Source organism: Gastrolobium bilobum, unplaced genomic scaffold (assembly GCF_033153095.1).
Source record: "Gastrolobium bilobum isolate Gb01-03AN ecotype WA unplaced genomic scaffold, APGP_CSIRO_Gbil_v1 utg5633, whole genome shotgun sequence".
Lineage (NCBI taxonomy): Eukaryota > Viridiplantae > Streptophyta > Magnoliopsida > Fabales > Fabaceae > Gastrolobium > Gastrolobium bilobum.
This window is the reverse complement of record NW_026895617.1, coordinates 11195-82948: the sequence shown is the minus strand read 5'-3', so window position 1 is coordinate 82948 and position 71754 is coordinate 11195. Positions and strand designations below refer to the sequence as shown.

Below are 71754 nucleotides of genomic sequence, written 5' to 3'. Positions count from 1 at the left end.
GAGTCTATCTTGTCCAACCATATTTGGGAATTGATAAATCTTCCTCCTGGCAATAAGCCTTTAGGAAGTAAGTGGGTGTTCAAAAGAAAAATGAAAGAAAATGGCACTATTGATAAATACAAAGCTAGGCTTGTGGTAAAAGGCTACAGGCAACGTGAAGGTCTCGACTATTTCGATACTTATTCACCTATTACATGGATCACATCCATTAGGATGTTGATCGCGGTAGCTGCATTGAATGAATTAGAAATACATCAAATGGATGTTAAGACCGCCTTCTTAAACGGTGACCTAGAAGAAGAGATATATTTAGAACAACCTGAAGGTTTCGTTGTTCCAGGACAAGAATGGAAAGTTTGTCGCTTAATAAAATCCCTTTACGAGTTAAAGCAAGCTCCAAAACAATGGCATACGAAATTTGACAATGTTATGTTATCAAATGGATTTCGAATTAATGAGTGTGACAAATGTGTCTATGTTTGAAATACTGAAAAAGGATTTGCCATTGTCTGTCTTTATGTAGACGACATGTTGATCATGGGTAGTAATAATCAAATAATTAAAGCTACCAAACAATTACTTAAAAGTAAATTAGATATGAAAGATATGGGGATAGCAAATGTTATCCTAGGTATTAAAATCCATAGTGTAACACCCTCCCTTGTATGCATCCAAGAGAGTGGTTTGCTAAGCTGATTAGAGTTCTAATGTCATTACTTAAATACTGAAAAAAATCATTTTTGAGTTACTAATTAAGAACTTGAGTCGAAATCTGGTTGTTCATAAAAATCAGAATGATAATTTTAAAAATCATAGCTTGCTGAATTTCCTAACTTTCCTGACAGACCTTGTGGTCTTGAAAAAATTCGTAAAAAATCAAGTTCAGCGATTCAAAAAAATATTCTTTGGTATATAGAAAGAGCACATCTGGGGCTTCGAGTGCATATAAATTATTAGTAAATCGGAGGTCGTTTGCCTCTCGAATCATAACTCACAAAGTGCTCGCAAAACTGTTTATAAATCAGCACTTAATAAAATGTTCAGAAATTATTTTCGCAAAACGTTTTCAGAATTTTTTCCAAAGTAATAACTGATCATAAAAGTCTTAAAACAGTAGCTAAATCATAGTTCCAACAGTAATCCAAACTTCCCAAAATAATACAGTCATCCATCAAATAAAACAGCAACAGCAAAAATCCAAACAGCAGCAATTAACAGCCAACATCCAAAATAACCATGTCCTCATATGCTCTTTCGTCCTCCTGCAATTTTATAAAATTGCAGCCCCAAAGGGGTGAGAAAAATCTCAGTAGTGCGATAGCAAAACCAATAATGCAACAGTATTAAACCAGGCACAAAATTATAAAACAGTCACATCGACATTTCATTTTTGGGAGAAGTATTAACATATCATAGTGCGTGTATAACGTCATCATTACGCTCATAGCACCATCGTGCGCGTACTAACATATCATAGTGCGTATATAATGCCATCACTACGCTCATAGCACCGTCGTGCGCGTACTAACATACACAGTGGATATTCCATAATGGCTCCTCAAAGGTGAATTCCAACTGTGGCCTATGCGGACGGAAGCCAAGTGTCCCATACCCTGGTACCGAAGGGATGCCTATATGATGCGTGCTCAGACACATGAATCTTTTATAAATATTCTTAGTTTCAAGGATAACATGAATTCTGTACATGTATGCCATGCTATGCTTTCACACACAAAATAGAAAAACAGATGTGGTATGATGTAAACGTGCATGACTAGATCATTATTATCATAACATATTCTTCATCCTGCCATATTATAATTTTACCTCATAACAAACTTACCATCAAGACATTTCCATAGGCAGAATACTTTCATCATAAATAACAGAATAATTATTAGGCACATCTGAGCAACATGTCACAACTTTATACACTAGTCAATAGTCACATTAGGTAATACCACCTAACACTTACCTCGCTTGTCACAAAATAAGTTACCAAATAGCAGCGTATCAGCCCAAAGTCTTAAGAATGTTGCGCACCTAAGCATAAGGTTACATGTCAGAATCGTACTTCACATTTTTCCTACTTAGCCCATTATTTCCTCCAATTCCTAATCGGTTTTCACCTTGTTCCTTTCTAAATAATATACTGACTTCATAATAATTTTCTAACGTTTAACAATGACTAATTAAACCCAAACAGAATCGGTTCTATCCCCACAAAACATCAAGGATTTGTTTTCCCCAAACTCAACAATTTTCCTACGGTGCGCTACAAATAGTTTAATCATGTTGTCCTTTATATTTTAATTTATGCCAAGTTCAAAATATGCTAAGGTACAACTACACATCCCCACAAATTATTATAAGGTCATCTCTAAGTTTATTTTTCATGCTTTCAAGCTAGAGTCCAGCGATTTATTAAGGCAGAATCTAAAAGAGATAAAATCAATAGAAGGGCTTCTTCCTAACATGTTTCACGACTAGTACAGAGGGAAATAGGTTCAAATTGGTCTTACCTCTTGCAACACACAAGAAACCCAAGTTGGACAGTGAGTAACACCTTAGCTTCCTAATTTCCACGAAAAACAGCAAGTTCAACCCTTGTTGTTGGTGACTTGGGCGCACAAAAGGAGGTGAAGGAAGTGCTTGGTTTAGAACCTACATTCAAGAGGGCATCATCAAAAACCCAACGTTGTAGGAGAATACAAGGAAGAAGAACTAGACTCTACCTCATTGTGTGAAGAGCTCTGGCTGAGCAGAGAGAAAGGGAATGAAAGCTTGATGATAATGATTCTCTAGAGGTCCACGATTTGAAGCAAGAGGGATAGGAAAATGCAAGATTGTTTCTGGATGCTCACTCCTCACTTGTGTCACGGTTTTAGGTAGGGGAGGGAGATGGCATGGCTGGGCTTTATTTTTTGTTTCACAAATCAAATGCTTCACCCTACTTCTCTACTATCAGCGCTATGGGTGAGTGAAGGGGAGTTTGGAGGCTGATTCAAATTGCTACAATGATCAGAAAACAACAAGACTTTATCGTCATTTAAGCGCACCAAGAGGGAAGAAGGAATGAAAGAATTCTACCCAATACTATCACATGCAAGCTGACCTCCCTATTTACCATTGGCTGCATGTAATAAAGCTGTATTATTTGGGTGATTTAACAAGCAATCAGCTACCTTTTGGCACAACCCAAGCACATGAGAGAAGGGATAGGTGGATGGGCTGACTTGGTTTCTTTTGAGATAGCTTATTCAGAATTCTCTTTTCCTATTTGTCTATTCTATGCGCACAAGTGGAGGGAAAGTGAGAATGGATGAGGTCCTTGCCATGTGGAGATCACTAACCAATTAAAGGCTGCCTTGTTGGAATTTTTTAAGATGAGATAAGGATAAAATGATCAATTGGGCTGAACCAAATGCACCTCTTAAAGCCCTAAGGCTTCGGCCAAACAACAATTTGGGAACCAAAATGTACAAGCCCTTAAATGTTGGTAACCTAGGTATTAACTCACAAATTATAAATTCCCAAGTCTTTTAAATAATTTTAATTCTTTCTATATGTTACTACTAAATTATTCCCACATATTTTCACTAAAGTCCCACATACCTAAAATAACTTCTCTCCTACCATTATAATTCAAATAATTTCCTAACTCAATATTAATTCCATACTAGTAACCATATAAATCGAAGACTAACAAATATTACATGTCATTCGAATTGTCACACATGCATTCTTATGCCCAATAGTATTTTATGTATTTTCCCTAATTACGTGGGATGTTACACATAGAACATCTAGAGGGTTGGCTTTATCACAGGCTCACTATATAGCTAAGGTTCTTGAGAGATTCAAAAGTTTGAATATAACCCCTGTGAGGAATCCTGTAGATTCTAATCTTAGTTTATTAAAGAACACTGGTAAAGCTACAACACAAAAGCTATATGCTCAAGTGTTGGGAAGCCTTATGTATCTGCACCAGACCTGATATTGCTTATGCAGTAAGTCTATTAAGTCGCTTTACTAGTAATCCAAATGAAAATCATTGGAAAGCTATGGTAAGAGTTTTGGGATACTTGAAGTATACTCAACATTTTGCTTTGCATTACGAGAAATACCCCGCAGTTATAGAAGGGTATTGTGATGCAAATTGGATCACCGGCTCTAACGACACTAGGTCCACAAGTGGATATGTGTTCACCCTTGGTGGAGATGTTGTGTCTTGGAAATCGTCCAAACAGACTTGTATTGCAAGGTCAACCATGGAAGCAGAATTTATTGCTTTAGATAAGGCCGGTGAAGAAGCCGAATGGCTTCATAATTTTATTGAGGATGTTCCTAATTGTCCAAAACTGGTACCGGCCGTATGCATACATTGTGATAGCCAAGCAGCTATTGGAAGGGCCAAGAACGTCATGTATAACGGTAAGTCTAGACATATACGTCGTAGACATGATACCGTAAGACAACTACTCTCGAATGGAATCATTACAATTGACTATATTAAGTCTAAGGAGAACATAGCGGATCCGTTAACTAAAGGGATTCCTAGAGAGTTGGTTGACAATTTGTCGAAAGGAATGGGTTTAAGGCTTATCAATTGTTGAGTATTGCGGTAACTCTACCTAGAAGAGTGGAGATCCCATGAAATAGGTTCAAAGAAACAACTAAGTGATGTTCGATTGTCCAAACACTGTGGAGTTTTAAAACTCATACACGTTCCTATGACAAGACAGTGTATTGTGAGGGTAAGCATTTAAGCTTTTAATGATTTCTTAATTTTTGTGTTCAGATGATGTATAGTGAGTTACATTATAAGAAATCACCTATGTGAGTGTGAAGTGAGGGCTGCTTCTATGAGAACTTTTCAAAGGCTGATTCTCTAAAACACTCGCAGAACCAGGCAGGTGTCTCACGGCCAAAATGGGCACAACAAAGGACCAACAATGTTAGAGAAGCAATTGTGTGACTCCTATTGTCTAGGTATACACTAAAAGTCGACGATTCAAGTCGGCTAGACCATCGATTGACCGAGTATATCCGATAGGTTTTCACTAGAGAAGGTTCAAAGGTAACTCCACCTATCTCGATGCAGTTGTTTCTCGTTGAGGAAATTACACTTTGCATTTATATTCTTATGCATTTTTGTCACGTTGATTTGACTTCTTATCCATGTGGGGGATTGTTGGAATTAATGAACAATGATCTATTGGTTATGAATAAGAAGTGAGTTAATAAATAAAAGAGAAAAGGGAAGTTGAAGGGATGTGTGGGTTTTAACAAGTCCCACATTGGACAACTAGTTGGAAGTGAAAGAGTTTATAAGCTCCCACTTCACTCTCCTAGATTGGCCCTTGGGTCACTACACATTTTGTGGAGGGGGAGGAGCTAGGTGGGCTTTGGTCCACCACACACACGCGCGCCGCCGCTGTCCTTCTTGCTCAGCTCAGATCGGTTTAGTTCGATTCGGTTCGGTTCATAGGTGTGTAATAAAAATAATTTTTTGTCCAAAAAAATGTATCCGTTGCGTCCCTCCAAAATTCAAACCCAAACGTTTCTACCCGCCGGTTTTTTGAGCAATTTTGAACCGAACCGGTTCTTCCCTTTAGCGAACCGGTCACCGGTTGTGTTTGCTCGCTGAACTGGTCACCGATTGTACCTGTTCGTCAGAATGGTCACCGGTCGCACCCGTTCGCCGCCGTCATTCACGGCGGTTCGCCGCCGTCATTCACGGCGGTTCACCGCCGGCGGCGGTTCATCGTGACCGGTCAGTGTCTATAAATAGACACTGACACCTTCAGAAATTTAATCGGTTTTTTCTGCACTGAAGCTCTGCCAGAATTTTTCTCCTTCCGGTTTGCATATTCTTGTTCATACTCCGGTGTTGTTTCCTCTGCCACTGTTGTCTTCGTTTGGGCTGACTGGTAGTGCCACCACTCTTCAGACGAAATCCGTTCTATCCTGGGAGACAAGTGTCCATCTACCTTAAGCATCAGTGAGGGGGCAAATTGTCTTAAGGAGACACGTTCTGTGGGCTCGGATTTATTCCTCTGATTCTGCATATTTTATTCCTCTGATATCGTCATCTGTTTGTTTCATCATTCTGTCTCAATTATCTGACAAGTAAATATGTTCTTTAATTCTTTATAATTGCACAGTGATAATTCTGATCATCTATCTCTTCTGGTTTATACATGGGTTCAAGCCTCTTAGTGATTTAATATCACTCACTGTCTTCACTTACATGTTGGATCTGTTTAGTACTTTTTAGTTAAATAGGAATTATAAAAAAATTGTAAAGTGATTTTTATGAGTTTTTTGGTTTTAGTCAGCTTTTATGAGAAGTAGATTTCCTTTGAGCGTTCTTAAAACTTCTTTTTTTTTAAGCTGTGTGTGTTAGTCTTCTGGATCTTGAAGAAAAGGCTTTCACAACGCTTCCTTATAAGAATTCAAGGAACCAACGCATGCAAGCTCTGCAATTCTCTAGTTCTGCAAGTCTGAATAGCTCTAGCAATAGGAACTTTTAATTTCTTGAAGTACCGGTCTGTATTGCACTACACTTTAATTTTCCTTTTCTCATATTGGTAATGCATGTTACTTTAATTCCAGAATCTTTAATTTCTTTCTTTGAAATGACTTGCTAATTTTCTTTTTATGGGATTCAAGATGATTAGATAATCCCATTTTGTTAAACTACTGCTATTCTCACATCCTTCACATTTGGTTAGCAACGCTTTCAATTTTAATCCAAGATAATCATGGGAATGAGTCTTGGGGGGTTTCTTGGCATAAACGGTGATTGTGAAATCAAGTTGTGCTTTGTTTTGCTAATTGAACCCTTTAGGTTAGGGATAACCAGAGGAGGAATTTGACATTTTTTTTTATAAAGAATCAAAAGGCTTGGGAAAGAATTATTTTGGAAATTAAAACTGGAATTGAAAAATTCCAACTAAATAACTTTAATAGTTCAAATTCTATGATGAAAGTGTTATAGCAGTGCGAAAGTGCAGGGAAGCAAAGTTCTTTAGGGAATCCATAATTCAAGAATTCCATATCCTTTTCATTGTTGATATTTGTTACTTAACCATTTTAGTCCCATTTGTTAATCTAATTTTAATTACAAAACCAATTTCATTCAGTTCTTCAGTTTAAAGGATTGGTCACTTACAATCCAAGAATTAACGAATAGAACAGATAAGGAATTAAAATCAACTATTCCATGAGAACGATTCTGATCTTCGAATTCCTACACCAACAAAATGGTGCTGTTGTCGGGAAGCGATGCTTGATTTAGTTTTATTTTTAAGTTCTGTCTTGCAATTCTAGAATTGTGTTCTTTTAGTTTCTTTCTAGTTTCTTCTAAACTCCGTTTCTTTTACCTTTGAAAAAATATTGCAGAATTCTATTATGATAAAACCAACAGTGGGAATTGCAAAGTTCTGCCACTTTTGAAGAAAATAAAAGTAGTCGATTGTTGCTGTTACAAGATGGCAGATGATAATAGTTCCATCCATGGTCACAATGAAAATGGGGATGGAAATAGCACCAATGCACTGGCAATAGCGGATGAAGAACTCCCCATTATGGAATATGCACATTCCATCCCTTGATGGAGTTATTCCGGGGATAGTCCAACTTGGTGTGGAAGTTAACTTTGATCTAAAACCAGGCATAGTGCAGCTCCTCCAATCGATGACACAATATCATGGACTGCCACACGAGGATCCCCACAAACATATCAGCAAGTTCATGAAGATCTCAGATACATTTTCTGTTCATGACAATATACATTTTAATATTCTACCAGATATATCCCAGCCTCTTACCCATGGTTTGCCAGCCAGGTATTTCTCTTGCTTCACGAGCAGAATGCCTATCAAGGTTTTTCATAACGCTTTCCCAGAAAGACCTGAGCACAAAATCCACGAGTAAATAAGGTAAACAACCAGTTATTGTTAGCCTTCTCTAAATGAGTTAACCGGTAGTCATTCTGCTACTAAAGCAACATCTTCTCATATACGCACAAGCATAGTTACCACCACTTACAGTATGGACCAACCAATTAAGCTTCTCTTAGGCGAGTGTTTCTGTAAAAAAATAACAAAACATTCCATTACTTCCACGCTGCAGATTTATAAAATTTCTGGATTCTTGGTCTACCACAAGTAACATATCTCACACACAAAAACCTCGGTCCGTTCCACTCAAGGTCTACAATTATAGTTCACTAACTGCCTGGATGAAAACAACTGTTAGCTCCCAATTATTAAATATGCAGCTTCCAACAAGATTTTGATGGCAAATGCATGTAATTATTTATAGCTAAACTTAACAATTATTACATATCCCCTAAACAGAGATGGATTAGACTTATAGTATATACAATATACAGCAACAGATGCCATTTCAAAATTTCAACACATCTGCACTATCTGCTATCTCTCTGATCAACCCCCCAAAAGAACCACCATGAAGAGCAGGTTTTAATGGGTAGCTAGAGCTACTCATTTCCTTATCAAACTTACTAAAACAGTAAAGAGGAGCTTGCCAATTCGGATCCTCAAGCACTGCCCCAACCTCAAATGTCATCACATGAGCAGTATATCCTGCACTCACCAAATCAAATAACAATATTATATGGACATTGAAGCACCCAAATTTTAAAATTCATTTAAACACCTCTTACAAAAATATAATATAAAATCATTAATATATTCTACACCTAATAACTTAATATCATATCAAAGCATCCATAATCATATGATTCATCAATTTGGTCATGAATTTAATCCTCACCATTTTATTTTATTAATAAATAATTAAAGAGGAAGAATATTGTAATAACTAAGTTGTGTTACTACTATATCACTACCAATCATTCTCATCGTTAAATCGACTATGTTGATCCAACGGTTATATTTATTTTCATCTTTACATGGTTATGATTTCCCATATCTAAAGTAAAATCATTAAATAGAAGAAATCATAACCATACAAAGATAGAAATAAATATAAAGTATTAAATTTGGGAAATCATGATCATATAAAGATGGAAATAAATATAACCGTTGGATCAACATAATTAATCTAACGGTGAAATGAAATTGATTGGTAGTAACTTGGCAGTAACACAACTTAGTTGTTACAATATTCTTCCTTATAATTAAATATTATAAAATTTCTCAACGCATTATGCATCCCAATAAACACATTTGTAGGAACTTGGTTACATCTATATGCTATAAAATTATTAATATGACAAAGTGAATTAGTTCAACTTAGAGAATAGCAGGAGTACCTGTGTAGAAGACCCACTTAACAGGTCTTCGAGTGAGGACATCCTCGTAGTACCAAATGAAGTCAACTTTCTCCCACACGTTGCAGAGGAAATTGTCAACACGCTGCTGACCCAAATAGGTTGCACCGTCGAGCCAATTAGGGCGAAGAATACCCACAGAGACGTTAACGACTTCACATTCCTGGTTTGAGGGGTCCAGCGTGTAGATGAACGACGTGCCGTTGTTCCATTCAAGGTCGTATTTGATGAGGTTGCTCAACTGTTCCTGAATTATGTTGAAGTTGCGTCCATTGGGCCAGTCGTACCATAAGTCCAGTTTCTGGAGAGTTCCGCTTCTGTTCATGAACATCACCGCGTGGAACTGTTCCGGCCAAACAGCTGGAATCGGCTCCGACGCCGTTGAATTTGAAGGGGAGAGTAGAAGGAGGAGAAACACCAATATTGAAATGGGTTCTGCTGCAGAGGCCATTGCTGGTTTCAACCATGAAGATAACATCATGATAGATATCATGCGGTGTGAGTTAAACAAGATAAGAATAAGATATTAGGCTCAATTTCTAATTCAAAATATAATATATTTTTTTAAAATAGTAATTCTTAATTACTATTATTATTAGGGAGTATGATCAATACACATAAAAAGTGATGAAATTAACTAAGAAAAAGAGAGAAAAAAATAAAAAAGTGAATTTTACGTGTACGAGAAAAAATTATTTCATATAATATAAGAGAGACATATTTTTCTTATTATTATTTATTGTTATGAAAATGTAACTCTCGTTACATGAGAGGAAAACAATTTCATGCACATCCATTAATATTTTATCTGCCTTTTTTTTTATAGAAATAATGGGTCCCATAAAAGTATATGACTGCAAACAAAACTTTTATCGTATAACAAGAGAAAAGTAAGTCCATTATTATTATTATTATTATTATTATTATTATTAAAGTAGCAAATATTAATTAATTTTTTTTAAATTATATACGTAAATATAAGAAAATGTTGCTAAAAGTAATGTTATTAAAACTGGCTCGATCATTGATCCGGTCGAGGTATTGGGTCATTAGTTGAATCATATGACCCATTAATTATATGCAATTCCATAATTTATATTAAAAAAGGATCAAACGAAAATATAATGATTATAATACGAAGCTGGGCTTCAGGTTCAGTAAACGACATATTTAATTATAAATCAAATCAAATTTTTTTACATAGTGTATAATTGAGATAATATCAATGTTGTAGGTATATAACCTATGTAAGTCGATAAGCAAAAAATACTCAAATATGTCTATTATAAATTATTATTTTTGAATTTTTTTTAGGACCATGCTGGGTCACCGGTTAGCCGACTGGGTCACCTGTTTTCACGAAAACTGGCAAGAATTGCACCTGTTATCACACGTACCTTTATCCCATTACTCAAGATTGATATTAATTAGTATCATAAATATTTATTTGGTCAAATAATAATTAACATAATAAATATATTTTAATCATGATTTTTGAAATTTGAAAAATATTAAATTTTATTATCATTAATCGTGATTTAGAAAAAAATTTATGAAATAATTTAAATATTTTATAATGAATTCATTTTTTCTAAAATCACTTTAAATACTTTTGTCTAATGTTAATCGAAACAACGTCGTTTTAAGACGAAAATTATAATGAATTAATTGTATATAGGAGGGGAGCATAACTAATCTATATTTATTTAAATTACTTTTGACCAGTGTACCAGTTTTTGAATTGACCCGATTGGACTGATCTGATTTCATTAACATGGCTAAAAGACACAATGATAAAGAAGGTGGTTAGCTTTGTTTAAAAAAAAAAAGGTGGTTAGCTTATGGAGCCTAGCCGAATGATTTAGAGGGCAAATCAACTTAATTAATTTAAATTTTAAAAAAAGTTATTTAATAAATATAGATGTGGAATTATTTTTAAAAATAATGTAATTAATTGTATATAGGAGGGGAGCATAACTAATTTACATCAGTGGGTGTGCAACTGTCACGAGATTCAATCAGGAATATGATGATTAGGAAAACATTTTGAATTGCTACTGAGGGAAAAAAAATCTAATGTTAATTTACACAATTTTATTTGATGTTTATTGAAATGATATTATTTTGAATTGAAAAATTAAAAAATTAGAATGATAAAAACTATTATAACTCAAAAATAAATTAAAATTATAAACATATTATAATTTTCGTCATAAAACGATGTTGTTTCGGTTAACATTAGACAAAAGTATTTAAAGTAACTTTAGAAAAAATGAATTCATTATAAAATATTTAAATTATTTCATAAATGTTTTTCTAAATCATGATTAATGATAATAAAATTTAATATTTTTCAAATTTCAAAAATCATGATTAAAATATATTTATTATGTTAATTATTATTTGACCAAATAAATATTTATGATACTAATTAATATCAATCTTGAGTAATGGGATAAAGGTACGTGTGATAATTAAATTTAAAACAAACGACTATTGTAGACAAGGATGTGTGCAACTAAATGCACATAGCGCCACATGACCTCATGGCAGTGTCCCTATGCGCAATTAATTATACATTTCTTCTGTGTATAAATGATTGCATTTATTTTAAAATAATTTTAAATTTGTATTATAATTAAATTCTTTTTTTTAATTGTATCAATTATCTGATTTTGACTGGTTTCGAGAGAAAATAAGAGACAATACGACATGACATTGGGTTAGGTTATTGTATCATTTTGTAACCAAAAAAAAAAAAAAAGGTTATTGTATCATTTAGTTCTCTGAACCGGCCAATGGAAACAACCAAAGATTGGGTTAATCAAGTTCTACCTGAACTAATCCAGTGACCCGAACCAGCCCAGATGAAATAGGTCGATTTTTACCGGATCGTGCGTGCAGCCCTACTCAAAATCAAACCATAAGATAAAGGGTTAAGTTTTTCTTCAGTAGTTACAGGTGAAAAAACTTAACCTCACTCGATAAAGGTGTGCTGTGCTGCCTTTATTTTATTTCTTTCTTTCTTTTACAGGTGGATCAAACGAGCTGTTGTATGTGTTAAAATTTTTTTTAACTTTTGTATTGAGGAATAAAAAAAAAAAATTCTTCATTCCGAGGACACAAAAAGAGAATCATTTTTTTTTTCATTTGTCACTCTCAACCCTTTCTCTAAAAAAAACTATGACTATTCTCCATCCTCTTCGACACTTTGGCCTTCTGTAAGTTTTTCTCTCTTCCCCTTCTTTCTCATTTGCATTTTGTCTTCTAATATTCTTTTCCTTCCTTCTCTTCTCCCATATTGTCCCAGCTTTTCTATTTCGTTCTTCTCCACTGCTGTTTCTTGCTTTGCTTCATTTTTCTACCGTGATTCCAGGTAAATCCACTCTCTAATTCAATTTTTATTTGATGAATTTTGATTTCTTGTTTTGGGTTTTTTGACAGGGGTCGATTTAATCTTTGTATTTGTTTTGATTTTTTTTAATTTGATTTGGGTTTAGGGTTGTGGATGCTATAGTGGTGCTCTATTTGCTTGAGATGAGTTGGTGAATGCATATGAACTAGACTGCATGTTTAATTAAATGATAAATGAAGTATATTTGATGTATTATTAGTTGAATTCTAAAGCTACATGTGGCTGAGTCGTTCCTCACGGGTGTTTTGGTAATCAAATATTACTGAATGATGTGTTAATTTGATTGGTTTTGTGTTGTATGTGACGTTGAGAAGCTATACAGTTTGGGAAAAGGGTAAAGGATTATACGTTGCTTCTTAGACCATTATTCACTAGGCTGAGTATGTGCATTTCTAATTTGATGTGTTATGGTTTATTTTCTGACATGTTATCAATAAGGAGAATGACATCCGAAGGCTTCACAACAAAATGGATTGATAAAAACACAAATCTTTTTGTTAATTTGATGGTTGAGGAAATAAAAAAAAGGAATAAAACAACAACTACCTTCAGTAAGAAAGCATGGAAAAGCATTAAAGATGAATTTACACAACAAACAGGGCTTGATTACACACAAAATCAACTGAAAAGCAAGATGAATAAACTTAGACAAGAATATTCAAGTTTCAAGAAATTACTAAGCATATCTGGTTTTGGTTGGAACACTGTTTTGAAAACTGCTACAACCGAGGATGCATCTTTATGGGATGTCCACATTAAGGTAATTTTAACATAGTGTCCCCTATGATTTCTTATAAATTTGTTGATTTTTTAAACAAAATTAGGTAAATCTTTGTACAGGACAATCCCCAATGGGAGAAATTTCGGAAGAATGGCTTTCCTTATTGGGAACAGTTAGTTGAGATATTTGGGGATGTTTATGCAATTGGAAATAATGCCATAGAAAATGCTGAGAAACACCAAATTTCAAGTGGAGATGGTGATAATATTGATATTCCTGTTGAGACGTCCAATCCTGTACTACATAGACAAGAATATAAAAAAGATGAGCATATGCTTAATGAAGATTTATTTGCATATGATACTGATGAGACGCCCAGTCCTTTACCACATAGACAAGATATGAGCCCAAATGCAAAGCGTAGAAGAGGTAGTGAGAATACAGATATTGCAATGGCATGTCAAGCTATTCAAGATCTGGTTAAGATTAGACAAAACCAATGCCACCATAATTTTGCTAATTCTGCTACTACAAAAGTGAATGAGGATCCATACTCAGTTGAGGTTGCAATGGATGTATTGAATGACATGGTGGGATTGGAGAATGAAGCGTACCGCAAAGCAGTTGATCGAATAGTTGAGAGCCAAGCATGGAGAGTAGCCTTTATAAAGGCTCCACCTGAGAGGAGATCTTCACTCCTATAAATTTTTAAATGAATGAAATTGTGTTGCAACTTTTTAATTTTATCTTGTTTAATGGCATTGAAGACCATATTTTAATTTTAATTTTTCGTATGACTATGATGAGGATACTTTTTAAATTTTCACGTGGTTGGACTGGTCGGGTTTGTACAACAATGTGAATGATATTTTTCTTTAGTTTCACATTTGATTGTCCTTATTATTATTGCAATTTATATATTCGTAAATTCTTGTTAACATGTAAGCAAATTTTATGTCGTTGATTCTGGATACCCAACTAGGGATGGTTATTTGACACCATTTAAAGGAGAGCGCTACCATTTGAATGACTATAGAGAAAGACGAAATCAACCCAGATCAACTAAGGAGTTGTTCAACCATAGGCACTCTTCTTTGAGAAATATAATCGAACGGTCATTTGGAGCTTAGAAGAATAGGTTCCCAGTTTTGTGTAAAATGCCTCCATTTTCATTTTGGAAACAAGCTCTCGTTGTGATTGCATGTTGTTCAGTACATAACTTTATTAGGGATCACCAGATAACAAACAAAAATTTAACACATTATGCGAATCTCAGCATTGCAGCATCAACCCATACATATACAACAGTAGATGATGAGAGGCCCTCAAATCAAGTGATTGAAATAAACATTATTAAGAAAAATATTGAAAACCAATTAACTAGAGACAATCACTTGCCCCCGATATGATGTTGACGAATTAAAAGACATTTGAAATACATTGGAGACTTGTCATACTTTTGTTCAATGCAACATCAATTATTTTTGCTTTAAATTATTGTGATATCATGGAAATTTAGGGGGGTGTATTGAATTGAGATTTCAAAGGATTTTAATGGATTATTTTTGGACAAAAAATCTATTGGTATTCAATTAGGATTTTAAAGGATTGAAAAAAAGTCACGTGGTATTCGATTAGGATTTTATAAGATTATTTTAAAGTTCATCCAAATCCGTTGCTATTTAATCAGGATTTTAAACAAAGGAAAAATAATCTTCTGGTATTCAAAAATCTGACAATTTTAATGGATTTTCAATTGATGTGAATTTTATGAGACTTTTTAGTGAGAAATATTAATAGGATTCCTCTCTCACAATCTCACCCCAACCCCTAGGATTTCTTGAGATTTCCTATTGCAGTGTCTTCTTCTTTTTTTAGCGGGTTGACCCGCTCGAAACCTGATTCCGCCATGGGAGCTTCGTCAAAGCTCAAAAATAGCAGACTTTTGAGCGATTTTCATCACAAAACAACCTAGAAACAAAAAATCAACAAGATTCTAATATAATCCATCTCAAAAACAATATATTTTTTTAGAGCTTTGTGAAGTTTAAAAAATGATTTTTTAAGCTATGGGTCGCAATTTTCTTAGCACAAAAAGGTATGATTTTATATTAAAAACAAAATAAAACAATGGGAAAACAACAGGGGAACTAAAATCTTCAAACCAATTTTCGTTTTACATCAATGAAACAAGATCAATTTAAAGAAATATTCAAACTTTCAAAATATAAACCCTATATTTCGTAACAATACATTCATGAACGAAATTCCTTCGCTATAGTAAACGATTTCAATAATCTTTGTGTCAATAGATAACTAAACACTTGTTTTTCAAAATTTCCAAAGCAATTTAAGATTTTAATGTATCGATTGAAATAATTTGTGAAATTTTCTAAACTTTCATGTAATAAAATCCAAAAATTTAGATTCAAAATTTTCTTAGAATACTCAATGAAAACATGCATATGATAAATGGTTAGAAAACTCTCATCATGTAGAATAAAAATCCCAATATTTCCAATATCAATTGCAAAAAATTCTAAACGAAATTTTATCATGAACTCTAGGTTCTATATGCAAATTAAAAATTATTTTAATAAATAAAAATAATTGGGTCTTATAATCATATATGCATAGTTCTGATACCAAATAATTTTTTTTTTCAATCCATGTTTCAAACCCAAGAGCAGGAACGAGAGCTAATGCATGGATGACTGATGCACTTGAGTCACCATAAGTTATTATAATTGCATACGTTTCAGTTTTAAGGCCTTTTATAATTTTAATAATTGCAGACGTTTCAGTTTGCATGACTTTATGTTTGGTTTATGGCTATTTCCGTTTTGTATTAGTTTTAAGACCATTGATGGTCCTTTATTGTCAGTTACTTTTTGTATTGCCTGATTAAAAGGCTTGTTAGAAGGATGTGAAAAGAAGACTTTTTGATTATTGAAGAATGATAATATAGCAGATAACTTCTGCATTTTCCTGAAAGCCTACTTTCCATATAATTTTGCATCATTTGGTATCAGAGCTCAGGTTGCCTTAAAGATGGCTGAGCAGGAAAATCGCGGAGGTCGTGGTCGTGGTCGTGGTCGTGGACGAAGAGGTCGTGGCGGCAGAGGACGCGGTCAACCTACCGATGACGATTATTATACTGATGCGAGAGATGCTGAAATTGAGGAAAAGGACAGACGGATCCAAGAACTCCAACAACTGCTTGCAGAGGCACAGTTGCACGGGTCAGAAAGGAGACAGGAATCTGAACTGTCATCTCTAGAGGAAGAGGAGGACGAAAATCCATTTTGGAACCGCGAAAGACCAAGGAGAGGTCGAACCGGTGATCAACCCTTCACATCCAATTTTGGGATGAAGATTGAGATTCCAGAGTTTGAGGGATCAACTCACCCTGATGTATTCATCGACTGGTTACACACCGTTGAGAGGGTTTTTGATTTAAAAAACCTCACAGATGAGCAAAAGGTGAAATTAGTAGCAATCAAATTGAGGAAGCATGCCTCAATCTGGTGGGACCATGTCAAGAAACAAAGAATCAGAGACGGAAAGTCTAAAATTCAAAGATGGGACAAGATGAAGAAATTGTTGCAGCACAAATTTTTGCCTGCTCAATACAGACAAGAGGCCTTTATTGAGTATCACAATTTCAGGCAACGTGATCTTACGGTGGAACAATACACCACTGAATTTGATCGTCTTCGAATGCGTTGTGACATGGTCGAAGAAGATGAACAAGTGATTGCTCGATATCTAGGTGGATTGCGGGATGAAATTTCTGATGTTGTGTACTTACAACAGTATTGGTCTTATGAAGATGTGTGCAAACTGTCCTTGAAGGTGGAAGGACAATGTAAAAGAAAGGGTGACCGTTCGAAGTTTCAATCAAGATTTCCTAGAAAGGAATTCGGAGCTAAATCAGTGAGTTCATCAGCAACTTCACCTGCGGAAAGGGGTTCTACGCCTCAAAAAAATATTCCCAACAAGGAAAGGTCGAGTAAAGGAAGTAGTGCAGGGAAGAGATGTTTCAAGTGCCAAGGAATTGGACATTTTGCTGCAGATTGTCCAAATAAACAGATTGTGACATTTGCAGAGGCTCCAATTTTTGATGAAGAACCAATCTATGACAATGTCGATGAACAAGAAGAAGCAGAATCTGAAGAGGTGGGGATTGTCTATGCTGATACCGGAGAATCACTAGTCGTTCGGAGGGTCTTGAATGTGGATATAGTGAATGATGAAACATGGCTTCGACACAATATTTTCCACACCAAGTGCACCAGCGGGGGAAAAGTATGCAGTGTGATTATAGACGGAGGGAGTTGTGAAAACGTGGTTTCTACCACTATGGTAGAAAAATTGGGGCTGAAAACAGAAGAACACCCACAACCGTATAAGCTGTCTTGGCTAAAAAAAGGGAATGAGGTGAAAGTAACCAAAAGATGCCTATTGTGTTTTTCAATTGGGAAAATATATTCAGATGAAGTATGGTGCGATGTCATTCCTATGGATGCTTGTCACATTTTATTAGGCAGGCCATGGCAGTTTGATAGGAAGACAAAACATGATGGTTTAAAAAATACTTACACCTTTAAGAAGGATGGCCACCTTATTAAACTAGCACCTTCAGATTGGAGGAAGGAAGCAAAGAATTCTTTGCTGTCCAAGTCAGAAATTTTAGAACTGGCAAAATTCGCAGATGTAATGCCAGAAGAATTGCCGCCTGGATTACCACATGAAGAAGTTGACTATTGACGCAGATTCAAGGGCAAATCTTTTCGTAGCAGGGGAGGATGATGCACTTGAGTCACCATAAGTTATTATAATTGAATACGTTTCAGTTTTAAGGCCTTTTATAATTTTAATAATTGCAGACGTTTCAGTTTGCATGACTTTATGTTTAGTTTATGGCTATTTCCGTTTTGTATTAGTTTTAAGACCATTGATGGTCCTTTATTGTCAGTTACTTTTTGTATTGCCTGATTAAAAGGCTTGTTAGAAGGATGTGAAAAGAAGACTTTTTGATTATTGAAGAATGATAATATAGCAGATAACTTCTGCATTTTCCTGAAAGTCTACTTTCCATATAATTTTGCATCAATGACTAGTATAGCTTTAGATATGTGGAGAGCCGTTGCTTAGTAATTTTGAATGTTTGTTAAAATTTGTATTACGTTTTACTGATTGAGAAATTTATATTAGATTTTAATTTTTTTTATTAATATTATTTCATTTCTTTGTTATTTTTTTTATTGACTCTTGTAATTTTGAATGTTTGTTAAAAATTCAAATGGTTTTTTTTTTTTTGGAGTTACCCAACCCTAATTATCTCTTTGAGACGAGTTGGCTCCCTCCGGTATCCCCACGAGCTTCGACTCTTTGAGCCGGCTATGGGACTAATCCGGAGTGCGGGGAACAGTGATGGCTAAAGGTTCAGCCCCCTCCCCAAGAATGCATTCAGCGGGAATCGAACACATATCCAATCCCACTAACTCAGCGCCAAGTTACCAACTGAGCTGCACCCATTGGGTTATTCAAATGGTTTTTTAAAATCTTATAGATTCATATTGTCCTTTTAAATCTTATAAATTCTATTAAAATTCAATCTTATAAAATCTTGATTGTAAAAATAGTGTTTTAAAAAAGTCTTTAAAGTCCCTTCAATTCTAAATAGTCTTTTAAAATTTATAAGATTTTTTATCTCAAAAAAAATCTTTTAAAATCCTAATCCAATAAACCCCCTTTGAGTCATGTGACTTATGTATATGTATTTATTTATTCATTTGAATAATTAATATTAAGGTAATAATATGGTATTAAAAAATAAAGTGGTCAAGGAAATGAGAAATAAAAAAATGAATTGAGAAGATGACGAAAAATAATGGTTAAAACTATATTTTAGCATTTGTTGTAAAACAAATTACACAATAAAATATTGTAATTGTTTAGATAATTTTTTTAAATATGAAATATTGGCATTTTGATTAAAATCTATTGCAATTTGTTATTTTATACCATTGATAAAATCTGTAATTCTGATTCTCAAAACTCTTCTAAAACACAAAATCAGAAAAAATTGTTTCATATCAGAAATGGTGTTGAGGAATTGTCATGCACAAAAGTTCCATTTCGGACCAAAGTAAAATTAGGTTCACAATTAAATGAAAGTTACTAGTCCTGTGACTGAATCCTCTATAATTATATAGGCGTATCACTAGGGGTGTTAACGGGTCGAGCCAGACTGTGCTTTGGTCTTAAAAGGCTAAACATGTGTTTAAAAGTATCAGTCTGACCTAATATGTTACCTGTTATGAATAGAATTATTGGCTGTAGCCTGTCTTATTTACAAAAAATAAAAGTTTGATTTAGCCTGTTAAAAAATAATAAGACAACAAACTTTCATTTAAACAAAATATACGATCAACAACAGTAATAATTCCACAAAGATTCATAAATTTAATGTATATCCAAACAACATAATATAGAACAAAATCTTTCAAAAAATCTGTTTAACCAATAAATTGGGATAAAATAGGTTGAGGAGAAAGAGAGGGCTATTATGAATAGTATAAAAAATTAAAATAAAAATAAAAGTTAGTATACTACGCCAGCTTGAGAGACTCTAAGGCCGAGCTTTTGAGTTAGAGTTTGAGGCTTTTTTATTAAATTAGCTTTTATACAAGTCCAAGCCTGATTCTAACAATTAATTTTAGTCATGTAAGCTCAGACCTTCATGAGTCGGGTCAAAAACCTCTGGTTTATTTAGCATCCCAGGCGTATGTATCTTGGCCTTCTTGATTTGTTTAAAGGGTAACTCATTGGTTTGTTATGAATAGAATGAATCGAAGCAGATTAGTAGTTAAACATAAAGGAAAATAGAAAAACAAAACGGACAATGATACATTTCTGATAAGAATGAGTATTTATATGGGAATATTTTAGGCGTGAAATGAAAAGCAGTTAGTTTGATAACAAATCCACAAACAAATCTAGGAAGCGAAGGCTCTAGAATGTAATACTCACTGTAAATGTAAACCCATAACAATAACGAAAAGGGGGAAAAGAATATTAAGAACATTTGTTTCTTTCCTGTTGAAATTATAAGGATTTAGGTAAGAAAAGAAGATAAAGGAAAGAGATACTCCAAATAATAAAAGGGAAAAGTGCGTATCATTTTAAAAAATGTAAAATTGTGTCATTTTAAGAGAGAGAAAAAGATAGAGAAAGAAGGAGAGAGAGTTGACAAAAAAATAAAGGTGTAAATCCCACCTTTTTGTAAGAGTGAAAAGATATAAGTTGTGCTATTTAAAAGGATAAACATTTTTCTCATAATAAAATCAGTGTAAAGGATGTGCTACAAAAGTCAAGCACTAACTCTTGTTTAGATTAATATTGGATTCCATATCTTCATTAGAAAAGGAATATGAAATATTAAAAAAGTAATGAAACCAATCCCAACAAACCATCTAACGTAGTTTAAGGTATTCTATGATAAATAATTGACATTGTTAGATATTTCCTAAATATTAAATGATGATACTTACCACCAATTTAGGTTTACCATTTTTACTATCTCTTTCAAAAAATTAACAAGCATTGATCTAAATCTGATCTCAGGATAATCAAACAGAGAGTAAGCTTGGTGAGGCTCAATTGGTGGTAACTATAACCATTCCCAATTTTTTTTCTAACACTAATTCAGTTAAAGCTCATCAAACTTTAACCCAAACAGGGTATGATGATGGGACCAGACTACAAATGAGACTAGAGGCGGGGGCCAAATTGCATCTAGGACTAAGCTAATCAATCTATGGAAAGATAGGCTGCAATGAAGTTAGTTTGCAGCAAGATAGGATGGAACGAAGTGAATCTCCAAAAAGACAAGTTAAAACAAAGACAATCTACGAAAAGACAAACAAAAACAGAGCCAATACGTGAAAAGATAAGTTGAAACACAGCAATCTGCATAAAAATTAGCTAAAATGGAACTGCGCTATGCAAAGATAGGCTGAAACGACAGCAAGTACGCACGAAAAACAAGTGTTTGATACCAAAATCTCAACAGAGCAAAACTCATGATACTAAAATCTCGAGCAAAACTCACAAAGACAAATCGGGAGCAAACAAAGATGAGGGAAAAAAAAAAATACACACACACAAAATATAGATTTAGTGTTAACCCCCATTTATTCTTTTATTTTTTTTTTAATACAAGTGAGAATTAAACAGATAACCTAATATAACATATCCAAATCCCTCCCCACTAGACCAATCCTAATGGCTTAACTCCCATTTATTCTAATACTATATTCTTAGTCCTAATTAAATAAGAAAACAAACCATGAAATATAAGGAAATATGGAAACCAATCTTAAAAAATAATTCAGATACTTCTAAAACATTCTAAGATACAATAATATCTAACAATCTTTTTTGTTTTGCTTCCTAATAAAATTCCGGGTCTCGAACAAATGAAACCATCCGTTCCCCTTTCCTTTTCACTGATGCCAAAACAGGAACTAAAATGAATTTCGCGTTGGTGGAACCCTCCCCCCTCCCCTCCCAACACACACAAAAAATAAAATTCAGAGTCAAGCAATTATAACTACAATATATGTTCCATGGCTAAAAGAAAAAAGTTACAATATATTTATCAGTAATCACTCAACAGAAAACTTAATAGATATAAAACAGACGAAGAGTAAAGATTCCTAGAATGTCACAATCTTTATGTTGAAACCCCTTTCACTGGTCTCTAGTAGCTAATACAAACCTTTAAATTGCATTTATCCGGCCCTTATTTTAGTTATTTATAATGACAAAAATGGTGGACCAGATTTCATTCATTGTTACAGATGAGTAGATTGTTCAATCTCAAGCTACTGATTTCCAGATACAGGACCATCCTGCCCTTTCTTAATATCATCCCAGCCTCTTACCCATGGTTGGCCAGGTGTTGCTCTTGCTTCAGGAGCAGAATGGCTATCAAGGTTTTTCATAACTCTTTCCCGCACTGCAGCAAAGACCTAAGCAACAGATGACTGCTGGCATCAGAATGTATCCCAAAGAAAAACAAAATCAACCAAATAACCAAATTGGAATTTCATCATTTAATTAATAAAATGAAACTCACTGGGTTTATGCTAATTGATTCTGGGGGTTGCTCCTGCCCCGATATCCACTTCCATAAATCTGGATTCTCCTGCAGAGTAGGAATAGAATTGTGAAGTGACTCAAGTCAATCAACCGAACTGTCTCAAACTCTTAGCATCTAGTTGCTATCTCATTTTCTTTTCCAATCAGAACTTGGCCCGGTAAATCTTCTTAGAAAACCATCGTCGGACATGATTTCTCACCCACTCTTCTAAATTTACAGACTCGGATGATCTAGTTTGGATCACAGATATGTAAAAGTTGGCTAGTTTCAGTCGCACCAAATGTTAGATACTCTCAACAACTAGCAACGATGCAAATCACCATTCATCCTTTTTCGTATAAAAAACAAAAGAGTGGAAAATACTACACTTTGCACTCAAAAGATTCTATGCATAGAAATCCTCTCTTAAAGAAGGTGCACGTCAATGGTTAACAAGCAAAATAACCTGAATTCAAGTATTGCTGTACTGAAAAATTTTGCTGGCCCTTTACACAGATGAGAATGAAATCCATTTCAAGCAATAACAGAACAAATCTAAAACACCTAAATTCTTGTAGCTAGATTCCTTCCCCTTTTAAATTGATACACAGATGAACTCCCAAATTTATGATATTATCGATTAGGCTATTTATATTATCAAAGATCTTTAAGTTTTAAATTTTCAGAAAGCATTGCAATCATACTAAATATCAAGTTGTTCTAAACCAAACAGCTCTTGCTTTGGACTTTGAAACTCTTTTCATGCCAGTTAACTGATTTTGGTTCATCCTCTCAAGTCTAAAAATAGATAAAAAAAAAAACTTGAGCTAATTTATCCTGCCTTCCTAGATGTAGTTTGATAAGATATCACCGACAGAAACAAACTTCTCTAGCTGATCAAAGTGAAAATATGATCTTAAGCAAACTTTATAGAATCTGTCAGTGAACAATTTGATTCATAATTTTTTATAAGGAATAAGGATCATGTAACCCTTTTATTGAGAATTTCCATTTGTAGAAAGGGAAGACAGTGAACATCTTTTATAAAATACGCTCGTCCAACAATCAGGGCAGATTGTGGTATACAAAAATTCTTCAATATGCTATAAATCATAAAATAGTCCCCAAGAAGCAATTTCAGCATTTGAATTCCTGAAAATTAATGTGAACCCAAATTTAACTAAAATCCCTCATCGCAGTCATTACATCCTAAATGGCCCCTCTATCAAGTCAAAATGAAACTAGTTCAATCCAATCCATAAACAATTGAAAGGGTCATAATCATCATGATGTGAAGATGAACATAAATAAATTACCAAGTCGAGGACATGAATGAGAGCTTTAATCCGATTTTCATCCAAGGAGTGGATATTGTCCTCAACCCATTTGCCTAGAACCAAATCGAGTTCCAGGAACCCTCTTTGTTTGCTTCTATATAATAACCTGTTGAGAAATCAATCAAATAAAAGAACTTTTAAAAGATGTAAGTTTGATCATAGAAACCAAAATGAGAAAAGTCAAAATGGGGGAACCTGTTAAACAAGCGCCTTTTGCTTTCTTCGTTAGATAAATCAATTTCAAGGGATTGTGTGTGGGACGTGAATGGCGTAATCCTTGAATAACCAAGCAGAGGCCTGCAAAAAAACAAAAATCTTCATTATTAAAAAAGAAAAAGAAAGAAAGAAAGAAAAGGTGAAGGAAGAACAAGTGAAAAAGAAAATGAAGAGTACCTGAGAGTGAGAAGGGGGTTTGGGGAAGCAGAGATGGTGCCTTTGTTAGAATTGATCAATCTGTGAATGTTGATCACAGCTTTTCTCAGAGTCGCCATTAGAAGCAGAACTCAATTTTGAATTTGATTTGATTGTTGTTTCTATCGTTCTATAGGATTGGGAAGCACTGCGTGAAAACGGAATGGTTGGGACTGAAAGTAGCGGTGACAATTTTTTTTTTTTTAATTTTTTTACAATTTTAATGATGCTCAAATATATATTAGTTACTGCTTAAATTTTTTTACCAAGGTAAACTTTTGTTTTTTCTGTCAATTTATAATATGATAATATTAAAATGTAAATAAATAATTAAACTTGTAAGGGCCTTTATATAAAAATTATTAATTTAGGTTTGTAAGGGCCTTTATATAAAAATTATTAATTTAGGTAAAATACTACTGTCAATACATGAGAAGGAATTAGGAAAAAATATTATGTGGAAATAAATAGGCATGGTTTTTTTTTTTTTTTTTTTTTTTTTTTTATATACAAGAAAGGGGCATAGCCCAAACTAACAACAAGAAAAGAAAGAATAACAACAAAAGAGAAGTAGTGGAAAAAAGAAAAGTAAAGACGGGAAGCAATCCGCGGAACAGTGACTATTGTGTCACTGTTCCAAGACAAATTTACCTAAATATCATGCCAAAAAACAATTTTACCAAACTGCCACGAGGGCAAGTTCGCTTAGAGCAGTAGCAAACTTGGTATGCTGATGTGTCAGCTTCCTGGTGGTGTCAGAGTTCGCTTCTGACACAGGCGACCTCTGCTGCATGCAAGCCACATGGCCTGGCAGGTGAGGCATTAATTTCAACCGAGGTCGCCTGTGTCAGAAGCGAACTCTGACACCACCAGGAAGTTGATACATCAGCATACCAAGTTCGCTACTGCTATGGGCGAACTTGCCCTCATGGCAGTTTGGTAAAATTGTTTTTTGGCGTGGCATTTAGGTAAATTTGTCTTCTAACAGTGGCACAATGGTCACTGTCCCGCAATCCGCCTTATCAGGAATTCACTAAATAGCAGAGGCTTGGGCATCAGACATCATCAACTTCTGGAGATCAGCAGATTGGCTAGATATGAAGTAGACTCCTAAAGGCTTAGCAAGGGCAGCTTTTGCAAGCCAATCAGCACAGTTATTAGCTTTTCTGTTGGCAAAAGAAAATTCAAAAATTTAGTTCTTGTCAAGAAGAGCTCGAGTCCAAACTACCAAGGGTAGTTGTCGAGCATCTTTACCACAGGGGAAAAACAAGTTGATAGTTTGAGAAGAGTCACTCTCAACTATAACTTTGGATAGACCTAGCTGCCAAACTAGCTCAAGGCCACGAAGAATAGCCCATACTTCAGCATAAAGGGTGGAACAAGAGCCAAGAAAGGATTGAAATCCACCCAACCAAGCACCTTCCTTATTTCTTATAAGACAACCACCAACTGCCTTATTTTGAAAGACAGCTTTATCAACATTAATTTTCAGCCAATCCGAAATTGGCCAAACCCAAAGAGGGCATGGTGTTTTAACTTAACATATAACTTAAAACATTTATTTTTCGTTAGAAATGTAACTCATGACGTCTTAATAAGCAAAAGCTAACTTTACCACTTTTCCAACCTCACCCTGTTGATTATATATATAAAAAGACGATTTTATACGAGTTATGTTGTAGGAAAAGTGATTGTGTAATTTTTTTTTTTTTTGCTTTAAAAAGTGCAGGTCCCACAAAATGTGTGTAGGAAATTTTTGTGTGTCATGTGACATGATCCCATAAAAAAATTGACAAAATGGCATCAAATTGAATGGTGAAGAATTTATTAACACCAAACAATAATTCTTCAAAGGGTTTAATATCTCTCGTGTTATAGGAGATAAAATTATCTCCTACACTTATAAAAATATGTGAGACCCACTTTTTTTCTCTCTTCTCTTCACATGGGCCCCACACACTTTTATGTGTGCATAGGAGATAATTTTATCTCCTACGACATGATAAACATCAAACCTTTCTTCTAAATATTACTCAGTTTATCATTTTTTTTTCTCGTAAGATATACTAGTTTATCAATTTAACAATCATATTAAATTTTAATTTATGTCTTCCGTATGGTATTGTACCTTTAATATTCTTCTGCAGAAATATGTTCTCTTAAAATGTCTATTAACTATTAAGACACCTTGATATGGGCTCATTTTTCGCTAGGAATATTCATTTTTTAAAATACTTCCCAAAATATAATATCAGTTGAGTTTTCATTATTAACAAATATCCTTCAAACTTGGAGATTTGCCATGAAAGCGGTAATAACCAACAGATCGTCATGCTTAGGAATTACACCTTCTGGATCATCATCGTCAATCCTTATTGGTGAGACACATCTTTTCGAGGGAATATAAGCTCGGTGCTCCGTTATGGTCATTATGAACTTTAAATATATAGACTAGGATTCTCTTCCTCTTATAAAATCACCAGCAATCATTTTGAGAATACTTGAATCATTTTTGTTAGTTCCCTCTTGTTATGGTTTTTAATCCTGATGGTATCTTCTATCATCTGGAGGAGTTGAGTGCCTATATCACAATCACTTTGGTGGTATTCGATCATCCTGTTAAATCTTTTTCTGTCATCATATTATATTCTTGGGGGATATCTGTTATGATTTGGGCTCCTATCCCGCTTTTTGGTGTTTGACTTTGGTTTGCAGCCCCATATGAATTTCCTGAGCTTTCCATTGCCGATTAATGTTTCAATTACATCCTGCAGGTTGTAACATTCAATGATGGTGTGTGTAACACCTCGTGTGCACCCAGTGTATTAACATCAATTATGGCATTGAGCTCAGCTAGCTTATTTAGTTAATACATAAAAAATGTGAATAAACTTTTTCTTTAACAATATTAAACCTATTCATTCTCATTCGTATCTAATTCCTTAGTCAATTATTCACTTTAGTATGGTTAATTTCCTTTTCAGGATTAAAGGCCATTGAACTATCTTTACATGATTTCAAACCTCACTCAATTTGAAGCTCTCTAGCTCAATATATGAGCATTTGGTTGCACTGTGTGAAAGTGCTGTCAGACCACTGCTCTCTGTAGCGAGCAAGTCAGCGAGTAAAAGTCCCGAGCGTTACCTTTGTTGACGAACTCGGCAAGTGCACCGGTCGTACAAGTAATAAAGTGATAAAGTAGAGTTGTCGATCCCACGGGGACTGATGACCAAGCAATAATTTATTTATTTAATCAAAGTTGGATCGATCATTAAAGGTTTTCTTGAGGATATTGTGATTATATTAAAAGCAGAATTTGTAAAACTATTTTTGGTTTTTAATATTTTAGAAATTAAATTCAGAATTTAGAATACTAGAAATTGAGTTTAGATTTTTAATAAAAAGGCGTAAATAGGATTCAACTTCCCCAATGGTTTCTTAACGAGTTTGCCTATTCTTACGATTACATTCAAGATTAAATTATTAACAGCTCTTTCTATAATTGACTAAATCTCAATCCCTTGGTAATTTAATTCTTTATTCTAATCCAAAGCCTAATCCCTTAGTACTCTTTCATAAAATAAGCATTAACGCAAGAACTCACAGTTATAAAATTCACAAGTCTATCCCTAGATCGTGTAAATTCCAGCAATCAACCAATCAGAATCACATATCAACATCCCTATTGTCATACATGACTCATATGTTTATCTACGAGTGATCAAGTCATAAATAAAACTAAGCATAAATATCAGATTTATTGTATAATTTAGAAACAAGAATGTAGTTCATAAGAATAAACAAACATCAACTAAGAACCCATTGGTTCTGTATCTTCCTAACTACTAAAATAATTTAGCTACTCATAATTATAAAGACATAATTATAATAAACTGTAAAAGAAATAAGGTTCATCGTAAAACTTGATTAATGGAGACTATTAATGATGCAAATTGCATTCGTTCCTTCTCCTCTACAACGCTCCAGCATTCCTCTTCGCTCCTGCCTTCGTCTTTGTCTCTGACTTCGTCTTTCTCCGCGTTCCAGAATCATTTTCACGGCTTTATTCGCGTTGTATTTAAAAGGTAAAATTTGGGTTTCTAATTTTTGGACCCGCTTGCTGAGGAGCTCGCTGAAGCGAGCAACTCAGCGAGAACTTGTTACTGGTCGCTCCTTTACTCGCTCGTGCGAGGACTTTTGCGAGATGCTCACCCATTTGCTCGCTCGAGCTAGGAGCTTTGCGAGCTGCTCGCCCACTTGCTCGCTTTAGCGAGCAGTGGAGCGAGCGTTACAATTTTTATTTTATTTATTATTTAATTTCTTATTTTCCCATTGCTCCGCAGATTCCACTGTTGCCTCGTCCTTATCATATTGGCACTTTGTTATTCTAGTTTCAACAACCTGAAACAACAACAAATATTCAGAATCTTCTATTTGTTGATAATTTATTTTGTTTTACTGTTTTATTGTTTTAACACTATTTTTAACTATTTTAATAATTATTTGAACTCTTTTTAACCATAAAAACATAGTGTCTTGGACACTTATCAACCTTTCTCCCCTGTTCTACTCGCTGGACTGCTCGCTATAGGGAGCAAGCTCTTGAGGCAAAAAATGACAGCTTCCTAACTGCAATTTGGTCCCCTCCATATGAGCAAGGCATCACCTAGAGGTCATTCAACCCATATTCAAGCACAATCAACCTCAACTATACCCATACTTAACCATTTTAATTCAACATGCATCATATGCAATATCTTTATATCCGTACACAATAATAATCTTGGCATCTAGCCATTACATCATTTCAAATGACTAATACTTCAAGGATATCTCTTAGGCTGAAATCCGTCAACATATTACAACTTATCTCATGACATACATATCACCAAATTAACATAATCAATGTTTGCAACATATTCTTCAAGATTATAACAATTGTACATAATTCCATCTCTTCCCATATGTCATAGTGTTAGCGATTACAAAATGGCATACAAGCTCTTCAAAATATATAATAGACATGCAGTCTTCCAATTACTCAAATGATTGATTACCTATACAAAATGGTAATCATATGCATCTATTTTTCCAAAATCATACATATCTCATATTTGACCTTCCCTTTTGATCTAGTTACAAACAATGATGCACGGACACGAACACGGGACACGACACGACACGCCGACACGTTAATTCTAAAAAATGTCATATTTCGACACGTTGGGACACGTTTTGATATTAAATAAAATTTTTAATATATATAATATAATTTATATTTAATACATATAAGAGTCCATAATAAGTCATATAACCAATCAAATATTTAAATTTCATAACATAAATATAAATATAAATAAATTTTCGTACTTTGTTAAATTTTCATGTCAAATTTCATAACAGAAAAAAATTAATTTATAAATTATTTCTTTTATATTTAGTTAACAAAATAAAATTAAGATTAAAAAAAAAAGTGTCCGAGCGTTGACTGCGTGTCCGAAAAAGTTGACCGCGTGTCGAAAAAACGTGTCGGAGAGTTGACCGCGTGTCCCAAAATGTTGACCGTGTGTCGGAGCGTGTCCGTGTCGGACACGTGTCGGACACACAATTTTTTTTTCAAACGGCGTGTCCGTGCTTTGGAGGTTACAAACATGACCATATACAATAAATCAAATGAACATTTCAAAATGAAGTCTTAATATGTTCTTAAGTCAAAAGGAAATCAAAATCATAATGTCATGCTATACATCCCTACTCTGGCCTCTTGCCATAAGAAACCTCATCTGCATCACTCAGTGTAACTGAAATATGATTCCCTACACGGGATAAGATATCATCTCAATAAACTTAGAGTCCTTGGAAACTTCTGCACCCATGATCTCACTTTCATGATATATAGGCATTAAAATAGCATTATGCATCATATTTTCATATTAATCAGTGTATATATCCATACTTAATACATGAGTCATTCCGTTGACCAACTTGCCAACATACAGGAATGCAACTCATATGACACTTCCAAAAGAAGTCCCAATGGGCTCTTCCTCTCAAGTGTTAACCACAAAGAGTTTGCTCCATGCAACTATGGTTCCAAGGGAAGTCTATATTTATTCTACTGGCCAGAGAATCTCTCCAATCATGCAGTCATACATAACATATTTATATATTCATATTTTAGCCAGAACACTCAATTTTAACAATCAATGCATATCATTTCATACAAACCATTACTCCTCCCGGTGTATGATGGAATAATAAAGGGAAAAAATTCTCTAGGTCCAAGAGTTTACCTTTCAAGGTGTTATTCTCTTGCTCCTCTTGGTCTCTAAAATAGTCCAAGCACTTTACAATAACAAAATCACCAACAACACCTATTCAAAGTGTGTGATCCAATCAATATCAACATATACATAAATATCACAACCCAAAACTTACAAATCATCGAGAACATAGGCTCAAGGCTTACCTTCTTTGCTGAAATTTTTAAGAACTTAGTCCAAAGGTGGTTCCACTCCAAAATCACCGCGACCAGCAACAATCCTATACACAACAACATATGTTCAATCATCAAACACCATAACTATGCATAATTTTTGGAATACCCAAAATCATCATGAAAGCCCTAACCCCAAAGCTCAACACTTAAAGGAAACCCATGGAAAATCACCAACTCACCTTAGGTAGCCCAAGGGCTTGAAGAATCAACACTCCTAAGCTTCAAAAATGAAGAAAAATCCCTTTCTTTCTTCAATCCTATGGATGCATGACAATGGGGGGTTTTTGGGAAGAGAGAGGGTTTTGTTCTTGGTGAGTTTTAGGTGGTTTAAACAGAGGAGATGAGTGGGATGATGGAGGATATGGTGGTTCCTAACTTCAAGAGTCAAGGAGCATTTAAGGAAGTGAGAGAGAGAAGGAATTTTCAGCCAAAACAAGGCGAGGGAAGGGCTGTTCACGATTTAGGGTTTGTGTAAATGGGGGGGGGGAGAGAGAGAGATTTAACCTTTTTGGCAATTTAACGGGTCCGCTTGCTGAACTGCTCGTTGTAGCGAACAAGTCAACAATTTAATGGTTTGCTCGCAGCGAGCAGGCACCTGATGACAACTCGTCATTTTCCCCCAAAATCATTATTTAAATTCCCTTAATTACACATTAATTTCAATTAACGTAATTTAATTACGTGGTTATTATAGTGTGACCTTGCCCTTCATGGAATTCATAGTATTTGGACTTGTCTTGGTTTTGTTTTTTGTGGATTGGAGGAGGTTTTTGGACATTCACAAACTCTCTGCTAAATACTTCCCTGAGGATGTGAGATCTTGAAGTATTTAAAAAAGTGTATTCCTCGAACTTTTTTCGCAGCTTGGTGTCTTTTCTTTTGTCGGCATCATTCATTCTAGTTCCAACATCAACGTAAGATCTTTCATAGTCTTCGAGGATGATGTACTTCTCGAAGTGTACCCTAAGTTCTTCAACAATTTCTTGTTTTTGTTTCGCTAGGAATGTGAAAAAGGGACTACACTATATACCATCTATAATCAAATGTAATTAGACTTGGGAAAGGGGTGTTAAGATGTCATAGAAATAATGTTTCATCAAAGAAATGGTTTAAGTAATCCATACGAATTTACGGGATCCTTGTTTAATGGCTTTGAAAGCAAAAGTGGATTTGTATTGAACCTTGTTGGTTGCAAATCTTACAAGAAATTTGTTAGTCAAGTCTTACGAGTCCTGAATTGAGTTTGCGAGAAGAGATGAATACCATTGCATAGCAACCTCCTTGAGAGTGGTTGGAAACAGTGCAAATGATGGCGCCCGAAAATTCTTGAGTTATCATATTGGTTTGGAATTTTCAAGATGTTCTTGTGGGTCTCTTTTTTCCCATACTTCTTTGTGGCAAGTTTGATATCTTTTAGAATAGGCGCATACAAATTTTTTTTTAGGTGGTGGGTCCCACTTGATTATGGGTCGGCTAGAGGGAAAAAATTTATATGCTCCAGGCCCACCACTTATTCAGTGGTCCCTTTTCCATAAATAGATTTTTTTTTCCATTTCTACCATTCTCTTTTTGATTTTTTCCCTCTCCGTCCCTCTTTTTTCTATTTTGGGAAATGACCACCATAGTCCAGGCCCACTAAATACCTTCTCCAGCTAGAGGCTGTATTTTTTCTCTGTTGCTAGAAAAAAATATTGCTCTTTATTAAAATGTATTATATTAAAATGTCAATATTTCCCACAAAAAGTTCATAAAATAAGTTAAGGATTAAGTAAAGAAATAAAACTATATATAAATCAGTGATTCACCCATCAAACAAAAGGCTAAAATTTAAGAAGCTCCCTATCCAATTATGGTTCACTCATGAATACTAAACTCAGTAACTCACCAAAGTGCGCACATTGATTCTTTATAATGATTTTTTGACGAGTACAAAGGAATCAATTTACAATAATATACATGTTTTAGTGAGTTTCAAAGTATACATGATTTTCCCCCCATACAACATTATAACTCATAATTAGAGGAAGTTTATTGAATTTTAACCTAAAATCAAAAGGTTATATATGAATGCATTAGTTTGATTGGTAACAATGAAAATAATTTGCCTTGTAAAAATATGATTATAAATGTTTGTTAAAGTTGTTAAGGTAGTTCTCTTTAATTTTCTTTAATTTTTTAAAAAATTAGCAAAGCCATTGCTTTGAGATAGTTAATTCTGGACTCTCGTAATATCACTTGTAGCACAAATAATGAGCGAATCCGTAAGATTAATCAACTGAAGGTAAAGAAACCAAATAATTTAATAATGGTTTATATTTTATAACAAATCTAAAATTATCAATCATAGTTTATTCACTATTTTCTTTTTCTTTTTATGAAAATTTGTAACTTTATTTACAAATACTAAAAGGGTATAAAATGATTAACTTGTAAATACTAACTTATTTACATTCATTTTAATGGGTCAATTAATGGTTGATTTTAGTGTTTTTTTTTTTAATTCAACCATATCCACTTTGTTTGTTACTCGTGATTGGTAGATCAATTTCTTAACTTGAACTAAACATTTCCTATAAAGTCCACCTAAAGGGAATATCCTCCTTTTTTTTTTTAAAAAAAAAAAGAAGAAAAAGTTTATTACAAGATCAATTTAGAGTCTAATTTGTTAATAGCCACCCCTAAAGTTCATGGTTGGCCAGTGTAATTGATGGGCCAACCTGATCAACCATGATGACAAAACCCCTAAAAAGAAAGTGAAAGCTATTGTAAAAGAACTCCTGATGCAAGGAAAGGCAAGATAAATAGATAACATGTTTTTCAAAAAAAGCAATGATAAAAACTTTCTTTGCTTGAGTAATTCTAGTAAAGCTCCAATAATGAACTTACCACTGAAAAATTTCTTAAAACATGATATGATAAGGGGAAAAAAAGAAACTTCAAATTGCTAGTGAACTTATGCTTGATGACATCAAACTAGGTCAAACTTCCTAGGGATGATCACCAATGTGCCTCAAATACCACTCCATATGTCACATTAATGAACTATTTGGCCATGTATCACAATATCTCAATCTATAAATGTGTAGGTAGCCCTTAACACAGACCACAAGGAATCAGACTTATAAACTTCCTATCCTTTGCAGTTTGTTAGAAGCAATTCCATTCCATGAATCCCTGCTGTTTAAAAGTTAATCTCCCTTCTTTCAGCAAAAAATTTCCCTGTAATTGCTTGGTCAGGAAGAAGGGCAATCCATACTCCAGTATCAGCCCCTTCCTCAACTGTGACACTTCCTGCATAACCTGTTAGAGCTGTTTTTACCCAACCAGGGCAATAGCAATTAATATAAATCTTTTCATCTTCTGGCCTCTCAGAAAGCTTCCTTGCCATAAACCTTGTATAAGCATTAACTGCAAGTTTTGACATTGAGTAGTCAGTGAAGGTTTGAGGCCACCCTCCTGATGTCCAACTTCCATCTTCTACTTGTTGTAGAAAAGTAGATACAATTCCATCAATCAGTTCCTCTGAAAGGGATTCCACATCACTTAGTTGCTCCCTCAAAGCTTCATTTTCTATTCTCTGTTACTCCCACAAGACCACAACTTATAATCAGTTCTACATCTAGCAGCAGCAGTATGGGGGAACCAATGGCTCCAATGTAATCTCAAAGCAGCTATTAAAATACTTTACTACAAATCAACATCAATATCACCTTTATCCCAAGCTAGTTGGGGTAGGTGGATTTTACTACAAATCACCATTAAAAAAAATGAATAGAATCATCATTAGACAATGCTAGAAGGTACTGCAGGAATTCAATGGATTTTAAATTATTTTTTTTTTCAAATAAGAATACAAGAAGGTTCTTTTTTTTTTTTGAAAATATTCCAATCGGTTCATTGCTTCGCAACTAATCCGATTCGGGACGGGTCCAGGATTAAAGCTTTAAACCCCTCCCAAAGGTAGTACTGGGGAGATTCAAACACATGCTTTCATCCTCTCAAATATATGTCATTCATGCTAATGATTCTGTTCTTAAGTATACTGACATAGCACAAGAATACAACCAACGATGGGGTTGCCTATTGCTTTACTTATCCTTTTGAGGATTCTGATGTGGAGTATCAGTGTCTTTGTAGGAGATAGTTATCAGTGTTTAAGAGGGTGAACTTTGTGAGGAAGAAGGAAAGATGTGAGCTTCTAGGGTGAATATTTTAGGTATCAAGTCTTGAAACTCTTGCATATACATTTGAGGTGACTTATATAGTGGGTGCTGGAATAAACAGGTCCATAACCGATTCATTCATCATATTGAGCATTAATAAATATTTATGGGCAAAAGCATGTTTATAATATCCCCAATAACAGGGAAGTAACTTGCATTTTACCTCTGAAGAAGGTAACATAGAGAGAATTAGATAGAACTCAATTAGTTTAACTTTGTTTACTGATATATGAAATAAAACAAACTAAAGTATTTACTTACATTTCGTTTGCCACTTAGTCGACCTAAACGTGAGCTCACATTTACAATACGAGCACCAGCACTGGATGGCTTCATCAATGGAATCATAGCTTCAATCATCCTCTTGGTGCCATAATAATTTGTTTCAATAACCTTACGTGCATTCTCAACAGAGTTATCAGACCCACAATTGAAATTCACCCCAGCATTATTTACCTGCAGATAATGAATGATATTATTGCTTAGAACAACCATATGATAAAAGCATGTCCTAAACTTTTTAAGAATTTTTAAATAAATTTGTATAATTTAAAAATTATAAATAGATCTTTTTTAATTTCAAAAACATTTTTTAATTATATCCCCGAATCCAGCCTATTACTGGATCCTTATTGAATACAAACTATAGACTCATTTATATATGAAACCTATTTTTAAGTATATCTACACGAAATATGAACAAATCAAAGCCCCGAGTTCTTTATTACACATAATCAAAATGGATAGACCTGTACGATAGACCACTAATTCAACTGCAATAAGATTTCAAGGAAGTTAACAAGTGTAAGAAACTGACCAGAATATCTAAACCCCCATAATTTTCCTTCAACCATTCAGCAAATTGGTCGATGGATGAAGAATCTAATACATCAAGTTCATGACAAGCCACGTCCAGACCCCCTTCTTGCAAGACCTTAATTGATTCAACACCAACACTAGCGTCTCTTGATGTCAGTACAACAGTTACTCCATGATCAGCAAGTTGCCTAGAAATCTCAAACCCAATTCCTCTGTTTCCACCAGTAACCACAGCAACAGTTTCCTTAGACCACCACCTATAAGCATCCAAATGTACAAAATAATATCACAGTTAAAATTTGAGTTGATATATGATTTTAATATCTCTTAGGAGATAAATTTATCTGCCACACATGCATAAAACTATACAGGGTTCATGTGAGCCTCATACACTCTTATACACGTATAGGAGATAATTTTATCTCCTACAACATGAGAAACGTCAAACCATTAATACATATAGATAAACAAATAAAGTTACTCGGCTGTACAATTTCAATGTAATAATTGTCAGATAAATTTAATATAAAACCATTAAAATAATCTTCATTTAATCACATCTTTTAAGGTGAGTTTGATTGTTTAATATGATATAAGAGTTGGTTACAAAGCGGTCGTGAGTACGATTCTTGCCACCCTGTTCTTCTAATAAATATTAAAGTTGCAGTCTAAGCATTTTAACAATCATAATCTCATGATGATGATGATGATGAGAAGGGAAAATTAGATCAAAAGCTAATTGTACAATAAAAGAAATAAATATAAACATAGGACTATAGGACATGGAAGATAACTAGAAAATCAAACCTCTGGTGATCAGAATAAGGAATGGTTCTCAAAAGAGAGATCTCTTGCAATCTCTTTTCTCTTCGGTCTTTTGATTTTTCTTTGTGGTGCCCCATCTCTATATCTCTTTTGTGGATTTAGCACAAAAATGAAAGCAGAATGGCTTGGAGTCTGGGATAGTGGGACATTGAACTTGAAAGACATGTAGTTTGTATCACATACGTTCTCCGCATGCAAAGGAAGAAAACGGTGCCCTCGCATGCCACGTTGTTGGTCCAAGCACCTATGTTGTTGGCCTTTGGTCAATGCATAGAACTATACTTTAGGGTAGGGGAACAACTAATTTTTGTTCCCGCATCCTTAGGGCCCTTTCTTATCAATCTTCCGCTAGTTATTTGTCATAACAGTAAATTTTAACAATAATTTGTTTTTGTTTCTTTGTAAGAGTTGTTGAAAAATACTATAATAATATAAATTATAGTTGAAGCTATATACATTGGTGGGGGTACTGGGGTGTGTGTTTATGGTCCTTTGGCCATGGCTTTTCACAAAATAAAAAATAAAAAATAGAGTGGAAGCTTTAATTTCGTTACTTTTTTTTTTCTTTTATAACATGAAGGTATCCCCATTCAATATTAGACTATGTCACCAGAGGAAAGATGAGACTAACTCTTCACTCGAGAAGAAAAACACCTCTTATGTGAAAACAAAATTTGAATCCTGAACCATACAATCCTTTGAGAGCTCGGTTGCCAACTGAGCTACCCTTAGAGTTTTGTTAACAAGTTAAATTGTAAAATAGTGTTGAATGTTATGGAGTTTGAATTATCAATTTTATGAAATTTTTATGTTGCCCTGATCAAACTTTGAAAATTTTCACGAGACATATATAAGAGTTGACAGTAAAGCCTCTATATTGATCCATATTACTTCCCGCGACCCATAAGCAACACAAGTGTCTACAACAGGCCTACCCTATCCAACCCACACCACCAGCATTACGGAGTAATTCACAAGTGGGCCAAAGAGCCCAAGTAATAAAGAACTATAATTGCAATTTTATTTTAATAATGTTATAATGTTGTAGAGAAAAAATTACTTTTTTAAAAATTTATCTTAATAAGCTTTTTATTAAAACATAATAAATACAAAATAAAGTACTTGAAATACGCTTACAAATTAAAATCTTAAGAAACTTCACGCACTTTATATTTCTTTGTAGTAATAGTATTAGATATAGGAATACGTTTCTCTTGCAAATAGTAATAATTTTAGGGTTTTATTAATAGATAAGTTATTAAAATGTGGTACAATTATCGAAAGGTGTGTAGAAGAGAAATTTATCACATGTAGCATGAGAGTAGTTTTTCCCATAATTTTATCTCCATATACATATTACAATTTTTTCTCTTTCTTATTCTTCTTTCTAATTTTACACTTTCATGTGGGTATAATTTAATATAAAAGAATTATCAAAGAAAAATAACAAAGACATTTTTATTTTGAATTTAATTTAAAACATATCATGAACATAATCTATAAAACATCAAATAAACACACTTATATTAATATGCTTTAAAAACAAACTTACTATGTATAATTTTTTCCCAAATGAGTTGGAAGTTGGAACTTGATGATGGTAAAAAAGAAAAGAAAATACCTTGAGTGGGAAGAAGAGGAATGAAAAGCAAAAAATTGGAGGATGCAGGCCTAATTCTAATTGTTGGAGAGGAATATCCACTAAAATTCCTCTTTTTGCCTACTCCCTTCCTCACCAATCCTCATGCTCTACCAAAGATGTAGCAACAAAACACACATTTTATGTTAACACACAAATTGAAGCATAAGGTTGAAACCCGCTATTACTAGTTATGCAATTTTCAGTTCCAGGTAGGTACACTTCTCCATCTGTTTCTCGATCGTCCTGTGCCTTCATCGCGCTCCACTATTCTCACTCCAATCAACTTGTGATTACTCTCTCGAGCATTTCTTTGTCATCTGGTAGTGAGGTTAGATAGGAAGAATAAGAAGAAGGAGTGAGATTTTGACCCTTTTAGGATCAGAAAGTTGAAGTGCAGATCTGAAGACAAAAATTGGAACTTTTGGGCCTTCAAATTCAAATGCTTTAAAGGGTCTCCCAGAATTTATTGCGACAAAGTGCTTAACATAAAAAGAGGATGTGTGGCTACAAGAACTCCAGCGTTGTTTCGATGGATCACGTGCTTGTGGCTTTAGGGGAAACGAAAGAAGAGAGGGATGTTCGTATTCGAAGCCTGTTCAATTTCTTCGATGCTGCTAATAATGGGTACTTGGACTATGCTCAGATTGAGGCAGGTTTGTCTGCACTGCAAATTCCACCTGAGTACAAGTACGCTAGAGAGCTCTTCAAGGTGTGTGATGCCAACAGTGATGGCAGGGTGGATTACCATGAATTCCGCAGATACATGGATGATAAGGAATTGGAGCTTTATCGCATCTTTCAAGCCATTGATGTTGAACACAATGGCAGCATTCTCCCTGAAGAACTCTGGGATGCACTTGTCAAGGCTGGTATTATCTTGTTATGATTTGCCTTATAATTTGTTCCTTGCACTTGGCTATTTGTTAATAATGTTCTTGTTTGGATTTTGATCTCTCTGCTGTTCTTGGGTATTAGAGGATGTGGGTATGATGGAGAGAGAAAGACACTATTTTTATCATGTAATGACCCATCATGATTGGTTATAACTTCCACTAGTTATATTAAAAAAAAAAATGTATTTTTCATTATCCAATACTATCATATCCTGTTATTGAAGATTAGGAAACAATCCAAATAGGGTTATTAGTTATTAAGTGATGTAAGTTTACTGTTGACTGTTTGTTACCGCTGTTCTTTAATGAGTGGGCCAAGACATATTGACATTTGATGTTATGGATGGCTGATTACATCAACCTTTCTCTGAGAAACTTACAAGGTAAGCTTGTTTTATTGACATTTGATGTTGTGCATTCTATGATTGCAAAGAGATATGCTTTGTATTTTAATGGGACATTTGTAGCCAGTTATAACAATTATGCGTGAAGAATGTTGAGAGACTTCAGATGTTATAAACTCCTTCACAATTTTTGTGAACCCTTCTTGATATCTGTCTCTTTTGTTGATGTCCTGTTGCTTTTTTTTTTTTTTGTATAATTTTGTTTTGTTTTGTGGGAGAGGGGTGTCATTCTTTGGATCTGCATGATACCTGAGATTTGGGAAGCCTGGCTCAATCTTTGATGGTGGATTCTATAATGTTTTTGTTACTTCTTTGCTTTGCATAGCTTTTTGTTTGCAATAATCTGCTCTGGCCTCGGTGTTTTAGTGAATTTTGAAGATGGTAGTCCTTTTATTTCTTTTGTGGAAGCTATTTCCATTTTATTGTTTTTGTTTATCCCTGATAGTATTTATCATAAGCCTGTGCAGCTTCAATGCTGCAGGGATTGAAATGGATGATGAGGAGCTTGCTCACTTTGTGGAGCATGTTGATAAGGATAATAATGGAATTATCACTTTTGAAGAATGGAGAGATTTTCTTCTACTTTATCCTCATGAAGCAACTATTGAAAATATATATCACCATTGGGAGAGGGTGTGCCTTGTAGACATAGGAGAGCAAGCCGTGATTCCTGAAGGCATCAGCAAGCATGTGAACCCTATCAAATATTTTATAGCTGGGGGAATAGCAGGAGCTACTTCTCGTACAGTAACTGCTCCTCTCGATCGTCTCAAGGTGGTCTTACAAGTTCAGACGACAAATGCTTCTATTATGCCAGCAGTAATGAAGATATGGAAGCAAGATGGTTTATCAGGGTTTTTCCGAGGTAATGGATTGAATGTTGTGAAGGTAGCTCCCGAAAGTGCCATAAAATTTTATGCTTTTGAAATGCTGAAAAATGTAATTGGAGATGCTCAAGGCAACAAGTCAGATATTGGTACTATTGGGAGACTTGTTGCTGGTGGTACAGCTGGTGCAATTGCACAGGCTACTATCTATCCACTGGATCTTATCAAAACTAGGTTACAGACTTGTGCCTCTGAAGGTGGAAGGGTTCCTAAGCTGGGAACACTTACAAAGAATATATGGGTTCAAGAGGGTCCTCGAGCTTTCTACAGAGGGCTTGTTCCATCTCTGCTTGGTATGATTCCTTATGCAGGCATTGATCTCGCTGCTTATGATACCTTGAAAGATATATCCAAGAGATATATTCTTCATGATAGTGGTATGTTATTATACTGCTACCACATTATCTTCCTGAACTTAACTGATTTTATTTGTTCTAACAACTTCAATTTTTTAGCAATAGATCGAGTCTTCTAAAATTTTTGCCCTTGAAAGGGAAACCTTTTATTGTTTTTTCTCCTTGGTAGAACCTGGTCCTCTTGTACAACTAGGATGTGGGACAATTTCTGGAGCTCTTGGAGCTACTTGTGTCTATCCACTGCAAGTTATTCGTACAAGGTATGATGTTTGTTAGTATTACTTTTGTTTCTCTGCTCTCCTTCCCCAAAAGAAATGATGTGAGTGGTGTTTGGGAATTAAAGTGTGAGTGATAAAAGATCCCTAATAGGAAAAGAATAGGTAGGCTAAGCATAGTAGTACATATATGTAAAAGGATCTATAAATCTAATACTTTAAGGTTTTTGGTTGAGATGTGATGTTTGGACCCACTTATAATAGAGAGTCCATAGCTTAGCCCATTTTGATGGTAGATATCCGTCTATCACGGGCTCTTCTAGTTGCCCAACAAGTGGGGATGGTATCATTTGTGTTCTTCAAAGCTGGTTTTCTAATTGTTATTTTGTGGATTTTCTTTTCTGACATTATATTTATCATCCTTCTCAGATTGCAGGCACAACCTGCCAACTCTACCAGTGCTTACAAGGGGATGAATGATGCATTTTGGAAAACTTTTCAACATGAAGGGTTTAGAGGTTTCTACAAGGGACTACTTCCAAATCTCCTCAAAGTTGTGCCAGCTGCAAGCATTACTTATATGGTCTATGAAAGTATGAAGAAGAATCTAGATCTAAATTAGAGTTGATATATATATATATATATATATGTGTATATATATATCGGCTTAGCCCTGTCCACAAGGTACTTGCAAATAGGTTTTGAAATCAACATTATGAAGTAAAGTTCGTTCACGTGGAGCTTAGTAGATCATACCTCGTGGTTGAGTTATTATTGTTGAGGCAATTGAGCTAATGCAAATATTTTTGTATGTCTTGAATTGTTAACGGTGACGATAAAATATATTACTAGTACAGTAACCATTGCTTCTGAGGATATTTTGGAACACGATTTTGTAGTCAGAAACTTGGTATTTTCCCATGCTTAAACTGAACTAAATGTTGAGGAATTAGGATTGTATCATTCTTAGATGTTGAACACCTATGCAATAGGGAGTTATCCTTTCCTGTATATAATTGACATTTGAGAAGACAATAACAGGAAAAATAAAAGAAAAAACCATCCGTAGCTGAAAGCTTTATCGAAATATTTGAGGAAGTAAATAATTTGACGATAAGAACGTGTATTCTGAGCGTTTTGTAGAGGATAAATTTTTGTTATTGAGAATTCTGATTCTCGGAAAGATGTTAGGAAAGTAAATTTTTTATGAATGTGATCGGAAAATTATTTGATAGACTGAAATTTACTAAAAACATTGGTTCAATGATTGTTAAATATTTCTGAAAATATGAGGTGATTTTACAAAAATAATCTTACCTCCTTAGATTTACCCAGAGACCCAACATCACCGTCTACCACATAACCCCCCATAACCATCATTTTTTCTTCCCCACCGACGATCCACCTCTCTCCACCACCATCGAACAATCCCCCTCCCCCTGCCACTTCCATTTTCATTTCATTTTGTGTTCACACATGGGTTTGTCATTTCATTTCCTTCCAATAATCTGTTTAAAACAAAAATGTATTAAAGTTAAATATATTTCAATTCAATTCCTTCCATGGATTTGTAGCTGGCAGTGAGCTATGGATATGGAGGCGAACAAGGCATAATTTCCTTTTTGTTGTTGTCTTTACGGTCCTAATGTTTCTGAATGTCTTCGCTTCCAGAAGAATCATTTTTCTTACCTCTCTTATTTCCACTTCCAAGTTCTTCTTCTTCTTCTTTCTTCGCTTTACTCTTTCTTCTAGGCTTCTTTCAGTAGAAGAAGAAGAACCTATTAGAATTTTTTATACGAGAGCAATATTATTTGATATTTTTGTATTTCATTAAATAATTTCGTTAATGGATATTTCAATTTAATCTGTTATAATAACTTCGTTATGATCACGTTGAATTGAGCTTTTGGATCTACTGTTATTTGGCCTAGTTAGGTAGTAGTTTAAGTATTAGTGATAAAGTTGATCAGCTTTGACTGTACTAGAAATTAGAATGAACTTAATATGCTAAGAATTAAAAAGGAAATGTATGACATGCTAAATTTGTGCCATGTTGCACCCATGTTCTCTTGGAAACAGTAACTACATGACGGATCTATACTATAGATAAACTTGATTGCTAATATAGCAGGTTTGTACTATTGGAAAAAGGGTAGCTGTACTGATTGAGATTAATCTTCTATATATAACTGGGATTAATCTTCTATAAATAACTGGGATTAATTTTACTATTCAAATATCTTTTTAGACAAATAGAAAGGAGGATAAGGACAGAAAAAAAAAACAACCAAAAGAGAAAATCAAAAGAAAATTTGAAAACCAGTTTGCTCAAATACAACTCTACTATTGAATAGTTTTAATTATTTTCATCTTGTAGTTGCAAAATGGAAAGTAATATACAATAACTCTTATGGCATAACAAATATAACATGGACTTTGCAATTAATGAGAAAATTGATCAATTATAACAATGTTAATTTAAAATAACTGTCACCTCCTTTTCATTGCCATAGATTTGGGTACAATCTATATGGCGATATCCAACATTGACAGCACTGGCTATGGCATCATAAACAACACCAAGTTCGGCAAGCCAAGTCCCCAATCATAAACAAATATATCTTAGCCCCTGTGTTCAACTCGAAGAATCGAAGATCATTATCACCCATTTTCTACACTTCAGAACAACACGTTTTCCATTTTTACAAAATTTACCCAAATATTTACTTAATCACACTTTAACCCTGCGTCCCGGTGAAAGATGTTTTTAGGGTACTTGTTCTTTTAAGAGTAACTACCAATACTTCAGAAAACTAGTAACAAACAGTTCAATTAAAAGCACAAATCAGAAACCAAAACAAAAACACAGAAAACAAATCTAGAGAAGTCACAACTCACCGAGTCACGAGCTCCGAGTCTCACTTTTCCGGCGACGACGAGATTCCGGTGAGGTCGAGTCAAGGAGCGGGAAGTGATGAGAGAGAAAGTTGAAGGATATGAAGCAGTGAGTGCATGAAACAATCGCCCTTTGTTATTTTAATTCTGAAAATGTGTATGAAGTAAGAGATGATACAAGTGTTGGGCTTCCTCCTTCAATGCTAAGCCCAAGCCCATTGAGGAAGAATCCACAATTGAATGGACTTGCTGAGAGGATGAATAGAACTATTAAAGAGAAGGTCCGAAGTATGTTGTCCAATGCCAGATTGCCGAAATCATTCTGGGGAGAAGCCGTCAAAACAGCTGTTGACTTGATCAACCTGTCACCTTCACGGCCACTTGAAGGAGAAATTCCAGAAGAAGTCTGGACAGGTCGAAAAATGGCCTATAATCAATTGAAAGTGTTTGGATGCCGAGCTTTCATGCATATCCTTAAAGATGAAAGGGAAAAACTCGATGCGAAGACAAAATAATGCATTTATCTTGGTTCGTCGAAATGTGAGTTCGGGTTCCGACTTTGGGATCCAATCAATAAGAAGATAGTGAGAAGCCGAAATGTGATCTTTCATGAAGATGAGAACATTCATGACATCTCGAAGGCCAAAGTCCGAGTCACTGTTAAACGAGAAGAACCCATCCCTCCTGTCCGAGCTGAAGCAGGGGGAGAAAATCAAGAAATGAAGAAATTGATGACCAGCAACAAGCTGAAGATGACCAAGACATTGAGGTCCGAGTTGATGATGAGATCCGGGATGAGAATGATGAACCGGGTTCTCAAGCTGAAGAACAACCGAGATATCCAACTCGAGAAAGAAGAACCTCTACGAGATACCCATCTGATGAATACACTGTTGTTGCTGAAGACGGTGAGCCTCAGAGTTATGATGAGGCTATAACGAGATTAGAGAAAGAAGAATAGAAAAAGGCAATGCAGGACGAGATGAAGTCTCTGCACGAGAATCAAACTTATGAGCTGACCGAGTTGCCTAAAGGAAGACGAGCTCTGAAAAATAAATGGGTCTACAAGATTAAGAATGAAGAGAATGGGCAGAAGCCGAGATACAAAGCCCAGATTGTAGTGAAAGGCTGCAATCAGAAGAAAGGAGTAGATTTTGAGGAGATTTTTTTCTCCTGTGGTGAAAATGACCTCGGTCCGAACCGTGTTAGCCATGGCAGCTTCGATGGACCTCGAGGTAGAACAAATGGACATGAAGACGGCATTTCTTCACGATGATTTAGAAGAAGAAATATATATGGAGCAACCTGAAGGATTCCAAGCTCCAGACCAAGAAGACTTGGTATGTCGGTTGAAGAAGAGCCTCTATGGCTTGAAGCAAGCACCTCGGCAGTGGTACAAGAAGTTTGAATCATTCATGACAGATCACAAGTTTGAGAAGGCAGAAGCCGACCACTGCGTATTTGTGAAGAGGTATGAGGCAGGAGATTTCCTAATTTTGTTGTTATATGCTGACGACATGCTTATTGTAGGGAAAGACAAATCGAGGATAGCCGCCCTGAAAAAGGCGTTGAGCCCGTCCTTCGCAATGAAGGACCTCGGCCCTGCAAAGCAGATTCTCGGAATCAAGATCATCCGAGATAGACAGAAGAAGCTACTGTGGCTGAGTCAAGAGAAATATATTGAGAAGATTCTGAAGAGATTCAGCATGGACAAAGCCAAAACAGTGAGCACCCCCCTTGCCGGACACATAAAGCTGAACCAGAAGCAATGTCTGAGATCTGATAAAGACAAATATGAGATGATGAAGGTCCCATACCAATCCGTCTTCGGAAGCTTGATGTATGCAATGGTTTGCACTAGACCTGACTTGGCGTATGCTGTTGGAATGGTAAGCCGGTATTTGTCAAACCCCGGCAAAGAGCACTGGGAAGCAGTGAAGTGGATCTTCAAGTACCTCCGAGGTACGACCGACTTATGTCTCAGATTTGGAGAAGGCAAAGCCGAGTTGCAAGGCTACTCATATTCTGATTTAAGGGGAGACGCTGACTCGAGGAAGTCGACTACATGATATTTGATGAGATTTGCCGGAGAAGCTGTCTCTTGGCAATCAAGACTTCAGAAATGTGTTGCACTATCGGCAACTGAGGCTGAGTACATTGTCGCTACTGAGGCAAGCAAAGAGATGTTGTGGATGAAGAAGTTCCTCATGGAACTCGGCCATGATCAAGACAAGTACGAGCTGGGTTGTGACAATCAAAGCGCAATCCATCTTGCGAAGAATTCGACCTATCACTCTCGCACTAAGCATATTGATGTGAGGTATCACTGGATCCGGGATGTGGTGGAAGGTGGAGAGCTCGAACTCGTCAAGGTGCACACTGACCAAAATCGGTCCGACATGATGACAAAGCCAGTTCCAGCAAGGAAATTCGAAGACTGCTGTGAAGGAGCCGGGTTGATGCTGAAGCCGACGCATTGAAGTCGGAGGGGAGATTTGCTGGGCTTCTTCCTTCAATGCTAAGGCAGAGCCCATTGAGGGGTTTCCTAAAAACCCTAACCCTAGATCTCACGTCCTCTATATATTCATTAGTTGTGGGTGGAGGCTAGGTTAAGAGAATGAGAGAGAAAAATTTGAGAGATCTCTAGAGTTTGAGTGAAACATCTCTAGGGTAGTTTGATTATAACCATTGTTGGAGAGGTTAAGTTAACCACCACATTGGTGTATTTGATTCTTTGTAACCATTATTTTCATAGTGAATTTTTGATCTGGATTAGGTCCCGTGGGTTTTTACTTCTTCATTGGAGAAGGTTTTCCCACGTTAAAATTGCTTGTGTTCTCTCTCTCCTTCTCTCTCTCCTGTGTTTACGTTTTGATTTTTTCGTTGCGCTGCCCGACCTGGTGAAATTCAGGCCGAGATATTGCTGAGATCTGAGATCGAGGATCTCATTGACTGACTTCCGCAAAGGCCCCTGAGCCGATCAGAGGGAACCGAGTTCCCAACAACAAGAAGAGAGCTTAACTTTTTGATAAGAAATAGGAGCAAACAGAAAGAGTACCACCAGAGGAGAAAGGGACGCTAGAGAAGATTGATGCGCTGAAGCATAATTTTTGAACCTTAGGTTTTACTCTTTGCATATATCACGTTCTTGGTGCTTCCTTTTTTTCCCGTTAAGTTTGGGTTGGATTTTAGCTAAGTTAAGTTCTTTTTTAAAACCAAGCCCGCCAGAAAATGTTTTAACTAACAAAACAAATAGAAATCACTAAAAATAATATAGATTGGTATATAGAAAATGAGGAAGGTTATAGTTACAACTTTTTTTTTTACAACCTCTTACAACCATATATTGTCACCGTTGATTTTCGTCAATCAACGGTTATCATTTATTGTGAATTAATAATTAATTAATGAGTTTAATTTGCTAAAATGATAACCGTGGATTGGAAAAAATCAATGGTGATAAGATATGGTTGTAAGAGGTTGTAAAACAAAAGATTGTAACTATAACCTTGCTCATAGAAAATAAAATAAAATAATTTTAAATTGTGGAGATTTAAAACCTGCTAAAAATTAAATCATTTAGTGGAGGTTTTCCTTACCACCACTAAAAAACCTCCATTAATCAACCATTTTTTTTTTGTAGTGAAAAGACATAAGTTTATAAACACAAAAGGAGAAAATTGAATTTCAAAAAATGAAAAATAGGTTTTTAAAAATAAAAAATTAACTTTAAGTAAAAACCTTAAAAACTTGCATTTCTACCGTTTTTATGCGGCGTTTTTTTACTAAAGACCATTTTTACTTGTGTTTTTACACTGGATGTCTATATTTTTATGTTTTTAGACTAATTTTTGATTGGCAACAATGGTTACGTGCGATAAATTCAGACCAATTGAATTAATGACAACCTCATAATATATCTTCACATGATTAATTCATGTCACTTTATTTATTTATTTATTTATATAATATTAAGTTAATTAATGTTAATTGTTGATTATTTAATATTATTGTCTATGGTTTAAAGCAATAATTTACGTTTGAAATTAATGTCAAGTGATACATATAATTTATTTAATTAGGGATTTGTCTTAGCACCCTTAATTATTTCAATTATATATTAAGAGTTTTTGGATCACATAAAGGGTGTGACATTAGTTGTAATTCATCATGCAAATACATATAAAAAATAAAAAGAATTCTTGTGTGATAAATTTTTTAAAATTACTTGTGATGCCTTTATATTGGAATCATGGAAATATATAATTTATAAGATTAGACAATTATATAATTTTTTCCTACTTAAGCATAATTAGCATTTTTTGTCTTATACTTTAATGTTAAGTGTTGAACTTTTATGGCAAAATTTGGTGGTTGACCAATGCAATATAATTTTTGAAAACACATGTTGTGAAGTGTTTCTTGTCGTTAGAAACACATGTTGTGAGGTGTATCATATTGTTGGGCATTGTTGTTGATCTATTATTTTGAATTCTTATATGTTAATACTTGCCTAAAAGAGGTTGTTATACATAATAATTTGAAAAATTACATGAAGAAATTGTTGATGGGAATACATGATTTAAAATTATTATCTTCCTAAAAGAGATAAATTATTTTTAAATTGAATGTGGTATTATGGGAAAATATGTATAATTTAAAAATTTATTTGCCAAAAAGGGATGAATTAATTTAATTGTATGTAATGCTTCTTGTTGTTCAAATTTTCATGTGATAGAAAATATTTATATATTATATCCCCTGCCCAAAGGGGGATTTATGATATTAAATTATTTTTTGTTGCCCAAATTTAATCTTACTACGTTGTGTATATCAATCAATTATTTTTTGCTATAGACAACAATCATGCCATTGTTGAGTTATTGACTATCTCAAATGATAAGAAATAGAGATGTTTAGTTTATATTATTTTTATTTTTGAGTTGTATGCTTCCGCTTGAACTGTTTAAGTGCAATTTTTTATTTTTAAATGCTAATGTATTTAAATTCATGATCAGTGAGGGTGTTACATCTTCTTGTGAAATGCATCATGATTTTGGGCAAGATGCACAAGAGTTTTTATGAATTACCATGGGTGATTACCACCAAAGTGGGATTGCTTGTATTGATTCATAGAAATTTCTTTGTGATTTAGTAATGTCTCTAGTTATTTCATACAATTTTCTGCCTAAAGGGGGTTATTGTGTGTTTTGATTGGAAGCTTGTTGGAGATAAAGTTATTGGAGGTGCATTGATATAGGTGATTTGTCTGTCCAAAGGGAACAGATCTCTGAAGCCAATATATGCTCATTGATTGATTCATGTGAGGCTTTGACCTTGGTTTAAATATTGGTATGTGCATTCTGTCCAAAGGAGAATGTACTATTTTGTTGGTCTCGTTGTAATAACTTGGCTTAATTAAAGTTATATTTTGCCCTATAGTTTATTCTGCTGCATTTGTTTTGCCTTAATAGTGAATTTTTATTAATTCCTTTAAATTAATTTAAATATATTTGACTAGTAGGTCTACATGAAAGTAAGTCGGAGTAGATGTATATTCTTATATCTTAGTACTTTATGTAGATGACATTTTATTTTTCAGTAAGATGCTGATTTACTGAATGAAACAATAGCTTTTATCTAAAAGCTTTGATAAGAAAAACATTGGAGTAGCCTTTTTTGTATATAGAACACGAGTTCTATAGATTCTTTCGATTCCCTTAATTAGTGGGAATTATATTCGAGGTTTTATTTTGAGTATTTTAGATTCATTTGATTCCCTTGATCAGTGGAAGTTATATTTGTAACACCTCGTGTATACCCAGTTTGTTAATATATCGTCGTATTAAGCCGCGCTTAATTAAAAATGCGGAATATCTTTTTCTTTTCAATTATGACATCATTATACTTAGCCAAGTTGATTACTTAATCAATTTCATAAAATATCGCCTGTATGTAAATTGCAAATAAACATCTAACTAAAATACCTCATAACATAGATAAAGTGAGTATCTAAAATCACAGATCTACAACACGTAGTTCGGACAATATCATGATACATTATTACAACTCCAAGTGAAACAAGACATAACCAAGTCTAGGTGGCATGGACAATCACCATGCTCACCAAATCAACAGCATAACCAACAGAGTCTCAACAGAGAAATCCATAAACTGAATCTAAAAGCATAAGACAGTAAACAGGATCCAACATCCAATCATAACAGCATATCAGCATAAGCAGCATAAACATGTAACATCTATCAGCTAAGCTCTGGCCTCCTGCCACTAGAGGTCTCAACCCCCGCATTACCTGAACATGAAATAAGCATTCCCTAAACATGGGGTGAGATCTCTAAACCAGAAATCTCAGTAAGACAAGGGGACCTCAAGGATTTTCCACCCCAAGCTCACTTACATGTGCAATATAAGTTCAAAAGCAGTAATTTAATATAATTTACAAAACTATGCAGTGCAACAGATATTCATGCCATGTGTGTCAATACTATTCTACTGGCCAGAGAAATGCAGGAATATGTCTATTACCCACACGTAGTACAAGGAACACTGCTTGCACCTCACCCACAACCTCACCATATGGTATGTACCATATACTCAGGCTTACCGTATAGGTGGAACACCACATGCATATCATAAAGGCACTAGCATCTAACAGCTCAACAACATTTCCAAAACATCAAAAGCATGTAACACAACATGCATATAACCATACCCCCATGGAACATGGTGGAACCACATCATGGCTAAACCGAGGACACGAAAGCTTACCTTGCAAGCTCACTATCCAATGCCAAGAGTCCACACAACTCAAGTCCAACACACAGCAGATCACAATCTGATTAGGACCAGCAAGCATATCAACACTCATAGCTCATAAGCATAAACATAAAGACTGCATTTTCCTCTTACGATTTATGTCTTAAGGCTTCAGACAAAGTCATAAGCCCTTAACCACTTGATTTTGACTTAGTTCAATTAAAACAGAAGTTCAACTTCATCAATCTAGGGTCCACAAACCCCGAATAGCCCACTGCATGAACAGTGCAGCTACTGTTCTTCGAAATCCCAGAATATCTGGATATATGTCGGGGGTATATCCGGATATCAATATCCGGATATCCAGATCCCCATATCCGGATATCAATATCTGGATACCATATCCGGATATCCATATCTAGATACCATATCCGGATATTTCGCGGCAGAATGCAATTTCTGCATTTCGCGAAGATATCCTTCCAAGGTACCATTTTTAACACTTTAAAACGTCAAAGCATGCATCTTTAATCTGTTTTAAGTCCACATACCAGTTGGTTACTTGTTTAACCCATTTACATGCAAAGACACCACCTTTAAACCATTAAAACTCAAGATCAAGGTAAGGCAACTTACCCAAAGCTCAAAACAGCCAACCAAAGGTGCTCTTAGAGCTCACAAGTCAGCTTCAAGGTGCTGACACAAAGGGTGCACGAAAATGTACAACTAGGTGGTTCCTTTCTTCACAAAGATGACCACTAGGAGCTTCAACAACCAAGAACAAAGCTCCAACCCAACAACCCACCAACTCAGCCCAAGGAACTCCTCAAAACAGAGTCCATAACTCAGCAACAAGCTGACCACTCACCCCCAAGGTCACTCTCACTCTCACCAAGTGTTTAGGAGAAGAGAAATGAAAGGAAATGGCCTCAAAGCTCAAGAATGGAGAAGGGAAGGCAATGGAACAGTGTTTTCTGGTCAGCCTCCAAGAAACTCACGTAGAAAAAAAGTGGCACCTAGGGTTTTGAGCCATACTTGCATATATATAGCCACTTAACACTTAAACACACAGTATTAACTTTAATTGTTACGCTTAGCATTTTAATCTCAAACTCAAGATTCTTAACCTACTCAATTTTACAAGAATTATCATATTTTTATTATATTTTTCGGAGCATCTTTCCGGTACGCGCTTTTCATATCCACTATCAGTTTCTGGAACCAGTTCTCATTATTTTAACTTGAAACTCGTTTTACAAGTCTTATATATTATTCTAGGAATTATCATGCACTTATTATAATTTTCCGGGATACTTTTTCGGTACGCATTTATACTGACTAGCAGAACCAGTATCTGCACTTTTCTTCCAAAAAACGACTTTCAGCCTTCTTAATCACTTATCATACTTATTTAAGCCTCATAATAATTATTAGGGTCAATTATGGAATTATTTCTTGATTCTCATATATAATTAATTAATTTCCTTAATTAACGGTGCGAGTTCTTACAATATTCAATTTGCTTTTCTATTCACTTTCGTATGCAAACTGATGATGATTTTGTGACTTTTATTTGAATTTTTTTTTATGAACATCACCTTCTCCTATCGATTGAGAAATATATGTATGAAATAGTATATTTAAGCATGTTGTGAGCTTAAAGATGTCTGAATGTCACAACTTTTGAGATTTCATGTTATATTGTGACATGTCGGTTTATTTAACCTGAGCAATTTCATGTTGTTGAGAAATTTCATTATGGAGTGTAATTTCATGTTGCTTGGAAATTGGACTAATGTAATTTTACGTTGTTGAAAAATTACATTGATGACCGATAAGAATTAATGTGTTGCATTGTTGATCACAATTTGGCACTAATTCTCACTACACTATTAGGCCCATAATTCATGATGCTTATTGTATGTGAATATGGAAGATTATATGTTATGTTGTTTTCAACATATTAATCGTCATGTTTTTACAATAAGATTATATTGGATTGGATTAGATTGAGATACTAGAATTGAAATATTATTTTCAAAATTGAGGCCACATAAAATATATTTTTCCTTGTAATTAACCCGATAGAGTCATTTTCAAATAAAATATTTTTCAAAATAAAATATTTTTCAAAATAAAATAAAATAGTTAATATAGTCCAAGTGGAAGAATGTTAGAAATTTTTAGATGTGGGCAATATTAGTTAATGTTTTTGTATTTCCTGAAATGCCCGTTATGATCATGTTGAATTAGGCTTTTGGCATCTATTGTTATTAGCCCTAGTTAGGCAACAGTGTAGGCATTACTGTAACCCTGATTTCTCGTAATAGGTGGACCTAGTGGACACATTCTTTTCAGAATATTTGGCTAATTCTCCTCTCTAACTTATTTATATTGGGATTAATTTGCATGAGTTGTCATGCTCCCATCGCTGAGGCTACCACTTTCGGAATAAGTTATAGAGAGGAAATCCTGACATATAATCTCTTCTTTCCTCCGGCTTTGTCATGATCCAATAAGGGACGCATAATCCCAACTTTGATTTCATATTATTTGGTAGTTTATAATCATATACATGACCTAGGAATTATAAATATATCAGAACCTTGATGAGTTGCGTTTCCAGAGGAATGGATTCCTCTATCACTGTGTTCCGTTGCCCTTTCTTCTTTCCGCGTGCCATAGAAAATTCAAGAGAGGTAATTGCTGTTAATAAGGATATTTTAGTCCTATAAATTTTGTGAAATTTTTCCACTGGGTGGGAATCCAAAAACACCATCCATCTGATGGTATTCTTTGTTGGGAAAATATGACATTAAAGGAAAAATTTTCACAATCTTTATATATGTGGGTAAATAAAATTCTCAATATCAGTTTTTTAGAAATCTAAAAAAAATTTCTTTAACAAATGCCCCTTTAGAGTTAAGTTGCAATGCATACTAAGATAGAAAGGAAAACTTTGTTGCTTTTTTGCTTAATTTAAACTGAATTAACTGATGAATCTTTAAATAAAAAAAATTACGTACATAAATAGGGTACCGTACATAGATATATAATGCATGAGATTATTTTTTAAACTTGGTCATAGTATTACAAGTTTTGCAAAAGTTGTGAATTGTGATGCATAAAGAAAATATCTTCTCCATTGCACTTATATTTTTTTTCATTTAAGTAAAATATAAAAAATTAATCTTTTTTTTAAAATAAAAATATAAATAAGATATATATAATACTACAAATAGAATTGAAGTATAAATGAAAGGATAAAAATATTTAAATTATATAAAATATGAATACTTAATTTAAAAAAATTATAATTAAAAATGATGTCATTCTTAAATAAAATAAAATAAAGAGACTTAACTACTTTAAGAAGAGGAAGGTTATACTTACAACTTTTTTTTTACAACCTCTTACAACCATATCTTAACACCATTGATCTCCGTCAATCAACGCTTATGATTTTCGCAAATTAAACTCATTAATTAATTATTAATTTATAATAAATGATAACAGTTGATTAACGGAAATCAACGGTGTTAAGATATGGTTGTAAGAGATTGTAAAAAAAAAGGTTGTAAGTATAACCTTACTCCTTTAAAAATATGGGAAAAATGTTTCTTTTTTATTGTAGAAAAAATTTCTATGCCACACTTACATAAAAGTGAGTGAATTCCATTATTCTTTTTCCTTTTTTCTCTTTATAACGAGACTCATTCAGTTTTATGTGAATGTGGTAGAAACATTAAACACTATATATATATATATATATATATATATATATATATATATAGCTTATCGTTTCTCAAGTTGTTTGAGATAATTTTATCTCCGGCTATTAAATCATAACTGTACAAAGATGTATAAATGATAGTGAAGGAAGAGAGAGAAAAAGAGAATCATAACTATTTAAAGGTGAATCAATTAATATAAAGAAATAAATAAACAAAACGGCGTAGTTTTGGAATGGCCGGAGATAAACTTATCTCAAGTTGTCAAAAAATATTTTTTCCATATATATATATATATATATATATATATATTAATTTAAAGAAAAAGATTTCTTTTATATTGCTGCAAAGTGAAATCAATCTGTAGCTGAATCAAAACTACACGTGGATCCAATTACCAATTGTTTTCTATCTTCTCGTTTTTTTTTTTTTTTTGAGGTTACAAGGAATTGAACACAGCACCCTACACTACACACACACCCCACACCACTAGGCTAACCCTAGTGGTGCTCTTCTCGTTTTTCTCTTCCCTCTAATATTTTGAGTCCGCTGCAAATGAATTTCACTTTTTTTTTTAGACACAAATGAATTTCACTTTGCAGCAACATAATAAAACTTTTTCCTTTAATTTAATATATAAAGCTGAATAACTACTTTAAAATGATATCATTCTAAAAATACTCTTAACAAAATGTATATATAAAATTACTTTTTGAGAAAAATAATCCAAATACATCCAACGAGAAATATAAATATATAGATTCGCAGCTTGATAATTTAAATTTTTTAAAAGAAACATTTAACTAGAAATAACAAAATAACTGAAAAAAGGGGAAAATCTCAGGATCGCCAGTTATTAGGCAAAAGGTCATTTTTAGAATTAGTTTGATGTTTCTTAAAGGAAAAAATGTTTATCATTTTAAATGACATAAAGTTATGACATTTTAAGAGAGAAATAAACATAAAATAATATTTTATTTATTTAAAATTTAGATTAAAAATCACTTACTTTCTCTTCCATTATTTTTATTTCTTGTATCAATCTCTCTTAAAATGACATAACTTATGTTATTTAAAATGACAAACATCAAACCCTTCCTTAAATTATTTTTTAGGAAAAAAAAAACAGAGATGCTTTATATGGAAATCGGTATAAAAATTTATCTATAAATTTTCTGTTTTAAGGAGAGAGTAACATACTCTTATAATTTTAATATAAGCCTTTCAAGTTTCAACTCCTCTAGGAAAAAATGCATCATGTCATATAAGGAAACATTGTCTTTGCAAAAAATTACATTTAAAAAGGGAAAATAATACTCTCATGCTACATGAGAGTAAATCATTTTCCTACACAAATTCATTTTCTTTGCCACTTAATTTTTTTCTTTTTTAATATAAAATATGGGACCCACATTTAATTTCTCTCTACTTTTTTCTCTCCTACAATCCTACAACATAAGAAAACTTAAACCCTTAAAAAAGTTGCATGAAAAAAAGAAGAAAAGATACAAGAAAAACTAAAGCTTACAAAATAGTGAATGACGTGTAGAATAAGCCAAACATCATATGACGTATATTAAACAACAGAAAATAGTAATTAATAACTCAACAAACTAATTCAAATAAATGTAACTAATCATCAACTAATCTTAATGCGTTGTAATAATGGGATCATCTCATCTACTTTTTTTAATGGGAAAATATTTTCTCATATCATATTATAGTTTTTTTTTTTACTAATGACTTTTCGATTTTCATGAAATATTTTTTTTTGTTTTTTTATTTTTTGAATAGATGTGAGCTCCACGTAAGATATATCTACAATATAAATTTTTTTTCTTCTACGGCCAGGGGTTGACCCAGGGGGTGCTAGGGTAGGCGACTGCCTCCCTTAAAATTTGAAGAAATTTTTTAACATAAGTATAATGCAAGAAACTTTCATTTTTTCTCTCCATTAATGTGAAGTTGTGTTCTCCCACCGCAAAGAGTTTATAGAACTTCTTTATATTCCCAGGTCCTATATCTATTGAAATCCCTCCAACTCTGATTGCAGTTTCAACGTGAAACTTACAGATTCAACTTGTATTATTCTTAGATGTTAGCACAAATCTTTCCCATCTATGAATAAAAATAAGAAGTCCGAGAGTCTTATGAAAGAATGAACTTTATTCTTTCGATCACTCTCTTTTTCTGATGATTCGTGACAGAGAGGGAACTGAGGGGCAGAAGAGTTTTGGTGATTGTGCTTCTTGGCAATCTGTCTCTTCTGATTTATCTTTGGCTTTTTTTTCTCTTGTTGGGCTAACAGTGAGTGAATAGAAAAAGAGGTTAAGAAATGAGAGGGGTCTGATTTGAATTATCTATTTAGATTATAGTAATTAGTACATATTTTTTGTGAAATCTAAACCTTTGCTCTCTTCTCTTTTTATTTGTTTTCTTTTCTTAAAAAATGCTCATTTTAGGAGTTGAAAAGATGTAGTTTTTCTCAAATTGATAGTAGATTTTACGATGACATCTTCCACCTATGTCTCCTTCTTTCTCTCTATAACAAGTTAAAAGAGGTATTTATGAGTTATGTTCTCTGGATTGGAGTTTCGGCCTCCCACATATTGTGGTTGAAAAGAGGAACAAATATTTATTTTTTCGTATTTTGGCCGGCTTTTTGACCCTTTTGCCCCTAATTAAATAATTAATAACCAATTTGCCCCTCCCCCAGAACTATCCACCATCCTGCCCCCATTTAGTCGATTAAGTTGCACTTTTAATCGACTAAATGGGCTAAACTCAGAAATTATGAAACGCGAATTTTAGTCGACTAAAAACTCACCTTAATCGACTAAATTGTTTGCACTTTTAGTCGACTAAAAACATTATTTAGTCGACTAAAGATGGCGAAAAACCCTATATCCAGACCTCTCTTGGTCTCATTTTCATTATATTCAAAATCAAAACTCCTCTCTTGGTCTCTTTATCTTGTTTGTCAGCTGTGAACCTTCCAATCACCCTTCCATTTCATCCCACCACCTCTAAGGCATAGTAATTGTGAAATCATTGTCATTTTCCTTTATTTCTCAATTGTTTCCCCAAAATCCGAACCCTAACCCCTAAAATCTGATTCCTACCCCCAAAATTCGTGTGAAAGATGAGCTCAAGTCCAAACATGTATGTTACCATGATTTACTATGATGGAAAGCATTATGAAGGCCCCAACGGTGTTCAATTTGAAGGAAAAACGAAAATGTTGAAAATCAAACGGGGCACTACGTACAATGAGCTGAAGGGGAGGATTAACCAAAAATTGGGGCTACACGGCAGCCATGGCGTTCACCGGATGATCGCCAGGGTAGAGTCTACAGTTGGTAAGGATGCTATATTCTACATTGGTAATGATATATGTGACGATGAAGATGTGGACTGTGTCATAGATGCAATTGTGGACCGAAAATTTCAAAACTTTATTGAGATATATGTTGAAATAGACTGTGGTCAATCTTCATCTGCACCTGTGCATGGAAGAAGTCAAAGTCAAGAAGACAGAGTGGTCAGTTTATCTGCACCTGCACCTGTCTTAAGTCAGATACCACTGAGAGAAATAGACGAGGATGAGGATGAGCATGACGAGGATATGGACAGTGAAGACGATGGTGAACCCGAGAGTGTTATTCCGCTGGGTGACACCTCAGATACGGACGTAGAGGGGAATTTTGACGCTGATACTAGTTCAGGAAACTTGAGTTCCCAGGTTATGCCACCGCTCCGTGTTGACCCTGTTAGCAGTGGTAAGATTATAAATTAAAGTTTTAATTTTGCATATATATATATATTTGTGTTTTCTTTCGTACTGACGGATAAGTTTAAATTTGGACGTAGGGTCTGAGATTGAGCCATTTTGGAACGACAGCCCACACTATTCGTTCGTTAACTGGGCTCACCCTAATGATGAGACGGAGATATTGTATGGCGACGATGACATCCACGGTGGCTGGCATTTAGGGGATCCTTTATATTTGTACCAGGAGTTTCGAACTAAATCTGAAATGCAACATGCAGTCAAATTATATTGTATGAAGTCTCATCGTACTGCTGTGGTGGCAAAAAGTGATGACCATAGATTTGTGATGAAGTGTCGACATCATAATGATGGTTGTCCTTGGAACGTGCGGGCTATGTTGCCCAAGAATGGAAATAGTTGGGTTGTTAGTAAGTGGGGTAAAAAACACACTTGCCTAAACCAAGGCCTTACTCGGGACCATAGACAGCTGGATTCTGATGTAATCTGTGCAGCCATTATAAGTATGTATTACATTCATTTTTGTTTATGGTTTAATTTTTCGGTATATTTATTGATTGTGTTGACTTCGAATTTTGTATAGGTATGTTAAAAGAAGATCCATCCACGAAACCAATTCTTATTCAGGAGAGGGTACAAAGTTTGTATGGATACAACATATCTTATAGGAAGGCTTGGAAGGCTAAAATGAAGGCCATTATGAAGTTGTTTGGGGACTGGGAAAAATCATATGCCATTTTACCTGGTTGGCTGACCTACATGACACAGATAAATCCTGGTTCTGTGTTCAAGATTGATACAGATCAGTGTTGTGACGAACGACGAGTCTACACCGATAAGGCTGTCTTTCGCAGGGTATTTTGGACTTTTCACCAGTGCATTGAGGCTTTCAAATATTGTAAACCCATAATCCAAATTGATGGAACACACCTGTACGGGAAATACAAAGGTACCCTCTTGATTGCTACGTCACAGGATGGTGATGGATTCATTCTGCCTATTGCGTTTGTCATTGTTCCACCGGGTGAGAGATTGGATGATTGGTTGTGGTTTCTTAGCCAGATGCGTTTCCATGTCACACGTAGGCATGGTATATGTCTAATATCCGATCGTCACCCCAGCATCATCAGGGCTGTGAAGGATCATGCCGGTTGGCAGCCTCCATTTGCGTATCACGTGTTTTGTCTTCGTCATATTGGAAGCAACTTCAACACTAAGTTTAAGGACGTGGAACTGAAGAAAACGCTGATGAAACTAGGTAACCTATTTACATGAATGTGTACATGTTGTATGTAATGTTGTTTATGTATAACTCATTGCAATTTGGGTTCATTTTTTGCAGGTTACATGTGTTCGAAGATTCACTTTGATTTAAGATTTCAAGAATTTGTCGACAGTAACCCACAAGTAGCCTCATGGATAGATCAGATTCCCAAAGAGAAATGGTGCAGGTCTTATGATGAGGAGGGCCGAAGGTTTGGTCATATGACGACTAACCTATCTGAGTGTATCAATAAGGTCCTACGGGGTGCACGTAATTTGCCAGTAACGGCATTGGTCAAGATGACGCAAAGTAGACTTGTAGAGTATTTTGTGAAGAGGCGTGAAAAGATCCAAAAAGTAAAGGACAAAGGCTGGAGAATTGCAAAAAAGGTTGAGGACTTCTTACAAAAGAATGATCAGTTAACTGTCAGTCTCCGTGTCTGTGTTTTTGATAGAGACTTGCAGTTGTTTGAAGTTGAGGATGCCTACAATCAATCTACGCATGATGCCGGCGACATTATGAGGGTTGACTTGCTAAATCGTAAATGTCAATGTGGACGGTTCACAGCTAGACGATTTCCTTGCAGTCATGTGCTAGCGGTGTGCAAGGTTGAAAAATTGAACCACTATGACTATGTCGATCCTGTGTTCTCAATTACACAAATTGAGAAGGTCTATGTTGCACATTGGTTTCCAATGGGTAATGAGTTGTTGATCCCAGAAATAGATGGTCCAACATTAATCCCAAATGCATCTTTGGTTCGTGCACAAGGTAGACCGAAGTCTTCAAAGATACAGAATGAAATGGATTGGGTTGAGTCCCAACCCACAAGCAGTCAAACTAGATGCAGCACTTGCAAGCAAATTGGTCACAATAAACGTACATGTCCTATGAGGATTAATCCTAGCTGAACCAATGTTGTGCATGTATTTAAGGTCTTTTGTAAGAGTTCATGTAATTCTTGTAAGACATTTTGATGTTACTTTGTGTTACTGTATAACTCATTATGTAATTTGACATTTCATTTCTAAGTCCATTATCTAACATTGGTCCATATTGATAGATTGAAACTCATAACTAATACTAATATTACCAAAAAATGAAATCACCAAGTTTCGGGGAGCGTAAACAAACAGTTTGGGGTAATACGTACCCAATCGCATACGAATCCTGTACAATACTATTTTGTACCTGAAAGTGTGTTCCCCAAGTCATTATATGCGTGTACATTGATATTCGATCGGTTCCGTGCCAAAAAAATGCGTGCAAAATAGAATGGGGTGTCAAAACCAGTTATTTAGTCGAGCAACCTGTACTGGTTTAGTCGACTACACAGTTTAGTCGACTAAACCAGTACAGGTTGCTCGACTAAATAACTGGTTTTGACACCCCATTCTGTTTTGCACGTATTTTTTTGGCACGGAACCGATCGAATATCAATGTACACGCATATAATGACTTGGGGAACACACTTTCAGGTACAAAATAGTATTGTACAGGTTATAAACCACGAATGTACATGTACTGCATAAATGCTCCAAGTTAGGGTATCCGAAACTTGTGTTCTTCTTTTAACTCTGTTAAGGTCACCTGTTCTGAATTTCATTGGACATTTTAGACCCGTTGGACTGTGATTAGACACAAATTGAAAACAAGAAGGTAAAAGATATTTGTTCCTTCATTTGGTAAACAAGAAAACAACAATAATTACGTAAACGGTTCACAACATGATGGGAACATCAAATAGTTCATTTCATAACCATAATATTACATAAACTACAAATGTCAAATAGGAAGACCGAAGTCAATTACATAACAACATACACTACAAACGTAAAATAGAAACATAAACCCTAAATCTAATCCTCATCCTCCTCGGACGCCGTCTCCTCGTCATCCTCATCTGACACATCAGCCCCCTGCCCTGCAACATCCTCAATTTGTTGTCCTCGTCCAAGCTCTAGACGAGCAAGCCTATCTTCAACACCCTTGAACCGTCCCTGTATATGTCTAAATCTTTCATTTCCTTTCTGCACGTGACTCTTCCTCCATTTTTTGTGTTTCAGCGCCATTTTTCCTATTTTCTTCAGCGTGGCGTTTATGCCCTTCAAAACATCACGTAATGAAAACCCACCCTCAGGCTCAGCTATCTCCTGCTGGTTACCCTCATCATCATCGTCATCATCATCCTCCACCTCGGGCTCAACCATGTCTACAACTGGAGCAACATCAGGAACCTCAACATCAGCCGCACCTGTGAACTGCCACACTCCTGTTTGGGGGTTCTTTGTCATCTTGCACTGCTCCAGAAGACGTTTTCCAAACTTATGATTATACCCTGTGGTCTTCTTCAAGGTCACATTACCCATGGGAACATCAAAATGCTCCAATATCCTCTGAACAAGACAAGCAAATGGAAGTGCACCATTGTGTTTGGCCTTATACATCATCCAACAGATGTAGTGCCTCCAGTTCACCGAAGTACCATGTCGGATAGCCCACATGATGGGAATGTCATGCTCCAACACCCTGGAATGATTGAACGCTCGTGGAAACAGAATGTGGGTGATGACATAGTGTAGTATGCGGGACTCCACAGTAAGCAACCCCACCGTATAGGCAATGTGTTGCCCACGAACTCTCCTTTGCTCCTGCACGACATCACCGCGTGTATATCCTGGAAGTATGGTCCCGCTGTCTGCGTCATATTCCACAGTCTGCACAGAATCAAAGTCATACCCCAGTAACTCTAACCATACCGGAGCCGTCATGATGATGTCCACCCCGCAGACCCTAGACCTCAGCTCACCCTGATGGTAGCTGAGGTTATGGTAGAAGGCCCGTACATGCAGCTCAGAATATGAACACGACAGTTCAGCCAAGGTCATAAGATGTGATTCCTTCAACCACCTCACAATGTTAAAACCTTCTTGTTCAAAAAAGGCTGTATCAAGTGATTTGGCCCCACAAATCGGTCGATTAACAAAGTCACGGACAAAAGATTCATGAACCACCGGGTCATTCTCGAACAAGTATCCGAATGGGAGGTCGACAGCAGCGGGGTCTTCCTCTTGTGGCCTTGACGAAGACGGACGGTCTTGTCGTAGCTTCTGTTGTCTCTCATTTCCAGTGCTAGACGATCTTCTACGGCCAGCCATGGTAACAACTGTACCTACAATGCAAGTGGAAACAAAAATCAATGAACAATAACAATATCAAAAAATTTAAAATTCAATATAAAAAACAAAACCTAATCCTAAAATAAAACAGAAATCAGAAACCCTAACCCTAACCCTAAAACAGAAACATAAACCCTAACCCTAACCCTAAAACAGAACACAAAACCCCATTCCTTGCCCTAACACTACAACCCAAACAAAACAGCAACATAAACCCTAACCCTAACCCTAACCCTAACCCTAACATAACCCTAACCCTAAGCCTAAGGCACCACATCAACCCTAACCCTCACCCTCACAACAAACTTAGCACCCTACCCCTAACCTAAATCCACAAAACCGCAAACAGAAATCAAATGCATGGAGAAAAAAAAAAAAAAAACTAAACTTAAAACCAAATGCAAGTCAGAATACGTTACCTAAATGTCGGTTTCGCAAGTGTGAACCAAGGAAGCTTCAATCGCACCTTCAAGGGTTGAGATTCGGACTTGGTTGGAGAGAGGGGACGGAATGAAGCGATTTAGTCGATTAGGGTTTGAAAATAACCCCCTTTGCGAAATGGGGGGGGGGGGGTTTAAAAAACCTGATCTGCGACATTTAGTCGACTAAATAATGTTCTTAGTCGACTAAAAGTGCAAACAATTTAGTCGATTAAGGTGAGTTTTTAGTCGACTAAAATTCGCGTTTCATAATTTCTGAGTTTAGCCCATTTAGTCGATTAAAAGTGCAACTTAATCGACTAAATGGGGGCAGGATGGTGGATAGTTCTGGGGGAGGGGCAAATTGGTTATTAATTATTTAATTAGGAGCAAAAGGGTCAAAAAGCCATTTTGGCCTCTCATATATTATGTTTGAAGAGAGAAACAAATGTTTAAATTTTAGCCCCCACAAAAAAAAATTTCTGGGTCCGCCACTGTCTACGGCACAATAAAATTGAAATCCTTTTTTAATTGGCTTTTGTGTTTCTTTCTTCTTTTTTCCTGACGTGTTTGTTGGCTTTTAGTTAGTTCATCGAAGAAAGTGCGCATTGCCTAAGGGGCTGTTTGGTTCTAGGACTCTTAACAGAATCATAGATAAATGAGGAGTGGGAAAGTAAGAAAGCTTCGTTTGGTGTGTTGGGTTTGCTGAGTTATGTAGCTAATTGTGATATCTATGATTCTCATTTATCTATGATTCTATGCTGAACTTGCCGGCCAAAGTTGCCGTTTTGAGGGGTGGTATTGTGGAACCCCTCCACATTTGCTCACTTACTGTACTAAGATAAAGACCAGCGTACCCCTCAGTGCAGCAACTTCTTCTACTCCTTCTGCTTCGCCATTACTTGCAGCCAGAACCTGTAAAATTGGGGTTTAAAAAAAGGCCAAACCATTTAGTCATTTACAAAGTTTAAGCTTTGAACTAGTACACTATATCTTGAAGATGGAGTTAATATACCATGTTGTATCTTTGGTTGGAAAGTGATACGACTTGCATTAATGAAGAAGCGGAAACACACATTGCATTAATGAAGAACACAGCTCTGAAATGGTCGTTGCCAATACAAACTTCCTTTTGTACAAAAGTGATATGGACGTTACGAGTAAAGACCAGCGTCTTCCCTGTTACTTCAAAAATTTATAAAGTGAGGGTTAATTTTGTAATACCCATGCATTTTCCCATCTATATGTTACTTACAGCCAAACATAGACTTTACAAAAGTTATTTAATTTTTCCTGTAAATTTTTTTCCAATCAAACTACTTTTTTTTTACATTTTCTTACCAATCTCATTTCCCACCCATTTCCCTATACATAACATTTTCCTGTCATTCATAATATTTTTCCTCAATCAAACGCCCCCTATCAGATTCGTTGCTATTTTCGGCTTTGCCAGCGTTATATTGGTTACTCGTTTGGTCTACGCATGTCGATGTCCGTTTTGTCTATTATGGTTCATTTTTTTTTAAATAAAATAATATAAAATTTAAAAAATCAAAATAATACAGTAAAATGTATGTGTGAAAGATGCGCGCCTAGCCAGTGTTATTTTATTACGATTTAACTGGGGTTATGGCTAATATTCATTCAAGAAGCAGATAATTTGCTACGTTGACCAATTTTGTATGAGAGGATGTGACTGCTTTAGCCGTAATAAAATAACCGTGGCAATGTTATTTGACAAAAACTGATTCAATCAATGTGTGAATGTACATCAATCTCATACGCAACTTAAACTTAAATGCGTACTTTCCCGATATCAGTTTTACTGCGTTATTTTAGTAATTCTTTTAAATTTTAAATTATTTTGATTTTTTTTTTTAAAATGGCATTCTAATGATTAAAAAGCCATGTCCATGAGTTTGTTAATTACATACTGAATTAATCGAGTATTTCATGGCACCCTTTAGTTTCTTAGCTCTTTTATTAGAGACTATCATCCATGAATTAGTCTTTCTTTTATCTAAGCATTTCACAGTACTCCTTAGCCACTTAGCTCTTTCATTGGAGACGAAAAAAATAAAAAAATATAAAATTTGCTCCGTATGCTCGTTCAAATCACTTCTAAAAGCCTGGAAGACCCCACTCTCTTCTAAGTTCTGTTTGATTGCGTAAAAGTATGAAAAAGTAATAATCATTATTTTTAACAAATAAAAAATAAAGTATTGTATTTACTATTTTCTCATTTTTATTACATTAACCACTAACCAACCATCTCATTTGTTATTTTTCAATTACTTCAAGTCATATGTTGCCTATTTGCGGTTTGTATCCGGGAAATGTTCGTGTCACGCCACATCGGTCAAATACGACTAATTGTTAATCATTAATCGCACACAATAATCAGGATCTACAAGCCATATCTAAATTCAATTGCATATTGAGAATTTAAGTGTGAATGGTAAAGTTGTGTGAATGGTAAAGTTCTGAATTCAAAAGGAATGAACTAAGTAAGAAATATACAATTGTGAGGACCCATAAATCTAATAGCTAATGCTTTAAGATTTCGCATTGAGATATAATATTAAATTTACTTATAGTTGCCGCTTAACCCATTTATTCATAAATGATAATTTCTCTATTTTCCACGTCAAGAAAGAATTGATATGCAACAAACACCAAAAGCGTTGACGAACACGTTTAACTATTTATGTGGCTAATAACCCTTGTTATCCAAGGATAACGACACAATTATTTGGGGCGAGCTCTATCATTTAACTAATAGCTCGTTGTGTGGGTCTCTTACTAGGACATGCTATGCCAAAGGTGAAAGAAACTTCATCCCTTTCTTTTCTTTTTTTTTCTCCCATGTGGTCATGTGGGGGCAAACAAATGAGCTCCTATCAACCTGTTCCTACCTAAGATATAAGCTTAGTGTTACTTCATCATCGAGAAACAAAAGAAGGCTTTCATCTCCAAATTTTACACAAACATAACTCACTTCTTTTTGGATGTGAAGCAATGTCAAACCAATTACCTAACAAGTATGAGCTCATGGAAAAGATTCCGCTAGAGTGAAAATTATGATTCCATAATCATTTACGAGCGTGTGAGCCCCACTAAGGTGTGAGGTTACATGACTCTTCATGTGTAAAGGTCATGTATATGTGAGAGTGAAGAATAATCAGATGTGGGAAGGACCATTTGTCCTTAGGTGAGTGAGTGACCCAACCTTGCCGAATGGTCAAAGTAAATGCTCGAACAAGATCATTCAACTGGTCCAAAATTGTCAATTATTTTAATATTTAAATGACAAAAGTTATTAAATAAAAATTTTAAATATATATTTTGTCGATAGAAACTTTATTAATTAATAGACAAATTTGATCGAACAAAATAAATAACTTACGTGATCATTTATATTTTTTCAAAGATGATATAACCAACACTATATCTAAGATTTGGAACTAATTTAATTTTTCATATCACTTGAAAGTCACTTGCCACCCCAGTTTTAGCAGGATGCCTTATTCACAGACACATCTATTTGAAATTTAGAATTCATAGTCAAATATTCAGCATTACATGAAGCGTGTGTGGAAAAAGAAACACAACATAAATGATAACCATAGATAACAATCAACACAGGCACTTATTGTGCATCCAGAAATGACAAAAGACAAAAAAAAGGAAAAACACAATCACTTATTTGAGATTAAAGTGGAGACTGAGTGTAACATAGCTAGCTTAATTACCAGTACACGTGCAGCTCGATGAATTGAGCCTGAAAGAAAGGCGTAGCCTTCCCTTTGCCTTTATGACTTGCCTTTTCCTGCATCTCTCTTCAAATCAGGGGAAGAAGAGAAGAGTAGCATAGTTTGCCAAAACTGGACTTAGTTATATCATCATCTTCATTTTCTTCTTTCTCCATATCAAAGGTTTGTTACTTGACTTAAGCTTATAGATTACACTCCGGTGGAAGTGAAATGGGTGGGTTAACTACTATGATTCAAGCATATAAATCCTCTCCAAAGTAAAAGATTCTTGCAGGGAACACCTTCGATTATGGGGGGACAGATCAGCAAAGATAAGAAAAATTCACATTTCAATTTTCAAATGGTCCCCTCCCCACAAATTGTAATTTATTATGGACATATGCTTATCCCGATCAGCAGTAAGAATATTATTATTCTTCTGCTTTAGATAAATTAGTAATGAACAATATTCTAAAGGAGAGAGCGCCTCGACCCTCCATGTGGAAAAGAGCAACGTGAAACGGATAAAGGAATAAGGGTGAGAAAGAAATGTGGGGGTCTTGATTAAAGAAGTCAATAAATGATATAATAATGAAAAGGTAGTCTTATAGCAACAAAGAACGACAGCTGTAAAGATTAAACTAGGAGGTAGTGAAGCACTTGCATTAATATTTTTTTTTAAGAAAATTAAATTTAAAAATATTTATTCTAAAAGATTTCCCTATACACTTACCCCAATTCTCCTCCGACTAGGATTAGAGGTAGCAAAATATATCGACGAATCGAATTCGTGTCTTGTCAAAGTTTGACCTACAGGTCAAATTATTCATCCCAATCATTAAAAAACAAAAATATAAACAAGAAAAGAATATAACTAAACTTCTCTGATTGACAAGCTTTGAATTTAAGTCAGCTCCAAATATTGCTAATTATTTCTGAATTATATGAACTTAGTTCATAAAATTATAACTGCAAATGGGCAGATGTGTTATTAATTGTAAGTGTGCTGATTGTTATTTTTTTTGGGCCAATGACTACTAAACCGTGTAGTTTTGTTTAGTGAGAATGCTGATGCTTGAAAACCATTTAGCTCATGACACCTCATACTAGAGCTGCTGGTACTGCACCCCCAAACCAAACACTGAGCTTACATTTCACTTAGACAAGATATAATATTGCACTCTTTCTCACTCTTTCTCTTTTTTCTTGTTCATTTCTTTTCAAATTTTAAATCTTTAAGCTGTTCTCTTATTTGGGATTTTTGCTAAATATTTTTTCTTTGTATCTGTGAATGCCATGGACAAATCTATGCAGTTTTTTCATCTGGATCTTTTTAAAAGAGGTTTTTTTTTTTTTTGAATGTTTGAAGTTTTAATTTTTGTTAGACACAATCTCCATAGAGGAACCAAAGAAGGGGTTATCTACTTGTGGGACTTCAGAGTCCACACCATTGTAACCCATGTACATGAGAAGTTGACAATTTTTTTATGTCCGAACTTGCGGTCATAGGCGCCTAAGTAGGTCCGCCGTTGTCGGGACATGACTTGCCGCAGGTCGTTGGTTATTCGAGTAGACATACAAAAATTGAAAACTTAATTTTTTCTATAAAAATTAAAAATAAAAAGAAAAACTGACCCATGACCCACAACGAGTTATTTCAAAATCACCAAAATTTCAAAAAAAATTTAACTTAATAAAAAATTTTGTCAGTTGACACATGGGTCAACTTGTGACATCACACGACACTAATTCGTGTTATTTATCTAAATCCATACACGAGCCATTTAATTTGTAAAGATGAGGTTAATTTTTTCTTTTATTACTTTGTGTGCTCTCTTGTTATTTTGTGGTTCGGTTGTGAAATATGATCAATTCCCTTTTCATGCATGGTTATGAATGCTATGGAAGGGCCTACTCCAATTTCTGCCCTTATACACGCCTCTACTATGATCGCAGAAGGAATTTTTCTTGTAGCACAACTTCTTCCTCTCTTTATAGGTATCCCATTTGTAATGAAGATAATATATTTCATCGGTATAATAATGCTAGTCTTAGGAGATACTTTAGCTCTTGCTCAAAAGGATATTAAATTTGGATTATTCTACAATATATATCTCAATTGGGTTGTATGATGTTGGCTCTAGGTATGGGTTGTTATCGAGTCGCTTTATTTCATTTGATTATATATGCTTATTCAAAAGCATTGTTATTTTTATAATTTGGATTCATTATTCATTAAATGAAAGCTATTATTGGATATTCTCCGGATAAAAGTCAAAATATGATTTTTATGAGCGATTTAACAAAGCATACACCAATTACAAAAAGTGCTTTTTTCAATTGGTACACTTTCTTTTTGTGGTATTCCACCTTTCGTGATAATAGCTTGTTCTACAGTAGGATTAGCCACATTTCATATGTTTTGGATCTATTTACTTGTTTTTTAAGGATATTTAAACGTTTATTTTCAAAATTTTAATGAAAAAAAAACAATTCATTCTTTTTTTTTTTTTTTGATAAAGAAGAAGAAAAACGAAAAAGGAAATTCATTTATTAGCATTTTCAACAACGAATAATGATGAAAAGATTTTTTTTTTTGAAATAAGACACATTGACACCAAATTTATCAAAATGTCCCAAGCATAACACATCTTTTTATGGATATTTTTGATAAAAATTTGGATTAAATAGAGATACTGTACTATTTACTTTGTTCATTGGGATCGTAATAATTTCTTTCAATTAAGAAGGAATTAACAATTTGGATTTATTATCCCAAATTGTTAATTCCTTATATATATATATATATATATATATATATATATATATATATATATATATATAACTTCCTTCTATATATCTTTTACATCAAAATTCAAACCATTCTTTTGATTGGTATACATTTCTCAAAAATGCAACTTTTTAATTGTATAGCTCTTTTAGGAATATTTTATAAACTTTTTTTTTTTTTTGGTAAGCATAGCCTCTTTATTCTACTTTAAAAAATTTAAACTTATTGATTTTTTTTAAAAAAAATCATTGTACAAAAATTTGTCTCAAATAAATTGAAAAATGTAATATATGATTGGTCATATAATATCAATTATGTAGATACTTTTTATGTAAGATTTTTATTATGGGTCAAATAATTAGATTAACTAATTTTTTTTTTTGATAGATGCGTTAAATAATTTGTAAGCATAACCAGTGAAAACTAAAGAAACACAGTTGACAAAATGGACTACAAAGCAGGTGTAATTTATCCTGTTTGAACCATGAATAAATTTAAGTCACATGGATTGGGCAGGACACTCATGCATTTACTATCTATCCTATGCTTGAAATTTGTTGTATCTATACAAACATCAAACCCAAATATTCTCTTGTCAGCACCAACAGACCACACAATATGCTTTTGCTGCATACCAGCAACTCCCATTGCAATGCTTTTGACACCCATTTGTTCTCACCATCCTGCTCACTCCAAATTATTACAGCACGATCACTTCCACCAGTTACAAAACATGTATTTTCCCAGGGCATAAAAGCAATGTCATTGATAATACCCCTAACATGACGCTTATACTCTCAAAATTTCACAAGTTCTCACTGACAGTCACATATAAATTTTGCACTGTCAAGACCAATCAACAATAAAAGAAACCCAAATACAACGAGGTTTAGATTTTTAGAAAAGTCCATTTAAAAATTAGGACATAGGCCCTCTTAAAAAGCCTAATCTAAAAGGCTGAAGCCTAACCTTTTAAATTTTTTTATATTTATGATATATATTATTCGCTTAAAGACATATTCTGATATCATGATTTGTAACACTAATTTTTAAAGTAACAGGATTGATGTTATTTTAACAAATAATAAATATTTATTTAAAATTTTAAATATAACATAAAATTAAATATTTAAAATTTTAAATATAATATAAAATTAAATTAGTATAGAAAGTGCAAATTATATGTATATATACATATATGAAATTTTCACGTAATCTATATGAATATTTTCATGAGATCTTTATGAACATTTTCATGTAATCTTTATGAATATTTTTATAAGATTTTTTTGAATATTTTCATGTGATCTATATGAACATTATTTCATGTGTAAGTTAATGAAAATATTATTTTATTTTATCTTTGTAAATAAGAAATTTTATTTTTTATATTTCAGTTTGGTTTGAGCCTATTAACTTTAGTTTGCAACTTGATAGGCCTTACAGGTCGTGCTAGGATTTTTAGTTTTTTTTATTTTTTATAATAAGTCAGATTAGACCTATAAATCAAGCCTTTAATAAGCTAATAGACCAGTATAGACTTTAAATATTTTATATAGGTTTAGGCTATCAAAGCCAAAGCTTGGCCTAGCCTGACTTATTTACACCACTGCTCCTGATCTACAAAATTAAAGACGAAAAAAAGAAAATATTAATTAGATAATATGGGTGGGTTTACAGTCAAATATAATATATTTTGAAGTTCAGTTATAATGTTTACCACTCCAAATTATCATGTAAATTTAAGAAGAAATTATCAGTGGTAGAGGAAAGAGCCATCATATAGTCAAATTTACAACTTGAAATGGGAAGAAAGGAAGAAACATATGAGATAACAAAGAAGAATAAAACTTGATAAATATTTTGAAGCTCAAAATCATGAAGTTTCCTACTCCAAAACTTTATGTTCAGGGAGTGGAAGACAGATAAAGATAATAGATTTCCAGAAGAAGTGGAAGGAGCAACCATAGGGAGTTCAGACAGATTTATGCTTGTGCAAAAACCTGATAAGTATTAGGCAAACTCTCCTGTCC

At 34.5% G+C, this 71754-nt stretch overlaps 6 protein-coding genes and 1 pseudogene across 14 annotated transcripts; 3 read left to right on the top strand and 4 right to left on the bottom strand.

Moving 5' to 3' along the window:
- Positions 1 to 7420: 7420 nt before the first annotated feature.
- Positions 7421 to 9822, bottom strand: LOC133284535 (uncharacterized protein At4g14100-like). 6 transcript variants are annotated; one of them, XR_009747912.1, is made up of 5 exons: positions 9308 to 9822; positions 8535 to 8615; positions 8056 to 8096; positions 7836 to 7918; positions 7685 to 7719 (listed from the first exon to the last, which is right to left on the bottom strand). XR_009747912.1 is itself a non-coding variant. In XM_061481591.1 (4 exons), exons 1-3 carry the CDS (start codon positions 9816 to 9818, stop codon positions 8083 to 8085), a joined length of 606 nt encoding a protein of 201 aa, XP_061337575.1. In that variant the 5' UTR covers positions 9819 to 9822; the 3' UTR covers positions 7421 to 7918; positions 8056 to 8082. The 6 variants fall into 6 exon arrangements, 3 of the variants coding, with proteins under 3 accessions (XP_061337575.1, XP_061337566.1, XP_061337559.1); XR_009747911.1 differs by lacking the exon at positions 8056 to 8096 and having other exon boundaries at positions 7421 to 7719; XM_061481591.1 differs by having other exon boundaries at positions 7421 to 7918.
- A 6690-nt stretch (positions 9823 to 16512) lies between these two features.
- On the top strand, positions 16513 to 18231 carry LOC133284518 (uncharacterized). Its single transcript, XM_061481550.1, has one exon. The coding sequence runs from the start codon at positions 16513 to 16515 to the stop codon at positions 18229 to 18231; it is 1719 nt and encodes a 572-aa protein (XP_061337534.1).
- A 3867-nt stretch (positions 18232 to 22098) lies between these two features.
- Positions 22099 to 24526, bottom strand: LOC133284625 (succinate dehydrogenase assembly factor 2, mitochondrial). The gene is made up of 5 exons (XM_061481691.1): positions 24343 to 24526; positions 24145 to 24246; positions 23929 to 24055; positions 22610 to 22678; positions 22099 to 22502 (listed from the first exon to the last, which is right to left on the bottom strand). The coding sequence occupies exons 1-5, from the start codon at positions 24438 to 24440 to the stop codon at positions 22356 to 22358; spliced, it is 543 nt and encodes a 180-aa protein (XP_061337675.1). The 5' UTR covers positions 24441 to 24526; the 3' UTR covers positions 22099 to 22355.
- A 9514-nt stretch (positions 24527 to 34040) lies between these two features.
- LOC133284660 ((+)-neomenthol dehydrogenase-like) lies at positions 34041 to 36803 on the bottom strand. Its single transcript, XM_061481730.1, has 4 exons — positions 36709 to 36803; positions 35900 to 36158; positions 35344 to 35538; positions 34041 to 34436 (listed from the first exon to the last, which is right to left on the bottom strand). Exons 1-4 carry the CDS (start codon positions 36801 to 36803, stop codon positions 34041 to 34043), a joined length of 945 nt encoding a protein of 314 aa, XP_061337714.1.
- Positions 36804 to 38421: 1618 nt separating this feature from the next.
- Positions 38422 to 42007, top strand: LOC133284579 (calcium-dependent mitochondrial ATP-magnesium/phosphate carrier protein 2-like). Of its 3 annotated transcripts, none has more exons than XM_061481629.1 (4): positions 38422 to 39237; positions 40147 to 40929; positions 41078 to 41168; positions 41553 to 42007. In XM_061481629.1, the coding sequence occupies exons 1-4, from the start codon at positions 38865 to 38867 to the stop codon at positions 41743 to 41745; spliced, it is 1440 nt and encodes a 479-aa protein (XP_061337613.1). In that variant the 5' UTR covers positions 38422 to 38864; the 3' UTR covers positions 41746 to 42007. The 3 variants fall into 3 exon arrangements, with proteins under 3 accessions (XP_061337613.1, XP_061337622.1, XP_061337630.1); XM_061481638.1 differs by having other exon boundaries at positions 39104 to 39237; positions 40133 to 40929; XM_061481646.1 differs by lacking the exon at positions 38422 to 39237 and adding an exon at positions 39244 to 40046.
- Positions 42008 to 61345: 19338 nt separating this feature from the next.
- Positions 61346 to 64341, bottom strand: LOC133284506 (uncharacterized). Of its 2 annotated transcripts, none has more exons than XM_061481534.1 (3): positions 64194 to 64341; positions 63179 to 64093; positions 61346 to 62752 (listed from the first exon to the last, which is right to left on the bottom strand). In XM_061481534.1, exon 3 carries the CDS (start codon positions 62736 to 62738, stop codon positions 61440 to 61442), a length of 1299 nt encoding a protein of 432 aa, XP_061337518.1. In that variant the 5' UTR covers positions 62739 to 62752; positions 63179 to 64093; positions 64194 to 64341; the 3' UTR covers positions 61346 to 61439. The 2 variants fall into 2 exon arrangements, with proteins under 2 accessions (XP_061337518.1, XP_061337524.1); XM_061481540.1 differs by having other exon boundaries at positions 61346 to 62746.
- A 4490-nt stretch (positions 64342 to 68831) lies between these two features.
- Positions 68832 to 69409, top strand: LOC133284497 (NAD(P)H-quinone oxidoreductase subunit 5, chloroplastic-like; annotated as a pseudogene).
- Positions 69410 to 71754: the final 2345 nt, after the last annotated feature.

Excerpts from the sequence above, each read along its gene's own strand:
- LOC133284535 (XM_061481575.1), bottom strand. The coding sequence starts at position 9,818 with ATGATATCTATCATGATGTTATCTTCATGGTTGAAACCAGCAATGGCC. Across the intron at positions 8,616-9,307 it reads TAAGTGGGTCTTCTACACAG|GATATACTGCTCATGTGATG; the intron begins GTACTCCTGCTA and ends TGGTGAGTGCAG.
- LOC133284518 (XM_061481550.1), top strand. The coding sequence starts at position 16,513 with ATGGCTGAGCAGGAAAATCGCGGAGGTCGTGGTCGTGGTCGTGGTCGT.
- LOC133284625 (XM_061481691.1), bottom strand. The coding sequence starts at position 24,440 with ATGGCGACTCTGAGAAAAGCTGTGATCAACATTCACAGATTGATCAAT. Across the intron at positions 24,056-24,144 it reads AAAAGGCGCTTGTTTAACAG|GTTATTATATAGAAGCAAAC; the intron begins GTTCCCCCATTT and ends ATTTCTCAACAG. Across the intron at positions 22,503-22,609 it reads AATCAATTAGCATAAACCCA|GTCTTTGCTGCAGTGCGGGA; the intron begins GTGAGTTTCATT and ends TCTGTTGCTTAG.
- LOC133284660 (XM_061481730.1), bottom strand. The coding sequence starts at position 36,803 with ATGGGGCACCACAAAGAAAAATCAAAAGACCGAAGAGAAAAGAGATTG. Across the intron at positions 35,539-35,899 it reads ATGGGGGTTTAGATATTCTG|GTAAATAATGCTGGGGTGAA; the intron begins GTCAGTTTCTTA and ends CATTATCTGCAG. Across the intron at positions 34,437-35,343 it reads GACTAAGTGGCAAACGAAAT|AGAATAGAAAATGAAGCTTT; the intron begins GTAAGTAAATAC and ends TGGGAGTAACAG.
- LOC133284579 (XM_061481629.1), top strand. The coding sequence starts at position 38,865 with ATGTGTGGCTACAAGAACTCCAGCGTTGTTTCGATGGATCACGTGCTT. Across the intron at positions 39,238-40,146 it reads GGATGCACTTGTCAAGGCTG|GGATTGAAATGGATGATGAG; the intron begins GTATTATCTTGT and ends TCAATGCTGCAG. Across the intron at positions 40,930-41,077 it reads ATATATTCTTCATGATAGTG|AACCTGGTCCTCTTGTACAA; the intron begins GTATGTTATTAT and ends TCTCCTTGGTAG.
- LOC133284506 (XM_061481534.1), bottom strand. The coding sequence starts at position 62,738 with ATGGCTGGCCGTAGAAGATCGTCTAGCACTGGAAATGAGAGACAACAG.